Source organism: Salvelinus namaycush, chromosome 34 (assembly GCF_016432855.1).
Source record: "Salvelinus namaycush isolate Seneca chromosome 34, SaNama_1.0, whole genome shotgun sequence".
Classification (NCBI taxonomy): Eukaryota; Metazoa; Chordata; class Actinopteri; order Salmoniformes; family Salmonidae; genus Salvelinus; species Salvelinus namaycush.
The window spans coordinates 24,707,141-24,769,356 of record NC_052340.1 but is presented as its reverse complement, the minus strand read 5'-3'; the positions used below and the strand labels follow the sequence as shown (position 1 = coordinate 24,769,356).

Sequence of the window (62,216 nt, the reverse complement as noted above, 5' to 3'; positions counted from 1 at the left end):
AATGTATGTGTTTCAGCAGTGGCTTGTAAATGTATGTGTTTCAGCAGTGGCTTGTAAATGTAAGTGTTTCAGCAGTGGCGTGTAAATGTATGTGTTTCAGCAGTGTTGTGTAAATGTATGTGTTTCAGCAGTGTTGTGTAAATGTATGTGTTTCAGCAGTGTTGTGTAAATGTATGTGTTTCAGCAGTGTTGTGTAAATGTATGTGTTTCAGCAGTGTTGTGTAAATGTATGTGTTTCAGCAGTGGTGTGTAAATGTATGTGTTTCTGCAGTGGCGTGTAAATGTATGTGTTTCAGCAGTGTTGTGTAAATGTATGTGTTTCAGCAGTGGCTTGTAAATGTATGTGTTTCAGCAGTGGCTTGTAAATGTATGTGTTTCAGCAGTGGCTTGTAAATGTATGTGTTTCAGCAGTGGCGTGTAAATGTATGTGTTTCAGCAGTGGCGTGTAAATGTATGTGTTTCAGCAGTGGCGTGTAAATGTATGTGTTTCAGCAGTGGCTTGTAAATGTATGTGTTTCAGCAGTGGCTTGTAAATGTATGTGTTTCAGCAGTGGCGTGTAAATGTATGTGTTTCAGCAGTGGCGTGTAAATGTATGTGTTTCAGCAGTGGCGTGTAAATGTATGTGTTTCAGCAGTGGCGTGTAAATGTATGTGTTTCAGCAGTGGTGTGTTCTGCGTCTGACCCCGCCCCTTTGTTGTCTGTGTAGGTGATTCTGGAGGCCGAGACGGTGCGTCTGCCGAGTCTCCCCCTGGGGCACGGAGGGGTGTCTGGAAACGCTCAGGGACTCTACGAAGTGTGTGTCTGTCCTAGCGGAAAGCTGTTCCTGTCCAAGGCCGGGGTCACCTCCATGTGCAGCGAAAGCCAAGAGTGCTAGCGAGTGTCTTTGCCATCAGATTATACCATAGTGAATGAAAATGCCTTTAAATTGGGTACTCTGAAACACTTTCATATAAAGCAAAAAAACATATCACAGCTTTTCAATTCTGAACAAAACTGCCAGTTGAACTGTAGACATATCCTCCTAAGTAATTTATCTATGGTGCATTTTATTGATGAAAGTTACATTTGAGACTATTTTACTATGTAACTGAAACAGTGACATGACAACTTTATACCACATGAATAAGTGGCTTACTCCTGCAATATAGTTGTTGATACCATCTTATGTTTACACTGAGTTGAGATTGTTTATTTTATAATTACGGTATTATGGCTGGGCAATGAGGAGCTGGTTAACAGATTACATCCTATGCAATATGTTTTTGTGGTGCAGTAATATAGGTATTTATGTGGGCCCGGTTTCCTGGACCCAGGTGAAGCTTAGTCCACAATGGACAATCTCCCAATGAAAGTGATGTTTAGTGTAGGCTTAATCTGGGTCCGGGAAACCAGCCTGTAGTGTATTAATGTTGGGCAAATGGAGAGAAAAGGATGATATGATCTAGTCTGTAGATACACTGAGTATACCAAACATTAGGAACACCTTCCTAATATTGAGAACAGCCTCATGGTGTCAAGTGTTCCACAGGGATGCTGGCCCATGTTGACTCCAATGTTTGCCACAGTTGTGTCAAGTTGGCTGGATGTCCTTTGGATGGGTCATTCTTGATACACGTGGGAAACTGTTGAGCATGAAAAACCCAGCATCATTGCAGTGCGCCTTGCACCTACTACCATACTCCGTTCAAAGGCACTCAAATCTTGTGTCTTGCCCATTCACCATCTGAATGGCACACACACACAATCCATGTCTCACTTGTCTCGAGGCTTAAAAATTCTTATTTAACCTGTTTCCTCCTCTTCATCTACACTAATTGAGGTAGATTTAACAGGTGACATCGATAAGGGATCATAGCTTTCACCTGGATTCACCTGGTCAGTCTGTCATGGAAAAAGCAGGTGTTCCTAATGTTTTGTATACAAATGCAACCTAGTTATGGTCTAAGAAAGATAATATAAAATAGAGGTACAGTTGAGTGTGTTTGTGTTACACATTCATTATGCAACGTTAAGCAATCTGAAACATCTGTTGCTAGAGATTTTAAAAAGGGACTGTTTTCCCAAGTACTTAATTTCATCTCCCAGTTCACCAGCTGCCACTGTGTTTCTGTAGTTTTTTTCATTCATGCATTTATTGTGTTTGCTTAACATTGCAGAATGAATATGTTACACAATCTGATACATCCAATCCTGTTGCTAGAGATTTTAAAAAGTGAATGTTTTCCCAAGTACTTAATTTAATCTCACAGTTCACCTGCTGCCACTGTGTTTCTGTAGTTTTTTTCATTTATGCACTTATTGTGTGAAATGTATTTATTTGTATGTTTTTTTAGGTGTGGTATGTGGCCATATATCACAAACCCCCGAGGTGCCTTCTTTCTATTATAAACTGGTTAACAACATAATTAGAGAAGTAAAAATAAATGTTTTGTCATACCCGTGGTATGCGGTCTAATATACCACGGCTCAGCCAATCAGCATTCTGGGCTCGAATCACCCAGTTTAGATTAGTCAGTCAAACTAATCAGTATACTGTAAGTAATAACTTTGCAAGAATAGGAAATTAAATGGATAGTGTGACATTTTGGCAACTAAGCCCCTTGTTCTACTTACCCAGAGTCAGATGAACTCATGGATACCATTTGTACGTCTGCGTGCAGTTTGAAGGAAGTTGAAGGTACTTTCTGGAGCCATTGCTAACTAGTGCTGTGACTGGAAGTGTACAGGAACAGCTAGCATGCATTTTCTTCACTCTCTCAAATTTGCTATATTTTCTTTCTCAATACATGGTTGTGTTTCTATCTCCTTCCTTGGTATAGGCCACGACATTAAATATGCTATGATGTCGCACTCCTAATCCTATTGCACTGCATTACTGTAGCCTACCCATAGCCAACTGTCACATACTGTCAAGGTTACCAGTCTATTTACTTTTGCGCATGTTTGGCTATTGAATTAGCAATTGATAAATGGTAGCCTACAATTTGTTGTGTGGCGGGAATAATTTAAACCAGTTATGTCAGAAAAGGAGACGCGTCCTGCAATGTGATTATGATATAGGCCTATATAATAAATATATAATGCAATCTCTTTACCAATGGCAAATGCATCTGTTTTATCATTAGGCCTAAGTTTTAATGTTTTTATTAGCCTACCATCATTATAAATCCTGTGCATCAAACACCTCCCATTTTCCCCAAATGAGCAATAAGCCTACTTGTTGCAATGCAGTTGATCAACTTTCTAAATGTTGGGTGGAGATTTGCATGGAGATAGGCACTTTCCTGTCATGTTCACAATTGATAAATACCAATCTTTGCAGGAAAACTAGCGCTCGCAAGGTTTAGAGTATTTTTTGTGCATATGCTCCTGCCTATGTGTTCTATTTTAGGGAATATTTATTGTACATTTTGATTTTTAGAAAAAAAATGGTAGCTTCTTAGTTATCTTGTCACGACCTTGACTGTAATATAGATTCTAATGCGTTACTGTTCACCCATGTTGTATACGTGTTCGCTTGTTGTCCTTATACAGTAAATATTCTAGAATTGTCAGTGAAGTTGATGTTTTGATAAATTGTGGAACATGTTTGCCAGGTTTTGTATGTTTGAATAAAACATTTGTGCTATTCTTGTAAAAAAAACTCCTGTCTTTTTAACAGAATAACATGTATCTGAAAATACATTTTCCATAAACATTATAAATACCAGGGGGGGAAAAGGATGATCAATCTCTTTATTTTAAAAGTTCCATGATCATCTTCCTTGCGACAATAAATATATTTAAAGCTTTTCTACAATGATGTCCAATGCGTATTACTTTCTTTCCACAATGTATAGCACTGATGCACTCTAATTGAGCACTTCTGCAACAGTAGCACATCATAAAAAATCCCCCAGCCATGGCTCAAAGAGACAAAAATAGTCAAACATGCAGTATTTCCTGGTCCATGGACAATCCCATGCCACTGCCTATAGGTCACAGAATGCATGCCCATACATTGGGATACTTGTTACTTCTCCAGTGTTTCTGTACTTAATTCCTGTAGCCGTTATAACAAATCCATTAGTTACGCCATGACAGTTCAAATAAAACAAAATATATAACAAATATATATATATATATATAATGTGCCAGCAACTGTACCTTAAATTCTTTAATAGATTCTCACTTTTACGGTTACCATTAAGTGTATTATACTGGTTATGCATTATACAGAAGAAAGGTTGAGTCAATTTATTTGGGGGAATTTATTAACTATGGCACTGCGTACATCAAGATATACATTTTCCCCTAGTAAAGTTTGTCAAAGATCTATTCAAAGAATTCCCCTTGGCTGCACACCTCAGGATTATTAGAGGTGTAATAAGACAAACAGATATCAAATTAAAAACATGAGCAACAGTATGTGGACACCTGCTCGTCAAACATCTCATTCCAAAATCATGGGCATTAATATGGAGTTGGTGCCCCCTTTGCTGCTATAACAGCCTCCACTCTTCTGGGAAGGATTTCCACAAGATGTTGAAACATTGCTGCGGGGAATTGCTTCCATTCAGCCACAAGAGCATTAGTGAGGTCGGGCACTGAAGTTGGGCGATTAGGCCTGGCTCGCAGTCAGTGTTCCAATTCATCTCAAAGGTGGTCGATGGTGTTGACTCTGAGCAAACCAGTCAAGGTCTTCCACACCAATCTCGAAATTACCATTTCTGTAGGGACCTTGCTTTGTGCATCGGGGTATTGTCATGCCGAAACAGGAAAGGGCCTTTCCCAAACTGTTGCCACAAAGTTGGAAGCACAAAACCGTCTAGAATGTCATTGTATGCTGTAGCGTTAAGATTTCCCTTCACTGGAACTAAGGGGCCTGAACCATGAAAAAAAAAATCCTCATCCACCAAACTTTACAGTTGGCACTTGCATTCAGGCAGGTAGCGTTCTCCTGGCATCCTCCAAACACAGATTAGTCCGTCTGACTGTTAGATGGTGAAGCATGATTCATCACTACAGAGAACGCGTTTCCACTGCTCTAGAGTCCAATGGCGGTGGATTTACACCACTCCAGCCGACGCTTGGCATTGCACATGGTGATCTTAGACTTGTGTGCGACTGCTCAGCCATGGAAACCCCTTTCATGAAGCTCCCGACTAACAGTTATTGTGCTGACGTTGCTTCCAGAGGCAGTTTGGAACTTCATAGTGAGTGTTGCAACCAAGGACAGATGATTTTTACACTATTCAGCACCTGGCGGTCCCGTTCTGTGAGCTTTTGTTTTGCCTACCACTTCACTGCTGAGCTGTTGTTGCTCCTAGATGTGTCCACTTCACAACAACAGCACTTACAGTTGACCGGGGCAGCTCTAGCAGGGCAAAAAAATTACGAACTGATTTGTTGGAAAGGTGGCATCCTATGACGGTGCCATGTTGAAAGTCAATGAGCTCTTCAGTAAGGCCATTCTACTGCCAATGTTCAACTATGGAGATTGCATGGCTGTGTGCTCGATTTTATACACCTGTCAACAATGGGTGTGGCTGAAATAGGCGAATCTACTAATTTGAAGGGGTGTCCACATACTTTTGTATGTATAGTGTATCAACAATATGCTGCCAGTGTATTTATAGTCCCAAAAATCATTAATGAAAATTAAAACACGAAAAGAGAAATTGACAAAAACAAGCACCACACAAGGATGCCACCTGCAATATTCCTCTACTATGAAAATATCAGACAACCAAATGAAACAAAGCTTGATTCAACTTTGGCAAAATATACGTGTTACATTATCTATCCATTGAACACCATGGTTCTTCATTACAGTAATCACTATTTTTCTTAAGGACGAATCCTTGCCCTAAATCATTTTGGTCAGCCCAATCCATAATGAATAATTTTGACCCATGATATTTTCAAAGCAGGTAACTGCTTATTTATCATGAGTCCTCCAAAAACTACCTGATGTATCATACATATTCGTCAGCATACAGATAATTACAGTAGATGTAGTGTACAGTTGTTCTCCTAAAAGACACCATTCAAAGTCTGATAAACGGACAAAGAGTTCAGTGGAGAGACATTAAATGATGATAAAACAGAATCTAAAGTATAGACATATGAAAGCTAGATGTACTGTAACATTCATCATTTTCCATTCAGTCTATTTCTCCCAATCTGCTGCGGTGTCACAAGCGCTCTACAAGTGCAAGTACCAGAAGTTTTGAGAAAGTGCTTTGTCCATTTACAAGCAAAGACTATGATACAGAACATTTACAACTTATTAAAAATAAAAATAAACCAACCAACCATCAAAATATAAAATAATTCTGTTTTAAAAGTACAAATATTATTGTAATTTTGTTGGTTCATTTTCAGATGTTGCAAATAGAACACATTGCATGACAACAGTGACAACATGAGAGAATTGGCTAAAATCAATAAATTTGACTTTTTAGATGGTAACAAAGAAAGTACAGACAAATGGTTGTCTATGGCAGGAAAAATATACTTGTATAAAAGGTCAAGTAAAAAAGCAGCATAGTTGTACTCAATTATCTGACAGCAAATATATTCAACATGGGACTTTGGTTAAAAAAAGTATTGCTGGGGCAATTGTATGTACAGCATTGCAGCTAAAGATCATTTGTGTCTTTGTAAAATGGTACATCCACGTCAAATGACTTTCAGACAGCTTGGTGTTAGGATATGAAGAGCCATTCATGTATACATTCTGCATGGGCCACAGAACCAATATTGGTATTGGCTTACTGCATATCTAAGCTGCCAGCTGGATACTTAATTTAGCCTCAAAACAATAATATACATATCAATATTGCACACGGCCACTATAATCTTCTATTGTTCAGAGGATCTATGCATATTTTTTTTTAATTAACATATCTGATATGTTCCAATACCATTGCAGAATTAGATTTTTTGCTGCACAAAAGTTTCAAGTTTGATGATGATCCGTGCTGTACATTCCATCACTCTCATTGCCACCTCAGATGTGAATCTGTCATTGGGGATCTGAGGAAAGGGTAAGAGGTCAGGATAGCGAGTTCTTAGGCTGTCCACACCATACCCCTCCAAGATGTTGACATCCTTCGCAAGTCCTGCTAGCTGTGGGTTGTACTCTTCCACTTTCTGTGCCAGTGATGTGGGTTTCATATCCTTGTCTGACTTTCCTCTGACAGAATAGTCAGCAGCTATCAAGGCTAGTTTTGTAGCCAGGTAGCATTTGAAACACACCCACTCATTGGCATTTTTGTGAAGGTCATTCCGTGCAGCAGAAAAATTGGCTCTTGCTTGCCTGAGCCACCTGCGGGCTTCCACAGGATTGCCGACAGACTTGAAGGTCGGGGGCACAAAGAAGCGATTAGAATGTGATGAACCTGCATAAGTAGTGAACTGCTCCCGGAACTGCTGTTTCTCAGACCTATGGCTTGTTGCCTCTTGGTTCCACGATGTGTAAAATCTTTGAAATGAAAACTTCTCTGACTGGAAGCGGGTGGAAGATGTTGAGAAAGTTCTCCTGGATGCTCTGTCAGTGTTCTGCTGATCTGTCAGAGTCTGCTTCTCCATCCTGTTGATTTCATTCTGTAAGTGCTTGAAGACCTCTGTAGCCACGTCTAGATTCTCTGCATTCTTGTCCGGATGCCACTTGAGATACAACCGGCGAATTATCTTCTTCCTTTCCGTTTCAGCGAGCTTCCAAGCTTGCTCAATAACTAAGGTCACATCTTTTAGGATTTCTGGCAATGCACTAAGTCTTATCTTTTTGGGAGATTGTTTTGTGGGAGGGACTTTGTGATTTTCCTTTCTAGTAAAAAGGGGAGGCACCAATCGTGGACCAGGACCAGGAGAGCGACATTCTGGGGGGGTTGTTGGAGTCGATGGGGCGCTGCTGTCTCGGATATGAGCACTTTCCTCTTGTCTAGAGAATTTGTATAGATCAAGAGAACTGACTATTTTGTACTCCGAATATCCAATGTCAATTTGGAAGCATTTCCCAAGGAAGCTTGGGTTGTCCTCCTCTTCTTTCTCCACTTCTTGAACAATGATGGCATACGTGTACGTGGGCTGATATCCGCCATAGACATCCCCTCCTTCAGAGTCCACAAGGTAACCCACATATTCTCCTGGGTAAAACACATTCATTGGATCCATGAGGAGTACATGGTGTATCTCAGCTGGTATGGGTGTCCCAGGGAGAGGCAGCTCGAGTTTTGAGGGCTCTGTGGAGTCATACTTGACGCCAAGGTTGTCCAACTTCTCTGTGATTCTGTAGATGTCGTTACAGCCCAGCATAGCAATTAGATAGGAGGTGTCAGATATCAAGTTGTCTGTTGCAGATTTAAGTGTCATCGCCAGCGCTAAGAGAAAATTAATGTCTTTGCTGTCTGAGTGTTGGATGTACAGATGAATAACAGCTGTACCGTACCTCTTCAGGAAGGCAAGTGTTTCACTCCGGCTGTGTGGGATAGGGCTGCAACCTTTGACTCGTAGTGTTGTCTGGAGTTTCTCAAAACAAGACACCTTCAAACCCTCACAAAGTGCTTTGCACAATCGTATGGCTTTTTCCTCATTCACAAGGAATGCATTGTCATTTTCATGCTTCATTATTCGTATCAGTCCTGTGATGAACTGTTCTGATGACAGTAGAAGCTGAAGGCGACCCTGAAGCGAACAGAGAGCTCCAAACTGGCACATTTTTGGAGAGTCCTCATCCAGCTGCTCCTCAAGGATACTACTCAGGAGTCTTGGCCTTAGCTTCTGTGGGAGCAGCATGATCAGCTTTGTGTGGAAGGAATGGTCCTTGCCAAGATAACACTGACTCATGTCCACAAGCATCTGAACGCCTACATTACCCTGAATTCTGCTCTTGTAGTGTGGGGCATCGTCAAACACTAAACTGTTGGATTTGGCTAATCTACCATCGTGACTTGGCAGGTAAAATATCAAATCTCTGAGGCTCTCAAGGTCTTTGCGTATCTGAACTGGCTCATTTTGTAGGCTTTTGAATAGCCCTGAGACAGCCCTTTTCACAGTTCTCATTTCATTCGGATCGAGCTGCTTACCCTCTGAATTTCTGTGAATGCGGCACAGCACTTCAACGTATTGTTTTGTTGATACAACATCCTCTGTGCCCAAAAGCTTAAACAGCTGATGAAAGATGCCGAGCTCTAGTGGTAGTTTGTATAGGTACGGCTTGAAGTCAGATTCATTGTCCAAGTTGATGACAACCTCCTCTGGCTTTAGAAGTTTCCAGCCCTCCTCAACCATGATAAAACTCACCCCTCGTAGCTGGAAGCTAAACTCTCTTTTATCTGCATTGAGAATTTCGTAGGTGGATCTCAAGACTTTGTTTCTTGTTTTCACCATGTCATCATCGGGATTGGATATGTTGCAGATATTTTTGCAGTTGCTTATCACTTTGTCCAAGGGGGGATCCACGTTGACACTTAACATGGTCAGCACTAAGTTCAGTTGTTCTTGGCCAGTCAGCGTGCTTCCCTCCTGGTCTTTAATGGCTACTGGTGTGGCCTTCTCTGGGAGAATGGGACATGATGTCCATAGTAATTGAATGATATCAGTTTGCTTGAATTTTGGATTGACTTGAGACCCACTGAAACGTATCAGAGGGAGAGTGCCATTCATCTCTTGGAATTGAGCATGGAGCCTGATCAGCTCAGTGGGTGCACGCTCAGGACAAAGGAATGCTATCATTGACAGCTCTTTGAGGAAAGCGCCAACAAATAGGTCTGTCCTCTCATTGAATATGTGGTTAAGGAGAACATCAACAATCATTTGGGCTTTTTCTTTGGACCAGTTCTCTGTCTGAGCTTTGATGCTGACTTCTTTTGCATACTGGAGAATTTGCTGCTGAGAGACAATGTGTTTGAGGCCTATATTCCTTAGGAATGTGATCCATGAGGTGAGAAATGCTGTCCCATTTTTTGGCTTTGACACTTGCTCAACCTTCTTGAAAAAGTCATTGGGTATGAATGTTTTTGGAGGGAGCATCACTTCGAACACCTTCACTGTTTGATCATAGAACATTTTGGTAGACTTGAGTCTGTTTGTGTAGTCATAGATGAATGACAGACCTTCTAGTTTCTCATACAGATGATCCTTCATTCCACATGACTCCTCCATTGCCATAAGTCTCTCCTTCAGATAGACAAGGTGCTCAATTTTGGCATCATATGACAGGTTGTCAAACTTTGGTAGGAGATGCCTCAGGTAGACTTCCAGATCATCAATTGGGCAACATCCAAGGAAACTGTACAGTTCCTTCAACTGTGGATTGTCTGCGAGAAAGGCGAAGGATGTTGTGTTAGCCCATTTTTCCATATCTGCAGAGGGAATGCTTTTTGCCAGAACATAGCATGACCCAAAGTTTGCAATGCTGATGTATCTGCCACTGACTGCTTTAAAGCATGGGAGCAGTTTCAGAGTTTGAGCGTCGTCTTGGGTGAGATTGATCAAATTGCAGTTGAAGTACAACAGAAGAGCCTCAAACTCTTTGTCAGTTAAACTTCCTGTTTTGAAAGCTGCCGTCTGAATCATGTACTCCAGTGCTTTCAGGATGCTGGAAGGATTGTCTATGTTTGCTGTACGCTGTGCCAAAAAAGGCAGGACAGGATTCTCTTTGAAGCATATTTTGTTGATGGCAAGCTGAATGCATCCCCCTTTCATTAGGATGTGAAATATTTTGTCATTTTGCCCATTTGGAAAGATAGCTGCGCTTATCAAACTCAGGGGTAGTAACACATCGTGATCAGGGACAACCAACTTGTTGCTTGAAACCATGAATTTTATTCCTGGCAGCAAAGCCCAGTCTTTCAGTAGGTCGAGTACAGTCTCAAAATTGGGTTTGATGCCTGCCTGCTCTTCCTTGACTGCAATGTTCTCACTGATGAAGTGCCACACACCTTTCAGCCAAGACTCACTGGCGTAGCTGTCTCTCCACTTCACAAGGATCCTTGTTCTGTATTCACGTGGTAGAACAGAACTCAACAGTTCCCCGAAACTGTTGATGTCGAAGACCTTTGCAACACCTAAATTCATCAGGATGTTGTTGTACTTCATGTATAGTGTGTTCATGAACAGCTCTTTCCTTGATGAGACCAGTTCATGGTGTGTTGACAGAAACTTTGGTTTCTTGGAATCAAACACCTGGAGTATGTTGTCCATTGTCATCATCAGTGGTAGCCCCTCTATGCTGATTCCATCCTCCTCTACGTCTTTGAAGCAGTAGTCAACCAGAAGCTTCAGGCTGTGGAAGAGCTTGTAATTTGACTGCTGGAGTCGACAGGGAAGTTTCCCAACTTGGCAAGATGTGTCTGGGGACGAGAATGTGAGGAGAAAGTTTCGTACATCCTCTGGGGTAACATAGCTCACGGGAATGCCTGCATCATCCAAACAGAAGTAAAGACTGGCTGTTTCGTCACAACTGTGGACCAAGTTGAACCCCACATCCGAAAGCAGGGCCTTGAGTCGGAAGACATTTTCTGCAACAGACTTGCGTGAGGAGATGTTGTATTCTGAGTTTTTCAGATGTTGAAGTTCATCTTGCAGCAGATTGTCAAAGAATGCACGACCTTTGTTGGCAGAGGATGTGTTCACCCAGGAGATGTATATGGCAGAGTGCATGTCTGTGTTGTCAATGTGGGGAGCCCTAACAACAGGAAGGAGACGTTTCAGGTCAGCATGAATGCAGGTGTACACTGCTTTGACAAGACAGTACCAATCTGGCTGGATGTCAAGTCTGTTGACTGGGAAGAAGTACAGGAATTTCCTCAAAGTGTCTTTGACAATGTGAATTGGTGTTCCCTGTAATACAGTCATGGTGGAATCGGGTCCCGGGAAGTATCGTCTTTTCAGCTGAATCAAAAGCTCCACATAGGCAGGAGCTATCAAAGATGTCATCAAGTTGTTGTTCCAGTCACTCCTCACTCCTACTCCATTGTCATCTCTCCATAGGTTTCTCCTGGCAGAATCTAAGGCAAAATGCCCATTAACATGAAAGGGCAAGCCAGTCTCCAAGGAAAGGGGCAGAAAGCAGAATGCTCTGTGGGGCTTCTTGTAGTTGTGGCTTACACATGCAGCCACCCCTCCACGTGGAAAGAGAGTAATGTCTTCATTTTTGTGGGCTGAAATCACACTCTTTGAGACTTTCTCTATGCAGGAGAAGCCAGATCGATTGCAGACCATCCAAGTTGTTAGATTGCCATCGGAGTCCTCTATATCCATTGAGTAGGTTATCTGCTGGACTGGGATTTGAGTGAGCTGCTTCTTTTTTGTCACACTATCCACCACTGAGGCATGAAACTGCTTGCGTTTTAAACGGTCACCATCTGTGATTTTAGCAGTCACAGAGTATAGCACCTTCAGGTCACCTGTAGCTTTCTCTATTTCACAGATGGAAATTTTCTCCATGTGGTTGAGGAACATGAGGAGTTCTGCCCCATCGGTTTTTAGTTTATCCAGAAGGTTTTGCACCATTCTGTCTGATGCAGGAACAGAGCTGATCTCTGATATTTTGGCCATTTCTGTTGAGCGTATGGGGAATCTGAACATTGTGCATCGCTCTAGCCTGAAATGAGATCCCAGGTAAAGATTTAGCACATCAGAAAATTGAGATCTAAAGTCAGAGTCCAAGTCCCTAAACATTCTTCCAGGACTAACAGATGTCGCCCCGGGTGCAAATCGTGCATGTGGATCGAAGATGCAAAGAATGTCATTGTTTGAAATGAAAGACGGGCAGTCTGTGATGTGATACACAGAGTTGAATCCTATGCCATATTGTCCAGTTTTACCAGGATTTGCTTCTTTTGTTCCTCTTCCTAGGTTCTGGATTCCTCTGACATCATCCTCAGTGAAAGGCTGATTGTTGTAGACACAAAGTGATGGGCCTTGCATTGGCAACCATTTATCATCAAATATTCTGTCTGTGGGGTGGGTTCTTGGATCAAAAACAAAGTAGATTTCAGTGGCTTTAGCATCATCTGCATTCTGCAGGAGCTCCTTTAGCATTTCCTTCTCTGATGGGTAAGCGTTGAGGATACTTTTAATTCTACTTGTGAGTTTCTCTTTTTGTCCAAACTCACTTCCAAGTGTAGTGAAGCAGATATTTGAGGCATACCTTTCCAGGGCTTTGTGACGTTTGGGAACTGCTCCTAATTTCACAGCAACCTCTCTTGGAATATCTGCATGGCAATATTTCACAGTTGTGTCTCTGACTTTGATCCAAGGACAGTCATTGTAACACAGAGACTTTGATGGCTGCAGTGTAAGATTGGTGTCAGGAAGGAGAATTTCCCCGTAGGTAGCTTGGCAGAATTCTTGGTTTTTGTCTCTGATTAAGCCCCATATTCCTTCACTAATGATTCTGCGAGAGAGCTGAAAGTAATCCTCAGAGAGGGCTCTTCTCCCACACTCCTTTTTCACTAATTCAAGGACTGCTGAAAAGTTTTCAACTGTGAAGCTTGACTGAACCCCAACATTCTCAAAGAGCTCACGGCAACTGTTTCTGTACTTGTTGGGAAGCTGGTAAAGATATGGTGCTGCATCAAAGTTCTGGTAGAATGCAACTTTGGAGGGCTCAACGTAAGTGTTCTCCACCAGAATGGAGCAGAAGGTTTTCAGCTCCTCGTTGATCTGTGTCTTTGCTTTGGCATCCTGGAGCATTTCTTCATGTAGGTATTTGTAGCAGGCATTGGTGATATTTTCCTGATACAAAGTAACTCCGTCAAATGACTTAGCAAGTTCCTTAAGTTGACTGACAACTAGTCCAACTGTTGGCTTTCTTATCAATCCGAGAGAGTCTTTTACTGCCAATGTGATTGTGCCGCACCCTTTGAAAGATGGAGAGTTCTCATTAAGGACAGGCTTTATCAAGCACACTGTATCCTGGTGGTCAGTCGTAAAAAGCTCTTTGGCAGAAAACATGGTGGACGGGTGGAAAGTATTCCCATGCCATGGTAGTGAAAACCCTGCAGGCTTTGTCAGAAATGGAAGGAACTTTATGTCCTGTAGCTTCTCCAGGAGTTTACCTGCTCCTGAGTCTGTCATTTTCAGCTTCTCATCAATGAGACTGAGAATAATGCTGCTCCGAAGACATGCAGCAGTGTGATCATTTTCATTTAGATCAAACACAGATTCAGCACGTTCAATCAAATCCTCCCAAGAAAGGTCATCTTTGACCATTCCCAGCTGTACTAGCTTGACCAAGCATACTGGATTCATGTAATCTTTTGAGGTTCCTTCTGGAAATCTTCCATCATCAGCGTTGTACAGTTTTGCAACTCTTCCTTCTGGATGGATTAGTCTGGATGGTATGACTAATTGGTGATTGGGGCCAGAGCATGGGATGCATGGTGTCTCTCTAAGAATTGATGCAAATTCATCCAGTTTGCAATTCAAGACATAATGCATTAGTGGGTCACGAAGTTCTTTGTCGATGTCTTGAATATGTGGGAAAAATACATCTAAGAAGAACTGCTTTTCAGTCAGGGTGTTCTCTATCAGCTTCCCTTTGCATCCAGCATCATCAAAACCTTCCTTGACCCAGTCAGGCAGCTCAACAGCACAGAGGTCTTGCGAGCTGCTCTTCTTGAGGTATTTTAGGAATATCTTGAAGGCAGCAGGGCCAATGTCTGGTCTACAGAGCAAGGAGTCATCTAGGAATCTGACGTACTTGATTGATACCCAGGTTTTGCCATCTGAGAAAACTTTTGCACGGTCCCCGTCACCCCCTTTGGCGATCTCTTGGTAGACTCCTTGGCTGATCACTGTGAAGTCATCGTGTACTACACTTGGATCAGGCCATGCTACATAGTAGCTGTAGTCAAGCAGTTCTCCACTTTCTGCCATTGAACGCAGCATATTGAGTGCTGCTAGGTATGCCTGGACAATCACGTGTCTCATGAACACTGAGTTCCAGTGTCCTTTGGTGTCTGTCTTCCAGATCTCTTTGCGGTTAGATGTCACAGCAAAACAGCCGTTTATGTGGACTGGCAAACCTGTTTTGATTCTGAGAGGTAAATAGCAAAACACTTCTCCTATCGGGTTGATGTGGTTGGTGTTATCCTTCACTGTCCATTTTCGATTCTCCTCCTCTGAGAGCAGAACAGCTACACCCCCACAAGGCACTAGTCCAAGTCGTTTTCCATTCTCACCGAGTGAAAACTTTAGAGCTTCGGTCACATCCATACATGAACAAATGAGCCAGTTTGTGAGATCAACTGCCTTTTGGGGCATTTCGTCTGTGAGTCGTCTGTTTTTTCCGTCTTTGGCAGCCAATTCAAAGTATGAGGAAGGATCCTCCTCTGTACCTCTGAAAAGGGGTGACTGGAGATCAACTATGCGCTTAAACACATTGTGAAACTCCTCCACCACAATGCGTATGATACAGCCAGACTTGGGAGTGTCAGCCGGTACCCTGTTGGTGGCTGCCACCTTTTTCATGACTTTTGCTGCAGATTTCAGGATGCTCAGAGGCCCATATGCAGCTTTGGATGACCATACACTTTTGTTGATAGTGACAACATCCTGTGCTGCTGCTGGATTGGGCTCTTCATATTTCAGGTACTTCAGTACCATGGAGCCCACATGCTGCGTGAAGAGAATGAGCCGGTGGCCGCATATGCTGAACTCATCAACAAGGGAGTAGATGTCTGGGGTGTTGTAGTAGACACTGCTGATTTCACTCACTGATGCTTCTTGCTCGGTCCTGAATGGGAGTCTGAACAGTGTTCCATTGTACTTGTACGGAGACTCTTGTGCAAGAGGAAGTTGGCAATTGAAGACATTGATGAAGGGTTTGAATTGATTGGGGAACTTTCTCAGCCGTTTCTGTTGTTTGCTCCAGTTGATCTTAATTCCCGGGTTTGACCTGTCTTTAATGTGCTTGCTGATGTGGTTGATGTTTGGATCGAACATGATCATGAACTCTCTGCTCATTATGATGGGGATGTCAGTGATGTGATAAACTGAGTTGAAACCTAGGCCAAATTTGCCAACTTTGTCTGCCTCACATCTCTTCATTGACCCACCTAACCTTGTTATGTTCAGAAAGTCAGTGTCAGAGAATGTAGAGTTGTTGAATGACCACAAGGAGGGGCCATGGCATATAAGCATGCCAGGGTCAAGCAGGTTCTCTCGAATGTCAATATTCTTCCTCATGTCTATCAGGAAGCTACACTCTGTAGCACTCGCATCATCAGCATTCTGAAGAAGTTCTTTGAAAATATCTGCGACAGATGGATATTCTTCTAGAATGTTCTTTATTCTTACTGTCAGAGGCTCCCGTTGGCCTGATTGTTCAAAGCCAAGGTTTTCTGGGTTTATCAGTCTCGTACTCAAACAAGGCACGTTCAGCCATTCTGCTGTTTTCATGGGGATGTCATCATGGACTAAGATAATGGGCTCTGATGTATCATCAAGCAAGTCATGTAGATCCTCCACTTTAATGTCGCAGTAGGTGCATTCATGAATGGGTTTCATGGCCAGTTTGCTTGGATCCTTGTAGCAAAGGATTGGTACATGCATGTCAATGTCCACAGAAATTTGACTGTTATACAGCCATCTCAGAATATTTATCAGGAGGAGGAGATCATGCTTACTTTCCTCTTTAGTAATTTCTTCATCACACCTTTGCCTTACTGTTTTGATCACATCAAACACATGGCTTGGGACAACCTCTTCAACCGAACCACAGAATTTGAAAAGTTTGTGAAACTTTGCAATGGTTTTTGGCAAAGAGTACAGGTAGGGTTGCAAATCAAGGTCAGAAATGGGTTTTAGAACTGTGTGACTAGGTGATGAAAAGGTCTTGCCAGTCCACACCCAATCAAATGGCAGTGACTTCATTGCCTCTCTTGCATCTTCAAGGTGTGCTTGCATGAAGTCATAAATCTCAATAAGGATCTGTTGGAATTGATACCAGTCTTCTGTGGTAAATGCTTGAGATCTGTGCCAGTCATTCACTGCCTTTAAATGCTGTAACACTTGATCAATCTGTGGCTCTATAGATAACTTCAGGGCCTTCTTCATGCCGGCAGAAGTGCGCTCCACAAGTGCAACTGAAGAACCTACTAGCACTGCATGGGATATATCACACATTTCTGAGAATGAGCAGATGTTATGGGTGTCTCCCATCCAGGCAAGGGACTTTGGGTAATTTACAGGTCTGTCCTTGCAAACTGGCACCCATTTCAGTTTTTTCAAGGAAATCTGAGCTTCTGAAGACTTTACCAGCTTGGTTTGTCTATTCAGTATTTGCAGCAGTGTTTTCGCTTTCTGTATAACTGGTTCCCATTCTGGCTCATTGCCACCCTGTAATTCCTCAATCTTCTGTGCCACCTGGAGTACATCTTTTTCGCTGAGTTGTACTTCGTTTTTCAGTCCAAGTTGTCTCAGTGAATGTAGCATATCAGGAGATGACGTATATGTACTTGTGGGAAACCTATTATTTTCCTCCATGTAGAAAAGATTCTGTAAAATCTCCAGCTCAGGATCAAAAAGGTCTGTAGTTGCAACAGTTTTCCCTGCAGATGTATGAATGAACTTTAGAGCCGAAAGCCATCCAATCACAGCTTTGTTTTCATTCTTAAGGAATGACAGATGCTTAAGGGCCCAGAGCATGATCTTAGTGATATCCTCTTTTGAGTAAAACCCTTTCTCCATGTCTTGAACAACCAACTTCAAGCAGTCAGTGGTTTTCACCTGTTCCACATTCAGAATCTTAATGAGGCGAATGGATGCCTCATCACTGCAGCCCACAACATTGATGGATAGTTTGACGTCTGGTGGATACTTTGCGGTATGGTGTAAAGCCCTGGCTCCTCTCAGTGAGGTATATGTTGCGATGCCTTTCTCTGAACAAGGCCCTACTTTCTCAAATATTGTCAGCTCCAGGAGGATACGCTTCTCTTTCTCTGTGATGTCAGACAGCCCTGCCAGGAAGTCCCTCAGTGCCACTTTCTGTTTGCTAGAGAAGGATGAGACCAGGCTTGCTACTCTCTGGGTTGATGACCTGTCCATGATTTGCAGTAGCATACTGGGAGATGAAGGATGGATGTAGTTCTTCAACAGAGGATGCTGCAAACACAGGTCCAACTTTTTCATCACTACTACCCCAAGTTTTTTCATGATTTCAAGAAGGCTTTCAGAAATTGGGGCCTCTTGCTCATCCACAATGATAATAGGGGATGGGGTTTTGAGACGATGGAGCTCAATTGAGTCCACACTTTCTTCAAGGGGCACATTTGGGATCAATGGCATGTCTTCAAAGGTACTAAGGTCATCAGCAAAGTTAATATATAGATGCTTCCAAACCATCTTAAGCCAAAAGTGTGTAGGATGCTTCTTCTCTGGGTTCCCATGGTCCCACTGGACTGTGAAGTCTCTGGTAGGCCAGACTGTTGAGAGGATCTCCTTTATGAGTCGAGCTGACCGTTCAGGAGTTAGCACTTGTACCTGAGTGCAGGGTCTTCCTGTAGAAGATACAAAAACGCAAGTTAATATAACCTTAATGATGACTTTCTCAATGACAATTTATAGGAACTACATATATAGCCCAACGTTTCATTTGACAATGTTTGTCCTGCAGGTATTATAGGTGATTTATTAGCTTTACTGCACAGCCCCAGGTTCATTCCCATCATCACCACATGTATCAACAAGATATATTTGCATTTTGGACCTGCAATGTAGTGGGGATCAACAGGGCATTAGAAAATCAAGTTGAATCAAATATGATCATTTGCATCAAGACCATATGGGCTCAATTAGGCAAACAACAACCATTTCATTACAAATATTTCTAGTTAATAGAATTTGATTAACTACAACACTCAAAAAATCCAAAGCACAGCAAAACATAACAATTATATTAAGTTACCATGCACAGCATGGCAAGCATAACACACACTTAACAAGCTAATATTTAATAGACTCAATGTCACATCACAAGACTGCCATCAAATTCTACAATGAGTTCTAACTAAATGACTGATACACATAAAGATTATGCAAATTCCTGCAATGAGCAAAGACAAAGTGCGTTCCAGTGACATGTTAGAATTCACACTGCCAGAGAGACACACTTTTCTGGGAACTCACACAGCTAAACAAATACAAAAACATTATGGGCACTATGAAATGTGACGTTTTTCAAATTAGATGGAAGGGAACATAATATTTCAAATGCTCCCACCTCCACAAAGGTTCAGTCTTTATCAATGTTGAGGCAATGTTAGCTACTGTTCACATTAAATGTATGATACAGATTAGAGTTTGTATAGTGCCCATTAAAACAATGTATTGGTTTGGGTTAATGTCAAAAATGATTCCAGGACACAACACCACATGTCAAAGTACCTACCTGAACACCCCCAAAGAAATTGTTGCACTGCAATTACATTTAAATTACATGTTTTAGACATTTAGGTTAGCACATTGATAACTACATCCTCCAATTACCCAAAGTTAAATGATGTCATTATAGTTGTATAAATGTTATTTTAAAATGTAACTGTCATGGATTTTACTTTGATATACTAGTTTGCATTGATAGCAGAGGATACAATCAATCTGCCAAGAGACTGTGAGGACAAGGGGGTGATTCAGAGGATGAGTCCCCAGATCACTCATGGGTGGCTACAGTGGCAGACAGTCAATGCCTCCAACAGCCACTGTAGGGCAGCGATCATATAACACCGCCGAGGTAGGGGAATTCTAGTGTCTCTGGCTGAGGATCATACAGATGTCGTTCTGCATGGCTATGTGTGAAGGGTCTATTGTGTGAGACCACCTTCTAGGTGACCCACTTAATGAAGTGTAATGGGGATAATTAAATCTCTGATGCATGTAGCAGCACCCAAGGCGTTGTCCTAGCTATGAGGTGGCAATGACAGACCAGCAGAGAGCCAGAGAAGTGTAAGGAAAATTACTTAGGCTTTGAGTAAAGTAGAAAGTTGGAATTCTGTCAACTCGTAAAATTAAAACGATAAATATTATTCAGGATTATTTTTCTGAAAGGCAATATTCTAAATGAATCCATATCTATTTACAGAAATATACTGGATACAGTTAGAGCAGCATATTAATCGCCTCACTCCTTCAATCTAGCTACCACTAGCAGTCAGAATGATGGAGTGTACCTCTCTGCCCTGGCTAGACCTTTCTACTGTTTCACAGAGAACTCCTAGCTCAACATGAAGAAGCCTTCAATGCTATATTATGTCCAGATTACACACACTGTGAAAACGATGTTTGATTCTGAATTGATTTGTTATGTGGATGTGGACACGTTGTGTTCTCTGGACCGTGCAGCAAAGGGCTTTAATTGACAAATCTGCATATTCCCCCTGACTGGCTTCAGGCCCTTTTGGCACACTCCTGGTTGGGTATGGGAGCAAGCATGTCCAGGATCTGATAGCAGTGAATGGAATGTGAGTCACCCCCATCTGCCAGCTCACACACGCACTCAGCAGTCATAAATTATCTATCAGCAGTGCACCAGGTTTAATGTCCCCCGGGGGCAGCAGGGGAATGGGGTGACCAGGAGTTATTACTACATGGCTACGAACCTTACACATCCCTCAAAGAACACAGGGTGAACTAGGCAGTGAAGGCAGTGAAGCTACCGTGTAACAATTTTAATCTACTGTATGTTGAACTACAGTTTAGACTGCATGTCTTCTAGATTCATCGATTTTATTTCCTAGAAATAATGTTGGTGTCCAAATCTAATATTAGGATTAAGGTGGCTCCTCCGATGACTGACACACCCCAGACATGTGAGTGGGGGGTTTACCTCTGCTTTTGGCTGCATCCTTCAGGCTGCTCATAACTGATGGTTTAATGCCCTCCAGTATGAATCGTCCCTCCAGTCCAGGGTAAAGAGACCTTAACACAAAACAAAGAGAGAGTACACACTGTTATATATTAGCTCACAGGCTGAAATCTAGCATATCGCTGATAGTCAACAATACTTGCATTCAAATATGTGTTTTTTTGTGGTTTTGCTAAGGCATAGAGAAAGTCTGAGGACTTTAATTCTGTACCTGGGGTATTCTTCCGAAGCAATGTAAACTGCATCCTTATCACTGACAGAGGAGGAGAACGCTGCAAATGTCTCATCTTGCAAAGGCAGCAGCTCTAGTCCAATGAGGTCGCTGTAACCTTTGTCGCTGAGGACAAACTCCAGCAGAAGCAGCTTCTCCTGAGAGGTCCCTTTATGTTTGGCCTTCCTGATCACCTGCCGCACCAGATGAGGGGTCACCTTCTTCACAGAGGCAGGCCCTGTTATGTACGTGTCCAGGACCATGTCTACAGCAGCAGGCACCCTGGCCACCTGCATACCTGAGCTTTGGAGGTAGCTGATCACCGTCTCTGTGATGTCCACGTCCGTGTCCAGCTCTGAAAACACAGCCTCGTCCACCTGGATCCAGCTGTTAGTGAGAGAGTAGACGACCTGCTGCTGTAGCAAGTCATGAAACAGAGGCTCCAGTATGGGCTTCCAGCGAGGCTTGATCCGGTTGAGGTCTGGCCAAGCCCCGTAAGTACCTCTAGGGAAGAGGGGGAAGTCTTGGTCCTTCTTGGTTTGGATCCTCTTGATGGCCTCCATGATGAGTGTGAAGTAGGCCCTGGGGATGATGGTGACGATGAGGAGTTCGTTCCAGAGCGCTGCAGGGTCCCTCCACTGGTCCACCTCCCGCCATTTGATGCTTCTGCGATTGTCTGTGAGGCCAAAGAAGCCACTGACATGGACCGGCAGCCCCGTCAGGCTCTCCTCTCCAGGGGGGAGAGGCAGGAAGCAGAAGGCTCGCCCCGAGAAAGAAGACGTGGCACCCTTGTCCTCGTCGATGCGGGTGAGAGGCAGGGCGATGCCGATGGTGGGGATGAACTTCAGGTCATCTGCCAGGGAGTCCAGGTCACTGCACAAGCCCCGGCCCCCCACTCCATTACACACAAGCCAGGTGGTCCTCTGGATCTCCTTGGCTGTCTCGTCCTGGGTCTCGATGTTGACCTGGTAGGTGGCACACATGACAGTACTGCTGGGCACTCCATTGCTGTAGCTGTCTGTGGCCAGTCCCAGAGTCTTTAGAGAGTTAGGACGCTCTAGCTTGTCTTCTGGGTTCTCTCCTGCTGTCACCTGGAAAAGCATGCGTTCTGTACCGTCTGACTCACGCACATGCAGGGAGACCTTCTGAACGCTCTTGAGGAAGAGAAGCACCGTGTCAGCGTCGGCTTTGAAAGACTCGAAAAGCTCCAGCACCTTCTCTTTGTTGTAGATGTTGGCGCTCAGCTGGGAGGGCTTAATGCGGAGGGGGAAGCGGAACATAGTTCCAGAAAAACTGCCGTCCTCGATGGGTTTACCGGAGTTTCCAAATAAGCCGATGAAGGGCGCAAACTGGTCGGTGAGCTCTGTGATCTCCTTCATATCGGTCTTCAGGTTCCAACACTGCCCAGACTCATGGGCACCAAACAGCGTCTGGTGAGGGTCCAGCATGCCAATCTGTTCCCCACTAAATATACTGGGGACATCTGAAACAAACATTCAAACAAAATTGATTCATTTATTGATTAAAGGTAACTTAAAAAACGTGCACATTGAAGGATATATCAAACATTTTACTGAATAATCACCTTACTCATATGCAGGTAAAATAATATTTCAATAAAAGCCTCACCTGTTATGTGGTACACAGAGTTGAACCCAATACCAAATCTTCCAACTTTCAAAGGATCCTCTCTCTTTCTGCTCCTTGCTATCTCCTGAATTCCATTCCAATCTTCAGTCGTGAACACCGCATCATTGTACACATACAAGGCCGTTCCTAGAACCAAAACAAGAAATAAGATCATCCAAATAAGATCATCTTGGTGACAGTTTTTAGATGTTTGCTGCTGCTATGGAAAAACCAACAACACAATTTCTCACTACTCTGCAACTTTTCTTACTGAAAACAAAAATGTCCCTATATCTGGTCAACTGAATAATCTGTGAGAATTAATAAAAACCTACCTTGATACTGAGCCATGTCATGTGACCAAAGTGACTCCACTCCATACTCTGTCTCATCGTACAAAAACTTAACCTCTGTGGCTCCAGCATCCTCAGCATTCTGTATCAGCTCCTGCAGAGAAAAACATTGAGATCTTTTAAAACAATATAAAGGTTCAGGGCTTTGTTTTGTGACATTAAGATACATACATACTGTACATACATAAATACATACTATACATACTGATATAAAGAAAGATGTTATGTGCATACAGGGTATTGTGCATGTCGATATCAGTGCATTATCACACTATTACATAGTCACAGAGCTTCTGAACCATCATCTTCACAGAAAGGTTCAACCTTTAGGAGCCTTTCATTCCCCCAGAGGTATTGCATCTTCCAGGGCTGTGTGAAATGAGTGGAACGTCGCTAGGTAATGAGCTTCCATTGTCTTAACAATGAGAGTGAGTGTCAGGCCTATTTTCGGAACCAAACCCAATGTGTTTTCCTCTCAAGAGTATAATCACCTTTGCCTGGATGTAATACTATTAGGCATGGTTGTTCAACATCACCATCAATGAGTCCATGTGTTTGGCTACTATGGACTTTTACAGGGTACAGTAAGTTAAAGCCAGACAACATTAATACATTGTACATACTTTCAGAATCTGTCCACCTTCAGGATACCTTCTTAGAATATCTTTCAAAAACTCGACCAATGGTGGTGTCGTCTGTCCAAATCTCCCTGTAAAAATAGCAGTGAAATAGAATGTTATGTGAAACATATACTACCCATGAAGGACTAAACTAAAGGATTATGAACACCTATGTGAAAAGTAACAATGGATTCATCCCAGAACTATTTCCAGTAATCTATTATCTTACCTCCCCCTTTCAGGCCCCTTCCCTCCAGTGTCATGCATACTTCATGGCTTCCCATGGGCACCAGGGTCCCAATCTGTGCTTTATCATCCAGCTGAAGTTAGGGGAGACAGAACACACCATGAGTACTATACAATATGCTTGTCCTTAAGCTTTAGTAACTGCACTGGAACTGTAATTAACATCTTGTATGCAAAACCCTAAATATGAATCCTTCAAACGATTAATAACCTGACAAATATCTTGAATTGCACATCAGATCACATGTATTTATTTATTTATTTGCTGCCATATAGGCAGCCTATGATCATAATGCAAGACCATTAAATTGAACAATCTTCACAGCATAATAAAGTACATTTGACTGTCAACCAGGTAAAATCTTGGGGTAGCGTTATTGCACAGGTGTCAGTGTGATACACAATCCCCCTCTGCACCTAACAGGATCGATACTGAGCAGAGCAGGCTGGACGTGCACCAGCAGCAGGCAGGCAGGCTTATTACACTAAGACCATTATCTCTCACTCTCCAAGGTGAAAACCCTCATCTGCAGCGTCACTTGCTTCGCTCAGCACTTCTGGCACATGAACAAGCAGTCCGGCACGACGAGCCCTGCTCTGCAAACCAAACCTCTCATCACAGAGGCTGTCTGACTACTCACATACTGTAACTGACTGGCTAATACTGATTGTCACTTTTTCATGCTGGCCATGGTTTGTACAATATTGTTACTGATATGTAAACGATTAGTCTAATAGTTGAAATGAATGAGGATGGCGCCAGAGGAAATGGCTGCCGTTTTACAGGCTCCTAAACAATTGTGCTATTTTGTGTGTTTTTTCACGTTGTTGTAACTTATTTTGTACACAATGTTTTTGTCACCATCTTTTATGAACAGCGTTTACTCACCTCAAACAAATATTTTTTCTTTAACGAGACACAGACCGCTACTTACCGGAGGCATCTGTTCAGTCTTGCTGATGCGCGGTCTGTGTCTATTTGTCAATAACAGCTGGTGCGCGAAAAAACTAATATTAAGGAAGTCTCAAGGTTTTGCTCGCCTACATAAGGGACATGAGTGGCATTTCCCGTATGGTTGATGAGGATCTCCATATTGCAAATGTACGGTCCCTTACGCAGGTGTTATTAAAATAGGCTGATTCCACCAGATGGTGACTGGCTGCTTATTGCAAATTGACAAAACATCAAACGGACACGGCCGTTTCTTGTAAATGGAAAAGACTTCGAAGATGAAACTCGGTGAGCACAGGTTTGGCCAAATGTACTTTTAGCCCAGAAACAAGATGGTGTCGAAGCCTCAACGCTCTTTGAGTTAATGCCCATTTTCTAGGATTAAAGGTGAAAAACGGTAATACAGCACCAATTTGACCGCTTCACATCAAAGTACATAAACCTACGGTGTAAGGAAAAAAGAACCAGCCATTTATCTATCGTAATTTACGAGAAATCATACAACGTCCGTTTGGTGATGGCTAAACAAATGTGTTTTTTCCCCAAAAAGTTACAGATCCAGTGTTAAGGCGAATTTCTTTAAGACGGGTTTCGGGTGCTCTACGTGATTTCTGTGATTTTCTGTACTCACCCACCCACACAGTCAATGTGGAGTGACAGTGTGGGGCTTACAGACACAGCCTGCAGCCTGCAATAGTTACCTGCGTTCGAACCATCAAAGAACCGTCAGACTTAGAGCTCTGAAACTGTATAAACCTGTTCTAGGGCTTCAGTTGACAGTGCACGGTAAGTTATGTGACTCTAAAAAGGTTCTCATGCCGAGAAACAGCTTCGTCCATTTGCACTAACTTCAATTCATTTTTAAAGTCGCAAAATTGACGTCACTTAAAAAAGTCCCAGAATCACAAGACAGCCTTGGACCCTAAAGTTTCTGTCCGATAGCTCCTTCAGGGACCCTGTAGCAATGCCCGGACAAAGTTAATTTTCAGCACTAATTAAGGTCGCTGCTTGGGCTCTGAATGATCTATCGACATAAAACTCGAGATCCGGGGTCGCCTCAGCTAGGTCTACACATAATGTCAGAACTGGACCCGCAGCTCGAATGTAACTATGTTTTTTAAAATGTTTTTTTATTTTATTTATTTATTTATACATTTTATCCCCTTTTCTCCCCAATTTCCGTGGTATCCAATCGCTAGTAATTACAATCTTGTCTCATCGCTACAACTCCCGTACGGGCTCGGGAGAGACGAAGGTCGAAAAAAGGGGGTGCCCCTGGTCATTGTGGATGTTTTTCAAAAAACATTTTAAAAAACGACAGTCCCACTTCTCTCTCATTGCACCAACGAGCGATGGAAAGGAACCACTATCACTGCTCGTCCATCCCGAGTTCAACGAGCCAGTCAATTAGGCATTTCTGCAGTATATTAGACCATGTCCAATTCGTGATGGTAAATGCCCATTGTAAGACATAGCAAATGGACAATTAACATTTGTCCATTTCCAATCTATTTAAACCGGGATTTTCCATCACCAAATGGACAGGCTGAAATCAACATCAATGAGCGATTGGACAGTGTCCATCACACATATGCTATACTGTCAGTATGAACATGCCCTTCTGCAAGTTGACAGTGTCCATTGCCAATGTATATCCACATGGACTTCCATTATGAAATGGACATGCTGAATCAACATTCATGAGAAATTCTTACTTCCTATGATCAAACATGACAAATAGACCGTCTAGGTTGATTCAGGGCTTAACATAGTGATATATATCATTTGGTCAGTATATACGACATTTGGACATTTGTTATGCCATTTGGACATGGTTCACTGACTTTTGGGTTTGGAAGCCGATTTCCTATGATCATATATGGCAAATGGATGTAACATCCTGATTTGGTACTTTCAATACTTATATATGCCATTTGGACATTTTTATGCCATTTGGTCATGGTTCACAGATTTTTTGTGTTCGGAAGCCGAACACAAATATATGATCGTATATTGCAAATGGACAAAACATAGGCCTTATGGACAAACTCAATAAAATAAGAATAGTATGTCCATACGGTTATTACATATGTATAATTGACAACAAAAAAAAAGGTTTAAATATATATATTTTTGGATTTTCAAAATTTCCCTTTTTGTGACTACTTTTTTGTGACTATTTGCCATATGAAAATCTACGGTGGAGCGCACTCGCCATCTTTGTGATTTTTGGAGTATGACAGAGTATGACAGAGTTTGCCATGTTCCGCTTGCAACATGGTTTTCATGAACTGCCGTCCATTTGAGCGGTATTTGCGATTGTGTAAATGGTTCACCCAATGCCAATAAGTTGCCATTCATTTTTGTCCATTTCATGGGGGTCTTCCCTTACCTGAGGTAGAGTATCTCATGATAAGCTGTAGACCACACTATTTACCAAGAGAGTTTTCATCTATATTTTTTCGTAGCTGTCTATTTACCACCACAAACCGATGCTGGCACTAAGACCGCACACAATGAGCTGTATAAAGCCATAAGCAAACAAGAAAATCCTCATCCAGCGGGGGCGCTCCTAGTGGCCGGGGACTTTAATTCAGGGAAACTTACATCCCTTTTACCTCATTTCTACCAGCATGTTACATGTGCAACCAGAGGGGGAAAAAACTCTAGATCACCATTACTACATACACAGAGACGCATACAAAGCTCTCTCTCTCCCTCCATTTGGCAAATCTGACCATAATTCTATCCTCCTGATTCTTGTTTACAAACAAAAACTAAAGCAGGAAGTACCAGTGACTCGCTCAATACGGAAGTGGTCAGATGAAGCAGATGCTAAGCTACAGGATTGTTTTGCTAGCACAGACTGGAATATGTTCCGGGACTCATCCGATGGCATTGAGGAATACTCTATACCACATCAGTCACCGGCTTCATCAATAAGTGCATCGATGACGTTGTACCCACAGTGACCGTACCCCAACCAGAAGCCATGGATTGCAGGCAACATCCGCACTGAGCTAAAGGATAGAGCTACCGCTTTCAAGGAGCGGGACTCTAATCCGGACACTTATAAGAAATCCCGCTATGCCCTCAGATGAACCAACCAAACAGGCAAAGCGTAAATACAGGACTGAGATTGAATTCTACTACACCGGCTCCAAAACTCGTCGGATGTGGCAGGGCTTGTAAACTATTACGAACTACAAAGCCAAGCCAAGCCACGGGCTGCCCAGTGACAAATGCCTACCAGACGAGCTAAAAGACTTCTATGCGCGCTTCGAGGCAAGCAACACTGAAGCATGCATGAGAGCACCAGCTGTTCCTGACGACTGTGTGATCACGCTCGCCGTAGCCATTGTGAGTAAGACCTTTAAATAGGTCAACATTCACAAGGCCTCAGGGCCAGACGGATTATCCGGACATGTGCTCGGAGCATGCGCTGACCAACTGGCAAGTGTCTTCACCGACATTTTCAACCTGTTCCTGGCCGAGTCTGTAATACCTACATGTTTCAAGCAGACCACCATAGTCCCTGTGCCCAAGAACACCAAGGTAATCTGCCGAAATGACTACTGACCCATAGCACTCACGTCTGTAACCATGAAGTGCTTTGAAAGGCTGGTCATGGCTCACATCAACACCATCATCCCAGAAACCCTAGACCCACTCCAATTTGCATACCACCCCAACAGATCCACAGATGACGCAATCTCCATTGCACTCAACACTGCCCTTGCCCACCTGGACAAAAGGAACACCTATGTGAGAATGCTGTTCATTGACTACAGCTCAGCATTCAACACCATAGTGCCCACAAAGCTTTCTTTTAACGCTGCTGCTACTCGCTGTTTATTATCTATGCATAGTCACTTTACCCTACCTACATGTACATATTACCTCAACTAACCTGTACCCCGGCACATTGACTCTGTACCGGTACCCCCTATATATAGCCTTGTTATTGCTATTTTATTGTTGCTCTTTTATATTTTTCTTAACTCTTATTTTTCTTAAAACTGCATTGTTGGTTAAGGCTTTAAGGGCTTGTAAGTAAGCATTTCACGGTAAGGTCTGTTGTATTTGGCTCATGTGACAAATAAAATTTGATTTGATCATGTGCAATCACAAGAACTCATCGACTAAATTCAACACAGGTCAGGTACTAGGCCAGGCCTAAATTAACTTTCCATGTAACTTGTGAGTGAGAGTTCATTAAGGTTGTTGGTCTTAACCTGCCAATGAATGGCCCCGTTGTTGAGCCAATGAGATGTGTATAATAATAGCACAAAATGGTGTAAAAGGTTGAAAGAGAAGGCAGGGCTTTCAATCTGATTGAAGCAGGCATGAATCGTAGTATATTCTGACTGACCATAATAGGCCTACTAATACGATACTGGTAGTGGTGCAATGTCCTACTTCTGAGCTTGAAAAGCGTCAAAGCCCATAATTCTCCAAAGAACTGGAATGTTTTCAGTTTACAGTTGACATTCAGTGTTTTTTTCCCTTCAGATGGTTACTTAACCATCTTAGTTAATGATTTTTTCAGAATCAGCTGACTCTCAGAGGCACACTGAAGAATATGGAGACTAAGTCTAAACGTGTTACACCCTTAAGTAAGACACTCCCAAGCTAAGTATGGACGCTGGGACAGAGCCAACTCTTCAGATAGATAGCTGTGTTCATAATCAAATCAAATAAATTAGATCTCAACTTGCATAAAAGTCAGTCAGATACCCTTCTCAACTCTGTTAGACTGGGCAGAGAGAGGGCTCCTTGTGGGTATTGCGGCTGATCTAGGATAGTTTGTGGGTGTGGACTGTGGCTAATTTCTGAGGGTGACATCAGAGGGGCTGACGGCAGGGATCCACCTGCTCCTTTCCCTCAGTCAGTAAAGGCTCAGCTAAACAGTGGGTTCTGCAATCATGTTAATCATGGCATACATAACAACCCACATTTTGCAACACAACATAGAATACAATGCTGCTAAACATGTACCTACTACAGATCATGTAAACGTTGCTCAAAGTTATGATTAGCTACAAAATGTCATGTGTAACATGATAAGAGCATAAGTGACAAAGAAAGTTGTCTGCGCAGTCATGCTTCCTATTAATATGAGCCAGGCACACAGGAGGGCTTTCCATGAAAGAACGGGAGATAAAACTCTATCCCATACTGCACATAGCCACCAAGACCTGCGCATGGTGAACAATCTGTAGCAGCAAACACTCAGTTGTCTAATCCCAAACCTTAATCCTGAGCTGTGGTGGTCTCATGGAGTGTGAATACCTGAAATGATTCCTGACACCTGCTCTTAGCAGTAGGCCTACCAGTAGGCCTAGGACTTACTGAACATAAACATAAACGCAACATGCAACAATTTCAAAGATTTTACTGAGTTGCAGTTCATATAAGGAAATTAGTCAGTTGAAATAACTTAATTAGGCCCTAATCTATGGATTTCACATGACTGGGCAAGGGCGCAGTCATGGGTGGGTCTGGGAGGGCATAAGCCCACCATCTGGGGAGCCAGGCCCAGCCAATCAGAATTAGTTTTTCCCCACAAAAGGACTTCATAAACAGACAGAAATACTCCTCAGAAACCCGTCCCCAGACCAGAGTATGTGAGCGGAGTGGAGTGGAGCTGGAGCGGAGTGTGCCCAATTTGACTGGAGTGCGGAGCAAGATTCCCAAAGACTGGAGCATAGGCCTTCTCGCCTACGCTCCAATTTCGCTCCAGTAGCGCTCACTTCACCAGCTCAGGGCATGCCCGGCCCGGCACGCATTTGTAGTCTACTTGTGTGCTGCTATAGCCCCCTGCTTTAGCTACTGTCATGGAGTTTGCTAAATATTTTCAGAAAGAAACTGATGAAACTCACAGGTGCAAAATCAAAGTGACTTACAAAGATGAGGACCAAGCGCATGAGAGGTAGTGCAGTTATGTAGTGTCCACAACTAAAGAATCATTGTGGAATCTGAAAAGACACGTATCCCGAAAGCATGATGGTGTACTTACTATGTGCACATGCTAAAAGAAAGGAATGAGGTGGGTAGATAACTGTAGTATTTGTATTTATAAACAAATAATCTGATCTCTTAAATGTTTGTTCTATAGGCCATAAACAATAGGCCATAATTGATTTTGGCCCAATAGGCCTGGCATATTCCCCCTTTCCAGGAGCTTTTAGTTTTGATTGGGTTATTCTGCCTAAAAACCTTTAGGCCTACTTATGGAAAAATGGAAAAACAACAGCTCTGCATCTCTGCCCAGCCTGGCAAGAGTGGCCAAAAGGGTGTTTAGCATCCCCAGTGGCTCTGCAAGCACGGAGAGGATATTCTCCACTGCCGGTCTGCTCTCCAGAAACCACTGCATGAGCCTGAAGCCACAGACTGGCCAAACTCGTGTTTCTAAAAATGTATTCAAATGCACTGTAGACTGAGCCTAATATGACATTTTTGTATTTAATTCTAAGTCATAGCCTATATGCACAACTGATAGACTATATATAGCCTAATAATTTAATACGAAATGTTGTTTAAATGCTTAGCGATTTATGACTCTACTAGCTTTTGTGTCGCAATCGCAAATGCTTCACAATGTATTTCTTTGTAGGCTATAGCCGTGAAATAATTGAAAAAAATACAGCCTAAATAATACATGTTTGTTCCTTCTTCGACTCCCTGTCTCGTTCCTGAACTATTTAAAGTGTTTATATGCTGTTTAATATGACATGTACCTTATTTGAAGTGATGAGTGCTTCTTACATTCACCTTTTAATGTTAATTATAATACTTTTCATTCAAATCATATGGTTTGATTTCAACAGGCTACTTCAAAGCTAAATGGTATGTTCAGATAGTCACAAAAAAAGATGGGTGCTGGTTAAATTCAGATTTTAATGAATGGATGCGAATTTGAAGCAGCAGTTTATGTGACTACCTGAACATACCATTTGCACAGAGCACAGACTGGTTTTTAGCAGAGCGGTTGAAAAGGTCGTGGTTCCGACCGTTCAACTCTGCTAACATACTCTGCCCCAGACGATCCCACAGCTGAAGAAGCCGGATGTGTAGGTCCTGGGCTGGCGTGGTTACACGTGGTCTGCGGTTGTGAGGCCGATTGAACGTACTGCCAAATTCTCTAAAATGATGATGCTTATGGTAGAGAAACAGCTCTGGTGGACATTCCTGCAGTCAGCCTGCCAATTGCACTCTCCCTCAAAACTTGAGACATCTATGGTATTGTGTTGTGTGACAAAACTGCACATTTTAGAGTGGCCTTGTCCCCAGCACAAGGTACACCTGTGTAATGATCATGCTGTTTAATTTGCTTATTGATATGCCACACCTGGCAAAGGAGAAATGCTCTCTAACAGGGATGTAAACTAATTTGTGCATAACATTTTAGACAAATAAGCTTTTTGTGCGTATGGAACATTTATGGGATATTTTATTTCAGCTCATGAAACATGGGACCAACACTTTACATGTTACGTTAAAATTCTTGTTCAGTATAGTTGCCTAGTTTAGCAATAGGTGAGACCTGTCATCAAGCATCACTGATCATATATGTGAATGTACATACCTGAATAAATTAGTTAGCCTTAATCTCATTTTAGAGAATACATCACAGGCTACATCACATAGAGCCTACTTTTGCAATACATGAAAAATAACTGTGTCTGTAATCAAAGGCACTCTTGATCACAATGACTGGAATTCTATCAAGAGATAAAAACCAAAGGGCCTTGAAACTATTGAATCAATACACTGTCCTATCAGACTGGTGATAAACCAATAAAACGTAGTCCTCTCAATGATGAAATTGTTAATGGTGAAGATTACGTCATTGTAATGTTGTTGTCGCAATGGAGAGCCATTAAATACTTCGGAAATGTATCTGTTGGGGAAAATATTAATCAAGGAAATACATCATGTTATTCCCTCAGCCACTATAGTAAGGAGAAATTTGACCAGGTCAATGCACAGAATGTGATATAATGAAGATGGTTTTAACATGTTCCAATATTGAATAAGGACGTGTTGGAAAGAGACAGGCTTGACTGCACAAAGATATCGACACTAAAAACAAAACATGGAATGTCATGAGTTCTAATCCTGCCCTGGAAACACAATGGATATTTAATCAGCAGCACTGGCTGTGATACAATCCCTAAATCCCTACATTTCTGGATGTTTTTGTTGTTATGTAGTCAAACAAAGTGGCCAATGTTGCTTACTAGTAGAACACATATTTTCTGACAACATAACCAGCACTGATGTAGCCTACATTGACGTTGGGTGTGTTCGGGAATTCACTATGGAGTGCAGGAGTGTGCTTTGGGCTTTCATAATTTCAGAGCGTTGTCAGATTGTCCATTCGTAAGCGTTTCACTCTCCAAGCATTCAGACCGCACACTGGATGCTCTGTCCAAGGAGTAGGGTTGATCCGAGCGTTCTGACCTCACACTCACAACGGCAGTCAAGCACCCAAGCTAACTGGCTAAAGTTAGCTAGCTTGCTAGCTCATTCCAGACATAAATGAGAGAACACCTCCCTCTGACCATTTTACTTGCACTAGCAGAGCTGGTTAGACTATTTTCATGTTATCTAGAACGTTGGTGATTGTAACATGCTGACCACACCGCTCGCATCGAGTGTGTGAGCGTTGCAAAATAATTGACACATACATGTTATTTAATCATTGCACTCACACTGTTCGCGAGCGTCTGCATAGCCAGGCGCTAAAATAGAACTTGGTTATATTTGTGACGCTTGTCGCACTGCAAGTCCCTCTTCTCCCATCTCCTCATTGGTTTTTAGGAGCATATACCCACACTGGGTGATTGAAAGATGAACTGAGGTCCACACTCCAGAGCAGTTGGTGGTGGTAATGCACCTCAAAGTTGGTTGTCAATCGCCATATAATGTCTAAAGAAGAAGAAGCCTGAAGGAGAGATTACTAGAAACGAACACGGTTTATCCTAATATCTATGGATTAATTGTCGGAGTAGAGGACCTTGTGCATTTCAGGTAAAATAACAACCCAATGTTTATATCCCAGGACAAATTATCTAGCAACAGCAAGCTAGCTAGCTAAATTGCCATAAATGTTTAATGCTTTTCGACCTGTCCTCAAATTAATATAGTTGGTTCAGAGTTTGTTTTGATATTTATACTTGCATGTCCTGACCGCGTCTGGTGTGGGTGGGCAAAATCAACATGCGCGCGATGGCGCACGTGGATGCATGCGCGTGAGCGGTCTGGTTAGCATGTAACTATGCTGCTGGCAACAATTTAATTACGTTTTGTTGCCGACGTTTACTGACACCAGTCATATTCAACGGGTGTTGAGCGTTCGTAAATGAATAAATGATTCTGCATTCTGGTACACCCAGACGAGAATGCTCTGAAATCGGAGTAGATAGCCAGAGTGAATTTACAAACGCACCCTCAGGATGGAACACTTTAACTTACTCTATTAAAGACCTTTTTAATACATCACAAAACAATAAACAATGGAGGAGTATGAGAAGCAGACAAGATTAAACAATAGTGTCTCACACAGGATGTATGCACAGACAAGGGATTGTCTCTTGTCAATGAATTTTACCATTGTGCTCTCATGTCAAGCATTTAATCTACTATAGTCAAATATGCCAAACTTCATTTGTACATTTTCTGTCATTTCAGCAATGAAAATAGCTACAATTTGTAAAATTTCTTTTTGACCTACCACTTTCCCATTGTGAACCAGCTGCTGCTCGATGACAGGCAGGTCGGTTTCTTCATAGATGAGTTGCTTGATGTCCCTAACAGCTGCAGAATGAGGGACCTGGTAGGCCCTCTGGCCAATATACTCATGACGGACTGTCACCCAAGGCAACCTAGAAAATACACCAAAAAAACCATGTATTAGTTATTTCTTTGTCCTGGAAAGAATGGCACAGTGAATCATAGACGGCATTCTTCATTTGGTAGGTCACAGGCATAGAGCAACGTCAAGCTTACATGGTGATGTTCAGGGAAGATTTTATTCTGGCAGTACACTGATTCCATCACAAATTTAAATTTGTGTATAATTGTAATGTACATGTTTCCTTGGTCATCCTGAGTTCACAAGACCAGATGGCTCTTCTAATGAAATGTAAAGAGCACAGAATACTGGTAGCACTTAAACATAGGGAACAATGGGGTCAGCAATGCTTGCTTGCAGTTTGTATTGATTAAAGAGAAACCTGAGTATATAACCTAAGTCACATCCATTTGTTATCTAACGTTTCAATATTGCTTGTGTTTCTTGTGTTTTCTCCTCTGCATCTGAGAAATACTGTCAGAAAAATTACCACCAATCCCAAAAGGTTCAAGATGGTGATAGGCCATATGGGCATAGGCCACGTGCACTCAAGTACAAATATCATCACTTTCCCGAAAGAGAATAGCTAGATCCTGACAGTAACATCTTCTAGTGTAGCCATAACACTGTTTATAACTCTATTTAGGCTCTGTCTGAATCACTAAATACAGAGATCTGTATGCATATATTTACTTATGCAACAGATATTGATTGTGCAGGCAGCAATAAAGGGTAATAGCTTTGCCTATTCTGCAAACCACTTGACTCAAGCTGCCATCTCTGCGATGTCCATAGTTCTACAAAAAATGGGTGGGGCATTCAACAGGGGATGGATGGAACACAACATGTTCTAGACAAAGGTTCACTATAATGGCAATGCGTTTTCTATGGACACTTCAGAAATTACATTAGGCCTTTATTTTACAGGTGATTGTGACATTGATTCCAGGGTGTCAAGACAGGTGCTGAATACTACAATGTATAACTAACTGGTGATAGAGAGAATAATGGTGAGTTAACACCTCAACATAGTTTAACAGCAGTTGACATAACGTTTGATTGGGCATGTTGATGAATAGGCCTACTTCAGCCCCCATGTTTAATTCGTGTAAACATCGAACTTACCATGGGTATCGACAGTTTGCCATCACTTCTAAGCCTTTTTCGTGCTATGTCCCCGCGTACACATTCATTGGACTTCTTTCTATCTTCTGCACTGAGCGTTGGGAAACTCCACCCGGGAAAAGACTGTCATACAAACAAACAGGACCGTTATTTTCTCACAATACACCTCGCAACGTTTTCACTCGAGCCACTTATCTACTGTAGATGTATTGTTATTCGTTTACATTCCATAGGTTACGTACAGTTAGCCAATGTTGCGGTTCTAAGAAGCTTCATTTAGCCATTCCCCCTCAATGGGTCCCCCGCTAAGGCTACAATGTATCACTGCGGTGCTCAGTTATCAGCTATTCAGTAAAACCGACACTCACTTGTATCCCGCCAAGACATTCGTTTCATGATCTTGTAGTCCAGCTGTATCTTTTCAATAGAATCTGTGTTTCTGAAAATTATAGATATAGAAGTCGTAAGCGAGCAAAATTGTGAGGATACTTCCTACATGGTAATTCCTCCAAAGGCGCTGTTTCTAATAATGTATTATCAGTGCATGTGATAACTGCGTCGGTTGCGGGTTGGCTGGACTGCTGGTGGGAAGCTAATGAACTCTGGTAGTTGTAGTCACGACAGTAACAATATTAGAAACACATTGCAGTCCCTCTCGAATTGCGTCCATCTAGCTACTTTCTCATATAAACCCATATTATTATGGGTTGCAAAATAAGCTATGGTTATAATATTAATATTTTGCAGGTGATGCATTAGGTTATATGTTACACTTTCTATGTCTGTAGTAAATCAATTGTACAGTTTCTTATCTATGTTATAGTCTTTAGAATGAAGTAGCTGTATAATTCAATATAAAGTAATCATCTCTGAAAATGTTTCGATAATATTTATGATTTTGGTGCAGTGCAATTGGCATCAGTATCCAATGCAACGTAGAAAAATGACATCATCCAACCTTAATCAAGGACTTTCAGCACATTAAACGATCCATCTCCACGCGTTGACATTATTTTATGCTTAGCATGTCAACAAACCTTTTCGCAAAATATGATCTATGAAAGACTGACACTGTTGTGTGCAACAAACAAAGGGCACATTGTTAGGCCTATTTGGCTACCCTACTCGTAAACAAACAATAACATATGCATGATACGGGGAAAGAACAGCATCACCCAGTTTGCAATTTTCAGAATACGTTTGATGCCGCAGTAGCCTATACGAACAGGGATACTTACATCGGAGCAAGATTCCACCAGAATCATCAGACTCACGCATTGTGCGGCATCTTCCCTGTCCTCTCCACCCTCTCACACCCCTGTAGTGCGCAAGTCGCTGCTTGACTGTCTCTAAAAAGGGAGATCTGTACTGGGGTGATCAGATGAATGTATAGGACTATCCAGTATCCACTTTCCAACAGAAATATTCCGAGAAACTGTACATGCGATACATAATCCTATATCGAATGGTCTCGTCCAAACATCTCTGAACAAGTCCAATACTGCAGAACTCGTGCATGCATTTCTTAAAGCTACAGTATGAATGGGTGACCGACCCGACTGCACACCAAATCAAAATAAAATCGAATTGTATTTGTCTCATGCTTCGTAAATAACAGGTGTAGACTAACAGTGAAATGCTTACTTATGAGTCTTTTTCCAAGATTGCAGAGTTAAATATATATACATATATAGTACCAGTCAAAACGTTGGACACCTACTCATTCAAGGGTATTTCCTTATTTTTTACTAGTTTCTAGATTGTAGAATAATCAAAACTATGAAATAACACACATGGAATCATGTAGTAACCAAAAAAGTGTTAAACAAATCAAAATATATTTAATGTTTGAGATTCTTTAAAGTGGCGACATTTTGCCTTGGTGACAGCTTTGCACACTCTTGGCATTTTTCATTTTTTATACATTTTTAACCAGTTTTCGCTTTGACATCATCCAGGGGTAAAGTGACTAGGCAACAGGATAGATAATAGACGCACACATATGTATGTGTGCATTGGGGTGTCAGTGTAAGTATGTGTGCATGTGTGGGTAGAGTCTAGTGTGTGTATGCATAGAGTCAGTGCAAGAGAGTTAGTGCAAAAAAGGGTCAATGCATTTGATTAGCTATTTAGCAGTCTTGTTAAGCAGTCTTATGTCCTGGGTGTAGAATCTGTTCAGGGCCCTGTTGGATCCAGACTAGGTACACTGGTACTGCTTGCATTGCAGTAGCAGTGACAAGAGACTATGGCTTGGGTCGCTGGAGTCTTTGACCATTTTTTGGGCCTTCCTCTCATACCGCCTTGTATAGAAGACCTGGATGGCAGGGAGCTCGGCCCCAGTGATGTACTGGGCTGTACTCATCACCCTCTGTAGCGCCTTGCGTTAGGGTGCCTTGCAGTTGCTCTAGCAAGCTCTGATGCAGCCAGTCAAGATGCTCTCAATGGCCTCCCGAGTAGTGCAGCGGTCTAAGGCACCACTACAGCTTCGGGTTAGATACCAGCTGGCCGTGACCGGGAGCCCCATGGGACGGCGCACAATTGACGCAACATCGTCCGGGTTAGGGGAGGATCTGGCCGGGGGATTTCCTTGCCTCATCGTGCTCTAGTGACTCCTTGTGGCGGGCTGGGCGCCTGCAAGCTGACTTCGGTTGTCAGTTGGACGGTGTTTCCACCGACAGTGTGTCAAGAAGCAGAGCGGCTAGGCAGGTCATGTTTTTGAGGACACATGGCTCTCGACCGTTGCCTCTCCCGAGTCCGTTGGGGAGTTGCAGCGATGAGACAAGATCGTAACTACCAATTGAATATCACGGAATTGGGGAGAAAAAGCGGGTAAAATAAATATACACTGCTCAAAAAAATAAAGGGAACACTTAAACAACACAATGTAACTCCAAGTCAATCACACTTCTGTGAAATCAAACTGTCCACTTAGGAAGCAACACTGATTGACAATAAATTTCACATGCTGTTGTGCAAATGGAATAGACAACAGGTGGAAATTATAGGCAATTAGCAAGACACCCCCAATAAAGGAGTGGTTCTGCAGGTGGTGATCACAGACCACTTCTCAGTTCCTATGCTTCCTGGCTGATGTTTTGGTCACTTTTGAATGCTGGCGGTGCTTTCACTCTAGTGGTAGCATGAGACGGAGTCTACAACCCACACAAGTGGCTCAGGTAGTGCAGCTCATCCAGGATGGCACATCAATGCGAGCTGTGGCAAGAAGGTTTGCTGTGTCTGTCAGCGTAGTGTCCAGAGCATGGAGGCGCTACCAGGAGACAGGCCAGTACATCAGGAGACGTGGAGGAGGCCGTAGGAGGGCAACAACCCAGCAGCAGGACCGCTACCTCCGCCTTTGTGCAGGGAGGATCAGGAGGAGCACTGCCAGAGCCCTGCAAAATGACCTCCAGCAGGCCACAAATGTGCATGTGTCTGCTCAAACGGTCAGAAACAGACTCCATGAGGGTGGTATGAGGGCCCGACATCCACAGGTGGGGGTTGTGCTTACAGCCCAACACCGTGCAGGACGTTTGGCATTTGCCAGAGAACACCAAGATGGGCAAATTCGCCACTGGCGCCCTGTGCTCTTCACAGGTTCACACTGAGCACGTGACAGACGTGACAGAGTCTGGAGACGCCGTGGAGAACGTTCTGCTGCCTGCAACATCCTCCAGCATGACCGGTTTGGCGGTGGGTCAGTCATGGTGGGGGGTGGCATTTCTTTGGGGGGCCGCACAGCCCTCCATGTGCTCGCCAGAGGTAGCCTGACTGCCATTAGGTACCGAGATGAGATCCTCAGACCCCTTGTGAGACCATATGCTGGTGCGGTTGGCCCTGGGTTCCTCCTAATGCAAGACAATGCTAGACCTCATGTGGCTGGAGTGTGTCAGCAGTTCCTGCAAGAGGAAGGCATTGATGCTATGGACTGGCCCGCCCGTTCCCCAGACCTGAATCCAATTGAGCACATCTGGGACATCATGTCTCGCTCCATCCACCAAAGCCACGTTGCACCACAGACTGTCCAAGAGTTGGCGGATGCTTTAGTCCAGGTCTGGGAGGAGATCCCTCAGGAGACCATCCGCCACCTCATCAGGAGCATGCCCAGGCGTTGTAGGGAGGTCATACAGGCACGTGGAGGCCACACACACTACTGAGCCTCATTTTGACTTGTTTTAAGGACATTACATCAAAGTTGGATCAGCCTGTAGTGTGGTTTTTCACTTTAATTTTGAGTGTGACTCCAAATCCAGACCTCCATGGGTTGATACATTTGATTTCCATTGATAATTTTTGTGTGATTTTGTTGTCAGCACATTCAACTATGTAAAGAAAAAAGTATTTAATAAGAATATTTCATTCATTCAGATCTAGGATGTGTTATTTTAGTGTTCCCTTTATTTTTTTGAGCAGTGTATATGTATTTTTTAAATGCTCTCAATGGCACAGCTGTATAACTGTTTGAGGGCTCATGACAAATCTTTTCAGTCTCTTTAGGGGCAAGAGGCTGTGTGGGTTTGTGGGGACCATGTTAATTCCTTAGTGATGTGGACACCGATGAACTTGATGCTCTCGACCCACTCCACTACAGCCCCATCTATGTGGATGAGGGCGTGCTCACTCGTCCGTTTCCTGTATCCCACAATCAGCTCCTTTGTCTTGCTGACGTTGAAGAGAAGTTGTTGTCCTGGCACCACACGGCCAGGTCTCTGACCTCCTCCCTATAGGCTGCTTCATTGTCATCGGGAATCAGTCCTACCACCATCTTGTCATCAGCAAACTTGATGATGGTATTGGAGTCATTTGCAGCCACGCAGTTGTGGGTGAACAGGGGTACTGGTGGGGACCAAGCACACACCCCTGAGGGGCCCCCGTGTTGATGGTCAGAGTGGGGGATGTGTTGCTGCCTACCCTCACCGCCTGGGGGCGGTACGTCAGGAAGTCCAGGGTCCAGTTGTAGAGGGAGGTGTTCAGTCGCATGGTCCTGAGCTTGGTGATGAGCTTGGAGGAGACTATAGTGTTGTAATCAATGAACAGCATTCTTACATATGTATTCCTTTTGTCCAGGTGGGTGAGGGCAGTGTGGAGTGCAATAGAGATTGTGTCATCTGTGGATCTGTTGGAGCAGTATGTGAGTTGGAGTGGGTCCAGTGTGTCTGGGATGAAGGTGTTGATGTGAGCCATGACCAGCCTTTCAAAGCATTTCATAGCTATAGATGGGAGTGCTACAGGGCGATAGTCATTTAGGCAGGTTACCTTGGCGTCTTTGGGCACGGGGACTATGGTAGTCTTCTTGAAACAACTTGGTATTACAGACCGGGTCAGGGATAGGTTTAAAAAGTCTGTGTCAGCTGGTCAGGGCATGCTCTGAGTATGCTGGTCTGAGGTCGTACAGCGAGAAGCATCCGGATTAGTGTCCCGCTCCTTGAAAGTGGCAGCTCTTGCCTTTAGCTCAGTGCGGCTGTTGCCTATGGTACTGTATTCATTCTATAGCTAGAGGACTCCTGCTATCTCCAGGAGTGATAAGCATAATTTTTTTGTCTTTATCTGTTGTGGTCTAGTACTGTCTTTTTGCTAGCTAGGACCATCTCCTTTAAGTGCTGTCTGTCTTCCCAGTGGCCTACTCGGTGTGTGAACTGCTGACTGCTCATAATTTGCAGATTGTTGTTGGCACATCAACCAGGATCAATGGGCAGGGCAATTTGTGACTTGTTTTGGTAATCAGTTACTGTATTAAGGGGAAGTGGTTTCATCTCTTTTCTGAGCTTCTCAGGCTCCATCTCAGTGTGCTTCATTCTATAGTTAGAGGACTCCTGATATCTCCAGGAGTGATAAGTATATATTTTTTTGTATTTATCTGTTGTGGTCTAGTACTGTCTTTTTGCTAGCTAGGGCCATCTCCTTTAAGTGCTGCCTGTTTTCTCAGTGGCCTACTTGGTGTGTGAACTGCTGAAGCCACTTGCTTCTGCCTCTAACCCTAGGAAACTCTTTTCCACATTCTCCTCCCTCCTTAATCCTCCACCCTCTGTCCCTCCCTCTCCGCAGATGACTTTGTCAACCACTTTGAAAATAATATTGACGACATCCGCTACTCATTCACTCAGCCTATTGAGTCCACATGTCTCACTCACACAGAACTACCCTACGCCTTGACCTCTTTCTCCCCTCTCTCTCCAGATGACATCCTGCGACTAGTGAGGTCTGCAACAGCTAATGGGGATCCTAAGAAAATACTCCCCCGCCAAAATACTCTCATGTCACCCCGATCCTCTGCACACTCCACTGGCTTCCAGTTGAAGCTTGCATCCACTACAAGACCATGGTGCTTACCTATGGAACAGCACAAGGAACTTCCCCTCCCTACCTTCAGGCTATGCTATAAACCCTACACCCCAACCCGAGCACTCCGTTCTGCCACCTCGGGTCTCTTGGCCTTCCCACCCCTATAGGAGGGTAGCTCCCGCTCAGCCCAGTCCAAGCTCTTCTCTGTCCTGGCACCCCAATGGTGGAACCAGCTTCCCCCTGAGGACAGCAGAGCCCTGCCCATCTTCCGAAAACATCTCAAACCTCACCTCTTCAAACAGTATCTTAAATAATCCCCCTCCTCACCCAAACATTTAACCAGCACTTGCAGTTGACACCCCCGCCCCACCCCACTCCCCCTTCTAGCTCTGACTACTGACAGCTACGTTATTGAGGAAAAATGTACTTTCTATGCCTGTGATATGTGGTTGTCCCACCTAGCTATGTTAAGATGAATGGATAACTGTAAGTGGCTCTGGATAAGAGTGTCTGCTAAATGACAAAAATGTTTGTTTTTTTTAAGAAAAAAAAGAAAAGGCAAATATATATATATAAGTACGGTCACTGTGGGCACAAAGTTGTTGATGCACTTATTAATGAAGCCCGCGACTGATGTGGTAAACTCTTCAATGTTATCGGATGAATCCTGGAACATATTCCAGTCTGTGCTAGCGAAACAGTCCTGTAGATTAGCATCCGCTTCATCGGACCACTTCCGTATTGAGCATGTCACTGGCACTTCCTGTTTGAATATGCCAATAGGCCTAGGCCTGTTTGTTAATGCACCTTTATTAACCAATCACCAGATGCAATTAAAACGTTTTTTAGTCCCAAAGAAAGATACATGGGGTTACAATTTGGGGTTCAAATCAAGTTGCACCATGGTGGCTAAAACCACAATGTATTTATCAAAACATTTTACAATGTGTTAAAAACATCCAGCTTATTTTGGACGTTTCTGTGGATATAATCAAATAAGTGTATTCAAAGTGGTCCCTCACACCTGAGACAAATATAGGCCCAGGCATATACCTGCATGTATTCACTTTAGGGAGCAGATATTTTAGAAAATATGATTTTAAGGTGCAAACCTCTTTAGGTCATGACGAAGAGAATGGTGCGCTAAAATAAACTATCCTACTGCTGAGGAATTCCCATGCATTAAAATATCATGACACTTTATATACACTAGATGGAGACAACGTATAAACCCCAGTCAACAGTCCCACAAAGAGATCATATGAAAACATGCATTGAAAACAATGCATTGAAACAACTAAGATGGACAGTTTTATAACTACAGCCTCATAGCAGTGTGTCCACCAGGCTGAGATGAACACATACTTGTAGAGATGAAAGCACCTACTGTTGGTTGCTATACTTTTGTATTGGAAGGAGGTCGTATGCAGAGGAGCGTTGTTTTTCTATTTGTGAATGGCACCATTATATATGTGTGCCATTCATTAAAAAGTCAAGGACTGTAATCTTTTAGTACACAAAAGATATACAACACATAAGAAATGTGTAGGCATTTTGGGCTTTTCAAATAACTAACTTAATATTTATTGTAATGTATTCAAACTAGAGATATTTGCCAGATACATTATTAGAGAAATAGTACGCGGAGCAACATTCCGCTGTAGAAATACTGTAGTTCCATTATTTGAAATGTGGGGCAATATAATGAAAACATGCAGGAGGCCTACCTCAAGTTTGTACAATCATGACACAAATCTCTAGAATTTATTTACAACATGCCCTAACATGTCTACTAATTGGCTGCTCTGTTTGACTGCAAAATGTTACTCTCCTCTCACTCTGCCTCCCTCTCTCTCTCTGTCTCTCACTCACTCTTTCTCTCTCACTGTTTGAGTTCTTCCTATTAAATAGCTTTGAAAACAGAAATGTTAGTAGGCCTAGTTAGGGCAGGAGTATAATTATGATTTTTTGGAAACACTGAAGGCTAGGTCTACGTGAGAAGGGACGCTATTTGTTAAAATTAGCATTAGGCCTTCATGTATTATATTGTAAGGGTTCATAGGTTGTTAATAATTGCATACATTATTTACAGGTCAATTGTAAATTATTATATGGTATTATTGGTCAGGTCAATGTTGTTGCCCTAACAATTTAGGCTTAAGCCACAACATTAATGATTTGACCTATTGTAACAATTTACAAACGTCTATAAACATCTTCTAAACTCTTTATAAGCTGGTTATAAACCCTTTATAAACTCTAAACATAAATGGTAGCTACTGCAGCCTATCTTATCCAAATTGACCACCATAAAGTAGAGACAGTTTGCTTGCTCTCAGCCTCTTTCAGATTGTTAACTTTATGGCTGGTTTCCTCTCTAAAAGCTGCAGACAGTCGGCCCGACCAATCACAGAACAGCAAAGTGACGTCATGGCATCTGCAGCTCATTGAGATGAAAGGGAATGTTGAGGGCTGTGCTCAACTTCAAACCCAAGCCTGGCATCAAACAGCGAGCCCTCAGATAAACCAAACAAACAGACCGGGGATCGCACAGAGGGAGGCGGCCCTGGAAGTGGAATAACAACACAACCAGATCTCGACGCCTTGCACTTTGCAAACTCTTTGCATTTCTACTTTAATGATCCCTCTGTCTTGCATGCAATTCTATCGAATTGTGAGGTTATTGTCATGCGATCATAATGACCTGTTTGTAGCGCTAGTGTCCGCCCTGTGATTGCGCTTTGATGTAGGCCTAGAGGCCGATCAGAGATCAGATTACATGCTTTAGATCGCAGCCATCCCCTGCCTTTGATCTCCACGCTGATTTTGTCTTCAATCCGGGGATTCCTCTGGACTGGAGCAGCGCAGCCGGGCAGAGAGCGCATCGCATGGCTGGAATGGTCTGGAGCCCTATGCAGAACGCATAGGAGTGGATATCTGTCTGAAACTACACTCATTCAGCCAGGGAAATAACAACTAAAGAACCGATCAGACTACAGCAGCACATCCCAGGTAAAACGTACAGAGGGCTGCAGTTGTTTTGTAGCCTATATGATTTTGAGACATTCAACAAACTGAAACTATTAACATAAATGTTTTGACTTTTGATAAGATAATTCTGTCATAGCCCTGGCCGGTTTTGACGCATGATGTCGCATCATTGTCCTCGCTGAATATATCAACTATCTCATCAAAAACATTGTTACAATGTTCCAACATAGTTGTTACAAAACCGGTATGTTGTGTTTATGTTGTGATTGGTCACTATGTCTACCTGTTTGGAGGAAAGTGGTTGAGAACAAATATGTATCGACTCATGATTATTGTGCTAATTTTCACTGGCTTTTTGACACCAATCCAAGGTTCCACAATATTCCTTTATGTTTTTTTTTGTTGTTGAACAGAGTAGAAATTCACATCTTCATTCTATATCTCTCTCTCTTTTCCAGACTCATTCCACAGTAGCCCCTCAAAATGGCCTGGATGTTTGGTCACACCTGGTTACTTCTACTGACATTTCATGTAATATACTCATCTCTGGTAAGTGCTCTGCATTGAATTTACCCAACTAGTGTGATATCAGGCTTTTGACAGGCCATTTATAGTCTGATCTGTGATCTGTAATGTACAAGGAATAATAGCCTTTGTAACAGTCTCCATTCTAAGTTACTGTCGTCAGATCTGGCAGGACATCAATGTGTGGACGGACAGATATAGTAGTCTACATGGTTTGAGGAGTAAAAGCCAGTGGGTGAAATAGTAGCACTATTGTAGGGGGATTACGCCCGCTCTGGACTCGGTTCACATTATCTCTTACTGATGAAAGGCATGATGAAACGCAGGAATCCCTAGCTGCTCAGTATCAAATGATTATTCCCTCTCAGGTTCCTGTAACGGCAGAGGAGGAGACCAGTGAATGCAGGGAACAGGAGTACAAGGATCAGCTTGGGAACTGTAAACCCTGCAAGCAGTGCGACGCGGGACAGGAGCTATCAAAGGTCTGAAGCCTAGTAATGTACCCTATATAGACAGTAAAACTTAGACATCAACACATTATGTTCTCCTTAAGAGTGCCCTTAAATGTACTGCACTTTACATACAGACTTAAAACATATGTAGGAAATGTAGTCCAGATGATTACACCTCAGTTGAACAAGTTTATAGCATGTTTCATCACAGTTGAAAGGAAAACTTGATCTATAAAAATGAAAGAGAGTGAAACTATGATACAACTGGATACTAACAGATCACTTAAATCATGTTGGAACTTCAGAAACCTGAATAACCTCTGGATAAGATATACACTTGGTAAAAAAAAAACACAGCTTTTTTTTGTGAAAGACCTACGTTCATCAATAGAATGGATTCCAGTGTTTAGAATAGTGAATATTATCCAGGGGACTGAGGTTATTTATGACTTCCTCTGTTTCATGGAGAAAAGGGCCAAATGGCTTTTGTAGAACACCGACCGCTCTTTAATCAGTCACACCCATACTTCGACCCTCTGTTGCTGAATGCATTCCATTGTTTTTCCCCAAGTTCCCTGACCAAGTTATTGTCTCCATTGTTTGAAGGAAACCATGCATAAACTTGCTGTACAGTGAGAGGGGAATGCCTTTTATCACTATTCTTGCCAAAGGCATGGTGCTCTGTGTGGGCTGTGTAGAAACGGGTTGGAAGGCCATGAGCAAAGTTAGTTTAGCAATGCTTTTCCTCCTACCACTTCAACATGTGCTCAGCTAAGCACAGGTAAAAACCTTCCATCTTATACTAAATTGCCCTCTCGTAACATCTGTTGCACACATACATTTCTACCAGGTTGCCTTTTATCTTGTTACACACAGACATGCAGTCAGTGGTGGTACGCTTCAGTGGGCCCCATGTTTCTCTGCCAGTTCAACAGTCATGAATGCTAGACACCCTGGGGGTCCTGGTTAATAATTGGCTGCCTCATTCATTCTAAGTGGTAGCGGGAAGCCATCTCACAGTGGAGGGAGGCTCTAATAAGGCTGTGTGGTTGCCATAGCAACATATGGAATGTGATTATACCATCTTCTGGATGTCTGCCTGTATTGTTGTAAAGAAAAATCACAAACATCAATTAGCTCTTCCTTCAGGGAACCACCAAAGCATCAGGGAAGTCTTTTATTAAAATGATCTAATATTTGTCATTTTCATCAACTTACATTATGTTAACAACTTTCCTCTTCTTCTGACGAGTAGTAAGAGATATCGGACCAATGTGCAGCGTGGTAAGTGTCCATTTTAATATAAAAACTGAACACTAAAAAAATACAAAATAACAAAGTGAAAGAACAAACGAAAATCGAAACAGTCCCGTATGGTGCAAACACAGACACAGGAAACAACCACCCACAAAACACAATAGACAACAGGCTACCTAAATATGGCTCCCAATCAGAGACAAAGACTGACACCTGCCTCTGATTGAGAACCATACTAGGCCAAAAACATAGAAAAAAACAACATAGAATGGCCACCCCAACTCATGCCCTGACCAAACTAAAATAAAGACATAAAAAGGAACTAAGGTCAGAACTTGACAGTAACCCCCCCCCCCCCCAAAGGTGCGGACTCCGGCCGCAAAACCTGAACCTATAGGGGAGGGTCTGGGTGGGCATTTACCGCGGTGGCGGCTCTGGAGCGGGACGAGGACCCCACTCCACCATAATCCCGGCCCACTTCTGTGATACCTTAGGAGCGGCGACCCTCGTCACCGACCCTGGATTTGAGACCCTAGTAAAGGGCACCACTGGACTGAGGGGCAACTCCAGACTGGAGGGGCAGCTCCGGACAGGAGGGGCAGCTCCGGACAGGAGGGGACACTCCGGCAGACCCGGACTGGAGGGAGGCTCCGGCGGCTCCTGACTGACGGGCGGCTCAGGCGGCTCCTGACTGACGGGCGGCTCAGGCGGTTCCTGACTGACGGGCGGCTCCTGACGGGCGGCTGAGGCGGCTCAGGACAGACGGGCGGCTCAGGACAGACGGGCGGCTCAGGCTGCTCAGGACAGACGGGCGGATCAGGCGGCTCAGTACAGACGGGCGGATCAGGCGGCTCAGGACAGACGGGCGGATCAGGCGGCTCAGGACAGGCGGCCGGCTCAGGCGGCTCAGGACAGGCAGGCGGCTCAGGACAGGCGGCCGGCTCAGGCGGCTCAGGACAGACGGGCGGCTCAGGCAGCTCAGGACAGACGGGCAGCTCAGGACAGACGGGCGGCTCCGGCGGCTCAGGACAGACGGGCGGCTCCGGCGGCTCAGGACAGACGGGCGGCTCTGGAGGGTCCTGACTGGAGGGAGACTCTGGAGCGTCCGGACTGGAGGGGCACACAGGAGACTTGGTTCTTAGAAAAGGCACAGTACTCACCAGGCTGGAGAAATCTACTGGAGGCCTGGTCCTTGGAGGAGGCACAGGATAGAGCGGTCCGTGGAGGCGCAGGTCTCGAACTAAGGGCCTGAACAACCCGTCCTGCCTGGATGTTGATTTTAGCCCGGCACTTGCGGGGCACAGGACGCACTGGGCTATGCAGACCCACGGGAGACACAGTGCGTAGGGCTGGTGCCATATAACACGGACCGAGGAGACGCACTGGAGACCAGATGCGCTGAGAAGGCTTCGTCGCACCTGGCTCGATGCCCACTCTAGCCCGGCCGATACGAGGAGCGGCAATGTAACGCACCGGGCTATGCGTGCGCACTGGGGACATCGTGCGCTTCTCAGCATAACACGGTGCCTGCCCGGACCACCTCTCTCCACGGAAAGCACGGGGAGTTGGCTCAGGTCTCCTACCTGTTCTGTAACGACTTTCCTCTTCTTCTGACGAGGAGTAAGAGATATCGGACCAATGTGCAGCGTGGTAAGTGTCCATTTTAATATAAAAACTGAACACTACAAAAATACAAAATAACAAAGTGAAAGAACAAACGAAAATCGAAACAGTCCCGTATGGTACAGACACAGGAAACAACCACCCACAAAACACAATAGAAAACAGGCTACCTAAATATGGCTCCCAATCAGAGACAACGACTGACACCTGCCTCTGATTGAGAACCATACTAGGCCAAACACATAGAAATAGAACAACAGAACAAAACATAGAAAAAACAACATAGAATGCCCACCCCAACTCACGCCCTGACCAAACTAAAATAAAGACATAAAAAAGGAACTAAGGTCAGAACGTGACACATAACTTATTAGCTAGCAAGGGTTGCTTTGTTTTTTGTCCTCATATCAAACATACATACTGTTAAGAACTACATTCCTGCCCCCCGTCCCCCCGGTCCCCCTTAAATCTGAACTCAGCCCCTTTGGAGTCACCATAAAGTAGGTAACCCCCCCAGGCTGTAAATTCAGCCACCAGTGGTTTCAAATGACAGAGATAGCTAATATACGATTCACTCTGACCCAAGTGGTCTCAACAACAATCTTGATTCATGTTTTGACCAGGGCCTTGGAACTTGGAGAACGAACAGAGGATGGTATTTAACAAGCTTCCTGACCTTGAGGGTCAGATTGTTGCGAGCTCTTCTGAGAATCACACAACTCTCACTTGTGCACAGGTTTATTTCTATTAAATCCTCGAAAATTACAGAAGTCCTCGCCTTGTCTTTCATCCAGCATTTCGTCACATTTGCACAAATCTACGATTCCAAACAATATATACATACAGTACACACAGTACATACAGTACACATAGTACATACAGTACACACAGGAGTGACTGCCCCACATATAGTGCATGCAAGCTGGGAGCTGCATTAAGCCACTGGCAAAGAGGCAACATGTCTTTGATTTGTAGGCACTAGACATTGAAAGAGTGTGGCAGTGTGTGGAGAACATTAGATGGCACACTGCATTAACAAACTCATATTGTTTTACGAACTCATTCATTACTGGATCAGATGACTGGCCCCCCTAGAGACTCTTGTGATTCCCTCCTGATCTCTGAACTATCTCCCGGTCTGAATATGCTTTAACCCCAGCCAGCCAGCTCTCTCTCTCTTCCCTCCACACAGCTCTACCTCTGTGCTGTTTTGCTTGACATTCTCACCAAAAACTAGATCTGGAGATAGGAGTAAAATGAGACTTGTAAGGACTGGCTTTTGTGCTCACTTTTTAGGCTAGATCATCCTAAACCCATGGAAGTAATGACGCACTTGAAAGCTAATTTACCTATACCCAATTAGCTCCATTTAAATGAGACAGTAGCATTATGTGATTCCTGGCTGCATCCAAAGATGGGATACCTTGACAGCATCTTTATTGTAATTAAAAATAAAAAATAAAAAAGGTGTTTCCATCCAATTACCAGAGACAAAGGACTGAATTAGATCATTCCTGGATGTTACAGCTCTGCCTGGGTGGAGAGGGGACAAGTTGGCTGAGTGCTCCTTTTATTCTGTGCCCTGGCCTGTGCACATGGCAGCCCCATCCACTGCCATGCAGTGCCACATGGACAGTGTGCCAGCGCCCAGCTTTGTGGGGATCAATCCTCTTAAGGCCCCTTCATCTGGAAGTTGGACGACGCTCCTCTGTCCAAAACCACTCTAAACAGCTCTGCTCTGACTGCTCTGCAGCAGCTAGCCTTCCATGGCGTGCACTAGGAGAAACCCAGGCTCCACGGTTCACCATCCTCCATGAATCAAAATTATAACTTTATTTCCTTCTCTCCGTTGTCATCATCTCCCTTCCCTCTTTCTCTCTCGCTCTGTCTCTCATCTTTCCACTGTTCCCTGCTCTGCTGGTGTGAAGGTCCTTATATGGAGAGCACACAACAACAGCTGCAGCCCTGTCATAGCCTTCCTCCGGCCAGAGCCAAGGTCCAATGTCGTCTCATATGTGTTTAGCTGAAATGGCTAAATTCCTCTATCTTCTGCCCCGACTCTGTGGGGCCATCACGGGATCCCATCTTTGCCTCGCTTTTTAAATTTTTCTTAGCCAGTCTGCCCACATTTTGGTGCGACTGCATGCCCAGGCGGTGAAACATGACAAGGTCAAGGAGAGAAGTGCCCTGTTTGAATCTCACCTTCACGTTAATGATATATGAGCCCCCCCCCCCCCATCAATCAGCCTGGTCTGGGAATGCAGTGTGGCAACAGTGGTTTAATAGTGGACGGGGGCAGCTGCTGCAGATAACACAATGACTGATGTCATTCCAGCACGGCCCTTTTACTTGGCATGGGATGCGATGATCAGCAGGAATGTAAATGTTCCTATGACCATAGGAAAACAAGGTTGTCAGCCTCTTGAATAGGAATTGCATTAACATTAGACTTACTACATACACCCCATTATATATTTTTTGACAAAACAGAATAGGCTATATTCTCTTGTCCCCATTTTATGAGGTGTACCCATTAATCCAATAGTAAACAGATATACTCATGTTATATAGATAATACATACAGGGTGATAATACTGTATATCTAATATGGGTCCAGTAATATTTTCCATCTTAGATTCGCTATAGAGGTTTAAGCCTGACAACTGAGCTGATTCCATATTAGATCACTCATTCAGTAATAGATGCTGTGCTTTTTAAGTGCAGTACCCATTGTAGGACCAGGAGAGGTATTCAACTTCTTACTCTTGGGCACCTCTCCATAATCCCTGCCCCGTATCTAACTGAAGCGTTGCCTACATACACTGGCCTCTCTATCACCAGGGCACTCACTGAGTTGTTCCAGAATGACCAGTCATACATAAACCCAGCAATAAACTTGCAATAATACAACAGTGGTTGTCCCCGAGGGCCTTTATCTTTGAAATACCCGGCCATTCTGGGTCCTGTTGCGGAAGGTCACGTATTGATTCTGAGAGTCGGGGAGATTATTGCCAGTGTAAGATGTTACCTTATGATCTTGGAAGCCAAGATCATTCTTTAATTTTAGACACCCTGGTCATCCTCCACATACAACACCCTTTCTGCCAGTCACATTCTGTTAAAGATCCCCAAAGAACACACATCCCTGGGTCGCTCCTCTTTTCAGTTCGCTGCAGCTAGCGACTGGAACGAGCTGAAACAAATACTCAAACTGGACAGTTTTATATCATTCTCTTCATTCAAAGACTCAATCATGTACACTCTTACTGACAGTTGTGGCTGCTTTGTGTGATGTATTGTTGTCTCTACCTTCTTGATCTTTGTGCTGTTGACTGTGCCCAATAATATTTGTACCGTGTTTTGTGCTGCTACCATGTTGTGTTGCTACCATGTTGTGTTGCTACCATGCTGTGTTGTCATGTGTTGCTGCTTTGCTATGTTGTTGTCTTAAGTCTCTCTTTATGTAGTGTTGTGTTGTCTCTCTTGTTGTGATGTGTGTTTTGTCCTATAGTTATATTGTATTTTTTATCCCAGGCCCCCGTCCCCGCAGGATGCCTTTTGCCTTTTGGTAGGCCGTCATTGTAAATAAGAATTTGTTCTTAACTGACTTGCCTAGTTAAATAAAGGTTAAATAAAAATAAATAAATAAAGTCCACATTCAGAGCCTTTTTCCAGCTGCCCCCAGCCCCACCTCTCACCCAGGGGATTTCTCCTGTTAATCCCTCCAGGAATGTGGCTTTGGTTACGGAGAGGATGCCCGGTGTGTGCCCTGCAGAAGCAACCGCTACAAAGAGGACCGGAGCCTGCAGAAGTGCAAGCCCTGCCTGGACTGTGGCCTGAACAACCGCTTCCAGAAGGGCAACTGTTCCACCACCAGAAATGCTGTGTGCGGAGACTGTCTGCCTGGGTGAGGGAAGAGCTTAATCACGTACAACAACTACTCTACTTCTACTACCAGTGTACTACTACTCTGTTACTATAGATAAATGGTCAAAGTATTGGTTCGTTACGGCACACAATCAATTAAACAGATTTCATAATAATCCAATGCTATGTTGTGTTTAACAGGTTTTACAGGAAAACTAAGCTGAGCGGATTCCAAGATATGGAGTGCATACCATGTGGGGACCCTCCACCTCCATATGAACCACACTGTGAGGACTTACTTTCTCTTCCTTTACTAGAAGTTGTGTAACATCAGAAGAGCCTCTGAGGAAAAGTTCTCATTAAATTGAACCATTCACATCAGGCCAAGGAATGTAGCCAGTGAAATTATAGGCAAAATAAGGAATATTCGTAGCTTGAATGAGAAGTTGAGAACATCATTAATTAAAACTATTGAACTCCAGGCTAAAAGTACAGCCAAGACCCCAAAAACATGTCAGGCCATAATGCCATAACAAAGCACATACCTTCATCTGAAACATGCCAGCACAAGGCCCTTAGAGTAATCAGAAACACAACCCCAATGGGTGGAGAAAATCACTGTTCATTCAGTAAATTCTCATTGAGCCAGCCAACTATGTTTTATGCCCAAATAAATGCTTAGTTTTACAAGCAAGCCCATAAATGTTGAAATGGATACTGCTAGCAAAATAGTCAGTCTTGCCAGAACTGGATTATTTTAGCTGTGACAATAAGACCCACTATCATCGCTCCATTCTCAGGGAAAACCTCTTAAGTAAAAGCCTCCATCCACATATTTCAAGACAAAAAGGAGCTGCAATGTTTCGAAATAATAGTGTGGAAATGATTGCATCACATCATGCTTCTTTAGTTAGGTCTTGAATGAAATAAGAGAGTGTAGTGTCACATCATGTACAGTAAAATTCTTAAACTTTGTAGTGTAATTTGCTAGCATGTATCCACAGAGGTCTATTAAGCATTTCTTAAAGGGTTTTTTGTTCACAAAGCAACGGATTGAATTCCAGTAGGCCACTACTACATCTCATTAGCCACCTTTTTCCGGCCATTACCAGTGATTAAGTATAACCTTATGATTTTCGTCACTCACACAGAGAGAGTGGGCTAGCTAACTTATACCTTTGGTAAATGAGTGTGACTTCCTGATGCTTGTGGAGGCCGCAGCTGTTCCTTGAGAAGGTTTGGCAGCGTGTGTGTATCCAGCTAGGTCTAGCACCCCTCTGTTAGATAAATGAAAACGTCTCCAGGATATCAGACAACTTGAACTCACAAACTGAGTTTACATTTGCTCTTTCTGGAGATGGAAAGAAAATCTACTTACATTTAGTATGTAACTCTGTGTCACACCCTCAATATGAGCTTGTTTTACTACTACCATTTTTGGATAGGACAATAAATATTTATTTTCAAGCAATAACTGTAAGGCATGCAGTATTTGTCTAGATAGAGTCTACATATGACTAAACCATATGAAATCACCCTGAACATGAGCCTTGGGACATCTAAGTTATGCATGTCTGTATGTTTGGCTGGCTGTCTGGCTTGCCATTTTGATTGCAGAAGCCCATTAATCAAAATGGCCATTGTCTCCCAGAGAGAGCAAAGCTGGTAGTTACGACAGGGAGTCTTCCAAATGTTTGAAAGTCTTGAACTCTCTTCCTCTAGTGTTATCTTGTGGAGGGTGGTGAAAACTTAAAGGGCAGATCATTATAATAGGCTACACTGGCCCGGGGCGAAGCTGCAGCTGTGCAGGGAGGCCGCTTTTGGAGGAGGCCGTAAATCTTAATGCACTTCAGTCTCCTGGACAGTTTCTGGGGCAGAGTAAAAATTAGATTGTGTTTTATGGATTCCTTCAGTCGCTTTAATGTATTTCATCTGCAGGAGTTTCGTCTGTGTCACGGTAGAGCTGTAAAAGTTGTCTGGAGAGAGGCCGACCGTAGCACCCCCCAATCCCCAGCTCCAGAACCGTTTCGCCATTTTTACTCATTCCAAAACAGATTTACGCCAAGGTCATATGGGAATTTAGTCCGTTTTTTTCTATTACCAAACCAATAATCATTGCTTCTTATTTAAGATGGAAGCTTAACAGTCAGAGAAATATTTTTAGACACTTGTATCTCAAACCAGGATTTCACAGCATACACAAAAGGAAGTCAGTCCAATTTTGTTTGAAGCAAAATGCAGACTCTTATCACCTCTTCATGCAACTGTAACACTTTTCCTAGAGATACTGCCTGTGGTCAGTGCTACTCAAGACCCTAAAAATCATGACCCGACTGATATCCATCCTCATTTCTCTCAACTTGTTACATTCAGACAACTTTATCTCAGTATTTAATTTCTTCTACTTCTACTTTCCTAACTTCAAAGGTCCATGTCATGTCTCCTGACCACTGACTGTAAAAAAAAAGTAGTGTTAGCAGCATGCACAAAGTTATCTAGATTGAGTTGAAAACCAACACAAGCCAAATGAGAGCGGTCAACCCTTAAAATCAACTCCACCAAAACAAAGTCACTCAAGAGCCAATCGACTCCCGAGTGGCGCAGCGGTCTAAGGCACTGCCTCTCGGTGCAAGAGGCGTCATTAGAGTCCCTGGTTTGAATCCAGGCTGTATCACATTCGGCCGGGATTGGGAGTCCCTTAGGGCGGCACACAATTGTCCCAGTGTTGTCTGGGATTGTCCGGGGTAGGCCGTCATTGAAAATAAGAATTTGTTCTTAACTGACTTGCCTAGATAAAGGTTAAATAAAAAATGTTTTAAAGAATTGACATGAGTAAAGTGTTTATGCTCAGAGCAGCAAAGCGCCTCACCACTGCCGTAATCTAGTATCCATTTAAATGTATAAACCCACAACCCCATGGCAATGCTAGTTTTTTTTTCTAGCAACCCTAAAAGGGGTGTTGGCTGTATTTATGATAGGAAAGTCTGTTTAGTCAAAAATACAAACTCTTGGTTGTGGAGGGCTCATACCTCTTTGGCAATGGGAAGTAATTCCAGTTTCACAGGTGATGAATGTGGATGGGGTCACCATTAGTTTTCAGAAGGGGCCATTCATACTTCCCACTGGGCAAAAACTGGTTAAATCAATGTTGTTTCCACATCATTTCAACCAAAACAATTCACATGATGATGTTGAATCAACGTGGAAAACCGGTAGGATTTGAAAAAAGTAATCAACATAAGAGAATGTCTGATTTCTTAACCTAAATCTAATGACAAGGTGAATTTTTTTGTTGATTTCAAATTGAATTCACGTTAGTTGACTACTCAATCAAATGTAAATCAAAACTAGACATTGAACTAGACGTCTGTGCCAGTGGGTTGGTGGTTCCCTGTCTTTTTGTGGCCTGTCATACACAAGGCCATGGCTTTAAGTTTGGCATTCTCAAAAGTCAACAGGGAGAGAGGAGAACATGTATCAAAACAAGCAGTTTATTGGCAGAGTGCGGTGGGTTGATACGATCGGCAGGTGAGGTCTCCTCAATGGGCCAGCCTTAATCTGTGTTTGCTGCAGCTGTCTGGGAGTGATAAGGGCTGCCACTGGGCTGGGGGTGTGGGGGAGACAGCTGTCTGGGAGTGATAAGGGCTGCCACTGGGCTGGGGGTGTGGGGGAGACAGCTGGCTGCGGAGGGGAGTGGGGAGGGCTGGCTGGATCAGAGGCGGGACGGCCATGACATGGAGTTTCAACAACTGTACAGTGGAAGAAAAAGTCTGAGAGGTTTTCTGCACCATGGTGAGAAAATGATGTACCTTGCTTGTGTAAGCGTGGGTGTAGGTGTTCAGTCAAATCTTTCAGCAAGTAATTTTGGGTTACTTTGATAGAGGACTTTCCAAAAGATGGATAGGAAGGACATTCAAAGATTTTCTTTGAAGTTGTTTGATTTAGTGGAGAATGTTACCGTATCCTCACAAAATCATCTCAACATATATCAAGTTATATTCCGCTATATAAACTGTCTAGTGTAATTTATGTATTTGCCTTGATCTGAGCAGTGCACTCCTGTCAAAACTGTTAGAAAATGGCACTTGGTTTCTGTCATAACAGTTTTGAAGACCTATCTCCCCTGAAACGTCCTAATCTTGTTTTAATAAGCCATTATCACCTGTTTGTTTACAATGTATATTTAAATGTGACCGGGTCACACTGAAATTTTAAGCTTCACCGGCAGTTTGGGATTTTTTTCTTCCTCAGATGGAATGTACAAATACCCTTATCCCCTATCCTCTATCCCGATGGAATATAAAACCTTTTCCAAGGCTAAAGTAATGTTTACATTGCATAACAAAGGGCTCTTGAATTTGAAAAGACCAAACCCACTTTGTTTTATGATTAATGTACTAAAAAGCAAACAGCGATTGAAGGGGCCTATTGAAAAATATTTTTCAAACAAAAAAGATATTAAACAGATCTCACATAATCACTATTTTTTTTATAGGGGGCGGGTAGCCAGTCACTTTGTCATAGTAGGCGTAGTATTACTTTAGGTATTTTGTTTGCTCTCTATGTAAACCTACACATCAACTATGCACAGCTCTTGACTCACTTTAAATTCTATAAGAATGTAATTGTGATGAGGGAGAGTAATATTGACCTAAAATGTAAATCACAGATAATACAATCATACTTCTGTTGCTTTTTGAAATAATATCAGTTTACCTTGTGACTAGACATCCGTCATGTACCAAATTATTCCTTGCTTTTTTGAGGAATTAAGTAGATAGTTATATCCGATAAAGAATCATTACAATTACATTTTAGTCATTGAACCTTAATTTAGCATAAGGAGAATGTATCTAATTTGTTATGACATCTGGCACATTAAGCCCTGATGTTCCATATCCGTGGGAAAGTGTTTAATGAGAAGCTGTCGTCAAGGCCAGGTCCCTTAATGTGAGAATGTGTGAACAGTTTGGCGTTGGGGATCCTAGACAATGGCAGCAGTTGCAGTTATGGGATAAACACACATGCACGAATGCGCACCCATACACTCACACACACACACACCAGGCTTGTTTCAAACGTCTGGCCAGACTACACAGACATAATGACTGGGCTGTGTGACTGGCATGAGAGGGCCTTGGGGTAGGGGGATGAATGACTGTAATAACTCATCCTCCGGAGGGGGGGGGGGGGGGGGGAGAATCTACTCCAGACATTCTCCTTTGAGCCTGTCTCCTTGGAGGACTCAGTGGGTCAAAGACAGCTACTACATGCCAGTAATAAACATAGACCTAGAATGGACACAATTCAGGTGTAGAAAAATACTTGTTTTCAATATGGCCAGATTGCACTACCAAGGTCAGACAAAGACATGACAGTCGACTCTAAAATATAGTTGTTTTAAAACTATACAATTTAAATGTTTTATTTAATTAAACTTTTTACAACTTCTACTGTAATTTACCATGTTATTATGTCAGAAGAACTGCAGTGGTGACATTTGATGATCATATTGACCGTCTCTCTCTCTCCCCGTCTCTCTCTCTAACCGTCTCTCTCTCTCCCCGTCTCTCTCTCCCCCCGTCTCTCTCTCTCCCTCGTCTCTCTCTCTCCCCTCGTCTCTATCTCTGCCCCTGCAGGCAGCGGGCGGGTGAACCTGGTTCCCATCCCACCGGTGGTGACCAGCCCTCGGGACATGGCTCTGGCAGCAGTCATCTGTAGCGCTCTGGCCACCGTGCTGCTGGCCCTGCTCATCCTCTGTGTCATCTACTTCAAGAGACAGCTGCTGGAGAAGAAGCCCAGCGGTGAGTGACCAACTTGAATTTGAAAGAAGTCATTACAATGGTGTGGAAATCTCAGTGTAGCATTGGGACCAACAGGTGGCTTTGCTATTGAAATATAGCAGCTGCTACCTTGCACTTGTTTGGGGTCTCCATTATGAAAGTGTATTTTTGCTTCAGCATCTCTAAGGTCCCAGGATGGTCTGTACAGTGGAGCAGAGTTGTCGTGCCTGGACCGACGGAAGCTCCATGACTTCCCTCAGCGCCCATGCTGTCAGTGTCACCACGGGCCAGGCCACACCTGTGGTAGGTCCTATTACTGGTGGGCTTCTACAAGCACATCACTCTTTATGACCCTTGGTTCTCAAGCCGGTCACTCTGTCAAGTGGTATGGAGTCTTTGACTTTATCACTATGGTACTGGCATTACTGTACGCTGAGGCTTATTGGCCAGGTCATCTATGCGTTCTAATGGTTGGCGGTCGGTCACACGGTTATTACTGTGTGATTTCCAGGCCCAGTGCACCTGATCCCCTCCCTGTGCTGTGATGAAATCTGCAGTCTGGGCCGGAGCAGAGACACCAGCCCCCTCCAGTCCCAGATCAGCCTCAACGAGGGGTGAGGACCATGACACAACACCACTCACCTCCACTCAAAACCATCAACCAACATTAATTAACCACCAATCAACATCACTTAACATTGTTCAACACCATACACCATCATAATTCATCAACAACAAAACACCACTCACCTCCACTCAAAACCATCAACCAACATTAATTAACCACCAATCAACATCACTTAACATTGTTCAACACCATACACCATCATAATTCATCAACAACAATCACCATCTATTTTAGTACATGGATGCCCAGATATGACAGCAAGAAGAACCAGTAACAAGCACAGCAACTGATATTGTTTGACATCATGTCTCCTGGAATCCCAGAAAGACCTAGAAGTGTAGACAGACAGACAGACAGACAGACAGACAGACAGACAGACAGACAGACAGACAGACAGACAGACAGACAGACAGACAGACAGACAGACAGACAGACAGACAGACAGACAGACAGACAACCATTGCTGTGGTGGATAATGTTTGCAAAACCAAACAACATTCCTTTACACACCTCTGGTTCAGAACAGGAAGAGAAACACAGACAAGGCCAACAACAGTCTTGTTATGGTGTTAACTTTGGGTCTGTTTGGGAGATTACTGTCAGAGAAGTGCCTCCTTGGGACTGTGGTTGGATCATTATTGCTGGGAATGGGAGAGATTTATGCTGCTGACACAGCCTCCATTTTCCCCTACAGATGCTGCAGAAACCCCTGTGAGGAGAACGTCCTGGCCTATCTGAAAGCCCATCCAGAGCCCTGCATCTCCAGAGAGGCTGGCGAGACATGGCCACTCATGCAGAATCCCGACTGTGTCGAGAGCTTGGGATCGCCCCGCTGCAACCCAGAACCCACAGAGAGGTGCGATGTGGAGGAAGAGGGCGAGGAGAAAGAGGAAGAGGGGTGCACGTTAAGTCAGTACACACAGGAGAAGCCAACTGATCAGAGCCAGGAGAAGACTGGTGCCCTGACAGAGGTCCTCCTTCCAAAGCAGCAGCCATCTTCACTGGAAGGTCAGTGGTGTCTTGCTGTACTGTATGACCTTTAATGCAGACACACACAGAATGGTCCTCTGTGTACATACAGTTTGAAATTGAGCGATGCTTGGTATATAACATACTTAAAATGCTCACTTACTGTAGGGTAAGCTTTCCCAGTAATTATACATGAGCCAAGCCAATGAGCGATTAACAAACTCAGTAACATACTATTCTTCACTGTGTTAAGAAAAGGGGAAAGTATGCAAGTGCAAACACAATTAAGCTCAGGAAACTAAAGGCCTTAGGTAAACTATGCCATGAAAGGAATGTGCTGTAAAGAAACATCACTGCTTCTCCTTCCCCTCAAAAACTATTTAGAATTCTTCTGCATAGCAGGTTCCCACCGGATTAATATGAAATGGAACCAATAAGAAATGGTTGTTCATTAAAACAGATACACGCTATTTATGGAAAAGCTTCAGTGTATCTGCCAAATGGAGCTTCAGAGCCAGAGCAGACTGCCTGAACTGATGGAATCCAGTGAGTGGGAATGAGTTCAGACCAGAGCAGCAGAAGCCCCAGCAAAACAGTGATGTAGAAAGTTACAACACAGAGGCTACAACACAGAGGTGTCAGGACAGAGAAGACATTCTGTGTCCTAACAGCCTAGTTCAAACACACACACACACACACACTTATTTTACCATAACTGTTGCACACCCTTTGATCGGCAGGGACAGTGGTGTCCATGGAAACTGGAAGCAAAGATAGGGCCAGGCCGCAATCCTAGCCGAGCTTTCTGATGTTGTGCGAAGGGATATTGTTTTAACTGACTCGGTCCCTGCCTGGCCTGTGTTAGGTAGATAGATTACTAATGACCGTGTGTGCTTTTCTCCACTCTTTCTTTTTCCAGGATGACATGGATTTAGTTGGCTCGTGTTCCACCCTTGAACCACCCTGGACCGGAAAACAGTCCAGAAAGATCCCGTTTCAGATTACATTAGCCCACACACCAATTTCAAAATAGTGTGTGGCACACAATCTCTTTCAAGCGGCTTGTGACCCACGGCCTTCCGTCACGCATCTGAAGCGACTATGTAAATAAATGCAAACAAAAGCACTTCACTGTAAAATAAAGCACAAGAGCAGAGACAGAAAAGAAATCTATGCACAACGCGATGTTGCCGGGCCAGAGGCTGATAGAATGAAGTTCAAATGATGACAAAATGACTGTTGACTGGTACAAAGTAAATAGAAGCCATCCCCTTTGTGTCTGATGTCTGCTTAAGAATGTCTTACATCTACTTATGTAGGTGACTAGCAGCAACAGTATCACAGATCTGGCAGATCTGGACATACCCAAATCTAACTGCCTGTAGCTCAGGCCCTGAAGCAAGGATATGCATTTTCTTGGTACCATTTGAAAGGAAACACTTTGGAGTTTGTGGAAATGTGAAAGGATTGTAGGAGAATATAACACATTAGATCTGGTAAAAGATAATACAAAGACAAAACCAACTTTTGTTTTTGTAATTTTTTTTGTACCATGATCTTTGAAATGCAGAGAAAGGCCATAATGTATTATTCCAGCCCAGGTGTAATTTTGATTTTGGCCACTAGATGGCAGCAGTGTACCTGCGGCGTTTTAGACTGATCCAATGCACCATTGCATTTCTGTTCAAAATGTTGTATCAAGACTGCCCAAATGTGCCTAATTTGTTTATTAATAACTTTTCATGTTTAAAACTGTGCACTCTCCTCAAACAATAGCATGGTATTCTTTCACTGTAATAGCTACTGTAAATTGGACAGTGCAGTTAGATTAACAAGAATTTAAGCTTTCTGCCAATATCAGATATGTCTATGTCCTGGGAAATGTTCTTGTTACTTACAATCTTATGCTAATCGCATTAGCCTACGTTAGCGCAACTGTCCCGCAGGGGACCCACCGATCTTGAAGAACAATGAGGAATGTTTGTGTGT

At 43.3% G+C, this 62,216-nt stretch overlaps 3 protein-coding genes across 3 annotated transcripts in view; 2 read left to right on the top strand and 1 right to left on the bottom strand.

Annotated features, from left to right (window-relative positions):
- LOC120028841 (gamma-sarcoglycan-like) overlaps window positions 1-875 on the top strand; it is an 8,040-nt gene extending 7,165 nt beyond the window's left edge. Inside the window, exon 7 of the mRNA XM_038974086.1 lies at window positions 708-875. Within this exon, the coding sequence (XP_038830014.1) occupies window positions 708-875 (168 nt within the window). The remainder of the gene's footprint in view (window positions 1-707) is intronic.
- Window positions 876-5,506: 4,631 nt separating this feature from the next.
- LOC120028835 (sacsin-like) lies at window positions 5,507-23,064 on the bottom strand. Its single transcript, XM_038974082.1, has 5 exons — window positions 23,034-23,064; window positions 22,699-22,845; window positions 21,070-22,552; window positions 20,820-20,911; window positions 5,507-18,495 (listed from the first exon to the last, which is right to left on the bottom strand). The coding sequence occupies exons 1-5, from the start codon at window positions 23,047-23,049 to the stop codon at window positions 6,920-6,922; spliced, it is 13,314 nt and encodes a 4,437-aa protein (XP_038830010.1). The 5' UTR covers window positions 23,050-23,064; the 3' UTR covers window positions 5,507-6,919.
- Window positions 23,065-44,678: 21,614 nt separating this feature from the next.
- LOC120028828 (tumor necrosis factor receptor superfamily member 19-like) lies at window positions 44,679-61,677 on the top strand. The gene is made up of 10 exons (XM_038974074.1): window positions 44,679-45,144; window positions 45,582-45,672; window positions 46,017-46,130; window positions 52,709-52,887; window positions 53,049-53,134; window positions 58,487-58,651; window positions 58,808-58,933; window positions 59,142-59,244; window positions 59,953-60,266; window positions 61,147-61,677. Exons 2-10 carry the CDS (start codon window positions 45,607-45,609, stop codon window positions 61,149-61,151), a joined length of 1,158 nt encoding a protein of 385 aa, XP_038830002.1. The 5' UTR covers window positions 44,679-45,144; window positions 45,582-45,606; the 3' UTR covers window positions 61,152-61,677.
- The last annotated feature ends 539 nt before the right edge of the window (window positions 61,678-62,216 follow it).

What these genes read in the sequence shown, in the direction of transcription:
- LOC120028835 (XM_038974082.1), bottom strand. An exon ending in CTCTGTGTACCACATAACAG is followed by an intron (nt 22,553 to 22,698) that starts GTGAGGCTTTTA and finishes TGTTTGTTTCAG; the next exon opens with ATGTCCCCAGTATATTTAGT. An exon ending in GCTTCGGAAGAATACCCCAG is followed by an intron (nt 20,912 to 21,069) that starts GTACAGAATTAA and finishes TTTTGTGTTAAG; the next exon opens with GTCTCTTTACCCTGGACTGG.
- LOC120028828 (XM_038974074.1), top strand. Translation starts at nt 45,607, where the DNA reads ATGGCCTGGATGTTTGGTCACACCTGGTTACTTCTACTGACATTTCAT. An exon ending in CGGGACAGGAGCTATCAAAG is followed by an intron (nt 46,131 to 52,708) that starts GTCTGAAGCCTA and finishes TAATCCCTCCAG; the next exon opens with GAATGTGGCTTTGGTTACGG. An exon ending in TGCGGAGACTGTCTGCCTGG is followed by an intron (nt 52,888 to 53,048) that starts GTGAGGGAAGAG and finishes TGTGTTTAACAG; the next exon opens with GTTTTACAGGAAAACTAAGC.